Source organism: Sinohyriopsis cumingii, chromosome 9 (assembly GCF_028554795.1).
Source record: "Sinohyriopsis cumingii isolate HCF-2022 chromosome 9, ASM2855479v2, whole genome shotgun sequence".
Classification (NCBI taxonomy): domain Eukaryota; kingdom Metazoa; phylum Mollusca; class Bivalvia; order Unionida; family Unionidae; genus Sinohyriopsis; species Sinohyriopsis cumingii.
The window spans coordinates 85,141,645-85,213,733 of record NC_142969.1 but is presented as its reverse complement, the minus strand read 5'-3'; the positions used below and the strand labels follow the sequence as shown (position 1 = coordinate 85,213,733).

Below are 72,089 nucleotides of genomic sequence, written 5' to 3'. Positions count from 1 at the left end.
CTTTCATCTATATCAAAATTGTTTGTTATTGAGATATGGACCCAACAGAAAACAAATGTAGATAATGAGGTGAATAGTTAAAGCAACTGTGATCAATTCACTGCAGTAACGGCCGACACTATCTCCTTATTCAATGGAGATTATGAACGTCTGCAGAACAAGAGACTTAATTTCCAAATATTACAATACTCAAGAAGAAACAACCGTCATATTGCTGTATGATACTTGTTTTCCTCTGTGTTTATATATGCTTTGTTTACAAACGGGCACACTTCAATTTTAATAAAAATTATTACCTTTTAATTTCGAATACCGACAAACATGCATCGGCCTGAGTTGCTTTATCCTCGCCATTGAAATATTATTTTTATTTTATGTTGCATGTGTGCTAACACGTGAAGCAACACCAACCTCGTCGTTAGAATGGTTATGATGACGAAAGGCGTGCTTTGATAGGAATATCGGTAAGTGTCAAATTCACTCAGGATCTTGACAGTGGGTACGGATTCATGAAAGGTTACGGAATATGGCACTTTCCCAACACATAACAATATTGATGATATCACGAACCGCATCTAGGAAAGTTTGTTTCCGCAACATCAACGACTTTCTTAAATTGAAACAAGAAGCCAGTTGTTACTTCTCCTCGTGTTACACTCCAGAAGAAAAGGATTACTTCAAAGAATGGTAATGATCTGAAGAAAGCGTTGCCTTTTAACACGTATATTTCCACTAACGATGGGTATAATGTATGTGTGCTCATCTACGGATTTCGTGCATAGAGTCACAAATTAGTCTGGTTCTCAGAGAAGAATACACATTTAATTTTGCATTTCTTTCTTAATGTGAGTATAGAGATATACCATTATTTCAGCATGTCATTTGGTATTTCATTTGTCAATTATTTTTCTCCGTCTAGCCAGATTAGTATTCATATTAATATTGTAGAACAAGGTAGTATTCATAACGTTTATTGTTAGATACGAAAGTAAAATGCAATTCTAGATTTTTAAAGGTTTCCTACTTTCATACTATACAAAGGCTTAATTTTGGAACATCAATATGACTGAAACAAGTGTCAACGTGGGTATAGCGCATTTGATGCCACACTGTATCTGTCTCTCTTTACAACAATCTCCTGATGATCTATTTTCATTAAATCATCAGTTGCTAAAACGCTGAAAGACTGTATATTTATCGACGTTTACATTCAATGCTAAAAAGAATTCCATGGGAGTAGGTTATTGAAGTCGTTCAATACATGGTGAATTAAACTGTGTTCGAACTTCTTGAAGATGCATTAAGAGAAAACGAAAAAGAATTTAAGCTTTAGTCTTCATTAGATAAACATAAAACTAACTATTTATTTTCCTCACTAACAATGTATGAAAGCATATAAAAATTCACCAGTTTTTGATGTTTGTTATGCTGTGTTGTTTACAATTGTCGGACACAAATATATGTCCATGTGTTAAATCATCAAAAACGGCCACCTAGGCTAAATTATGCGTATGACAATGTCACTAACTGTCCACAAACATCGATGCAAAACCTATAAGACTAAATTATATGCATGTTCATTCGAATTCGTTACAGGAATGGTGTCAACAAGGAGGTAAATAATGTATTCGTCACCTTCTTCTGTATACAAAACTGTTAACACCAAGATTCACCCCTGCCTTTACTCCTAGCGATTAACTTGGTTTCCTTTTCAACCCATATAATCATCCAAACTGCAATCATATAAAATGAATGCACAAGTGTGGTTGAATTTGTTGGAGCTGTATATTAAATCCTGAGATGATATACATGGACAAAACCCTATTTTACTACGAACAATTATTCCGATACTTCAACAAATACATCTTAGAGCAGCTCTGATATATAGCCGAGTTACGAATCGATACTCAAAGGAAGAAACATATTATTTTGAAACCAGGTGGAAGGCGCGTTTTATGGGAGGTTTGTTTTTCTGTTCGAAGCATTTTAAAAACCTACAAATGTTATAAAATTGAAAGGAAAACCCGAAACACAAGTCCAATAAAAGACAACGAAGTGAACTCAAATAATTGTCCATGTAACAAATACACCTCTATCAAGAATACTTCTTGATACATACCCCTTTCTATGAAGTAATAGATATGCTGCAGTTAGAACACGCACCTATTCACAGAAACCTCAACATGCTGACTACAAAGATGTATGCTGCTAATTTCCCGTTGGCTTCTCCTTGAATAGTGACTAATGAGACGTTATTAGTCAGACCACCTTATGATTTTTAATCGTCATCATCATTTTCTGTTTTCTCTGAATATGTCGCATTCAAAACGGCGCCACGAAGAAGAAAAGCAACAAAAGAACAGGAAGAATGGGTTTGTCTATACAATAATGGTTTGACGAAAAGATATCGTCGTTTAGCTGTGCCCAAGGTTAAGGTAGTATAGACGTACCGACAACGAGTGTAGACTACAACTACAAAAGAAACGCTAAACGGTAGTCACTACAGTTCCTCTAATCAAACTATAGTCATATAATAGTTCACACATAACAGTCTAAGTCTAACGATGAATCCTAATTAAAGAAAAATGGCTCGCTCATAATTTAGGTAAACATTGAAATATCTTGTCGATACTTACCAAATGTATTACATTGACGACAATAGAGATCGTCCGAAACACGAAGATGATCGATATGGTCTGCCTACATGAAACTCATTAAAGAAAACTAATTCATTGACCAAAACAGAGAAAGATCCATTACAATGACATGGACACCTCTGTTGCAAATGGCTTCAAAGAATATTGCAAAGGAAAGAGAGCTAACCCAACGAAAAGGAAGTTTCCCTTTACTGATTTACTCGCTGATAAACGTCACCGCTGAATTGGTGGGATCAGTCTCTGTATTTTCTATATGACGACGTTTTGAAAATTACTATTAAATGAACGGTATTTTCTATAATGACATGACATGTCTTTACATGGGTCTTATATAAGGTCACAAATACAGTTGAGTTACTTACAAACGATGGATGGAACTCCACCGTTGGAAACAGTGCCAGATACCCCACTTACATCCCGATCCAAAGATCACATAAACCTCACGCTTTCAACAAGAGTTACAATCGGTCATGGTTCATCCAGATTCGTAATAAAGTAAGCAATTGCAACAAACTGACAACTATTACAGCGTATTCAAATCTTTTACCAAAAACCTTTTCCACTAGGCTGTTAAACTTTACACTGACATCTTTCAAGAACGTGATTAAAAGAAAAACAATATTTAACAGGTCCATAAGGACCAACGGGTATGCTACTGGAAATGTAACACGAAATTCAAACTACGTCTGCTCAACAAAGAACTGTATTTAACAGGTGTGGCAATCCTAATAACAATACCGATTTGAAACTAAATGAAACCAACTTCAAATCGATGAGATCGAGGCTGCCTCCAGGAGAAATTAAACGAAATAATGGATGGAATTCAGACGTGAGAAAAGTAAAGATAAACAGAAAAAAAATTAACAAAATCAGTTGAACTCTATCTCGTTACAAGTCCGGCTCCTCAAACACGTCAGTCATCACACTCGAAATGATTGTACCAATCTAAGTTCAAAAAACATTGAGTGAATCTTTTAAAATACAAAATTACGATACACACTTGGACAGAATTTAGTGCAATCCAGAGTATCAGCGCTGGCTATGGAGCAACTCAGATACTCAAGTGTCATGAAACTAAATGCAAATATTCAGTCTACAACTTCAAGATGTACTACTGCGGCGACGAGTGGTGTCATGCACAATAGATGTATACATTACACAAACTCATTTAGTCATAATTTCCAAGATGTCAAAACGAACTTAGGAATCGACAATTTATTGCAAGCTGATCCAGTAGATGTGTCGATTTTATCTTCGTAAACCGATGTGACATGCACTTTGGTGCATAATCAAAGTGATCTTTGTGGTGTCTTTGAAATCTAACATACGTTCAGAACTAGAACAAGGTTTACAATCGTCTTTGAATGATAGTTAGATGTCTGCATTCTAACTCCTGAAACAAAAGCCAATATCTTAGAATGTTTCCTAAATATATTAAACTGACGTATGCGAAAGTACTGTGCACATCAACGTGGCTTGTAATATATAGGCGCACAACCACGTTCATTGACAAAGTTACAATTAATCGTGCCTTCGCAGGATCATATGTGCTCTACGGAAGTAAATACTCCGAACGAAATGATCTCGTTTGATTGATTATTTGGAAACTGAAAATGCATCTAACAAGAATTAAAACGAAGTGTTAAACATATTAATTATACTACTACTACTACTACTACTACTACTACTGCTACTACTACTAATAATACTACTACTACTACAACTACTGCTACTTCTACTACTACTACTGCTACTACTACTACTACTACTAATAATAATAACAATGATGAAAATAATAATAATGAAATAATAATAAGAATAATAACACTACTACTACTAATAATAATACAAACTTTCTTTAGAGAAGGTAACTCATTTAATTACTGAACTAATCTGCCTTGAGGCCCTCTAGCTGTTATGTACAATATATAAAGTCTATACGAGAAGATGTGTAAACGTTTGCTTGATGTTAAATAATTAAATGATTATAAAACTCAAATTATCAAGCCTGGAACATATGCATAGGAATCTCTGAACAAATGCACATGTATAAAATATTAAATACAAGCATGTATTGAAAACTAAATTGTGCAAAAGTACAGAACAGCAGGCGATATTTGCAGCGCAAGAAGTGTTCGATTGTCATAACATTCCATGTATTGGAACATTGATCAAGAAAATAAGAAACACTGGGAGCCTGCCTTATCTCACTGGATATGTTGTTCCATACCAGTGGACCAGTATATTGAAAACGGTTTTTAAACTATTACTTTTTTGACATTGGTATAATGTAATGTTTACTTCGAACGGTCTTTAAATTTGACGTACAACCAGCATCACTTTGGTGTAAGATATCGCCTAGAAAGAGAAGGATGGCTTTTATGCATACCAATCCAATAATCTAGAATTAAACTGGAAGCCTTGGTTAGAGTCTTAAAAGTTATGTTATGTTTGAAATAGAGGTATTACATTACAATAGTCAACACGTTGCTAAATATAACGTTTTATAAACCCTATATTGAAGATGAATATATGTTCAGATTTGCTTCACTAGCCAAATATATAATTCAAAGGCTCTTTACCAAAATTGATGATATTTATGTTTCGTACGAGAGTAGTGGTGCATACCCGAGCTCAGTTTATATATAAATGGGAAGGCTTGAAAGGAGAGGAGTCGAACAGACTGCATTACTTGAAAAACAAAGCATTCTCCATCAGCGAACTCTTATTCAATATATGACAGTCCTTTCGAAGTGATATCAACCTAGCCCTGATTCTTACACTGCAGATTACGTGATCCTAAAAATGTAATTTGTATGTCATATATATGTCCTGGACTGTGGAACTGGAGCAGCTATTAAACATTCGAGCCTGCAAAAAATGGCATGTATGAGCATATAATATTTAACTTAGACGTGGTATTGGATATGTTCTTCACGGTTTTTGGTTGAAACTAAAGCAGCAACAACAGTAATTTGGTAAAGTACTCGATAAGAGATACCGAAATATGATGAACCAGTACCACCAATCTTCTCGTATCAAATTTCATTTCCCAACAGCAAAACTCTCTGTCCAGCTATTGTTTACAGGTCCTTTTCATCTTTGCGAAAAGAGCGCCTTCTCTTCAGGCAGAAACAGCAGCAACAACAGAAAACATGAATTTACTATGTCTTAGAGTATTAAACAACCTCATAGTTTAATCTGTGTGCACCCCGATGATGCCGAGAATGATGTGGTAAAGTCTACCTCTAATGAGATTATACTATCTGTCTTTCAGTAAATCGAATATCGACAGCCTGCATAACTTCATAACAACAGATCTTCAGCAAAAGTGGATAGTCTCCAAAGGGACAGTTAACTTGAATCTACATTTTATAGAACGTTTCTTAAGTGAGTTGTTAAGAATGTATTATCTGTTCTCAGGAGACGAGGACACGGTATAGATGAGCTATTTACACGTGTCTGTAATACGGTGGCACCCGTGTAAAACCTGTAATATCTCGAGTATTGCATGCTTTCAAAGACAAGAAAATAATTTCTCCAAAAGATACTCAATCATATACAATGTCTCAAGCCATGGTTACCAATTAAATGAAAATATTGTTGATACATACAGAAAAAGGCTCTTTATTAGCCGAGGCACTCTTATCATTACATTCCATACTCATATTTACACAATGCATTTATCCTCAAAGTCACAGCACAAATGCAGCTGAAAGATACGCCGGAAACTGAATACGGGGAGACGAACTAAACTTTGCATGCTTTCAGACTTGGCAACCTCCAAAACAAATATCAAATTAGATGTTTAATATTGTTCCTCATAACAAACTATTGTCAAGCCAATAACTCGTATACAAGGTACTCTGAAACAAATGCAGTTTTATAATATATTATGAATGGATAAATAATGCACATACTTTTTCTTTAGTGTAACCTTGAACGACTTTACAGAGCACTTGGAGAATAACCAGCGGTTCTTTGAGTATGGCGTGTCTGGATCATAGGCACCAGATATGGAACTCATAATAAACATATCCTCTGCTTTACAATCAATGTCTTGCCCTTCACCGTCGTGACTTGCTCCAAGACTGGAAATAAGAGACATATAAAGGCGTATGAATATAAACCATCATGAAAATGTATATTCGTTTTTGACTGATGTAATATTAAAACTTAAACTTAAGCCTTTTCCTCAGTGAATACACACTTTCAATAGATAAGTCAGTATTATGACACCAAAAAGCTAAACAGTGGTATGCAAACACCCGTGGGTAATATTTAGAACTGAAAAAGATGCGAAATAGCTGGTCGCAGTTTTCTTTACATTCAAATATGCCAGATCATTGTCATACTTAATGTCTTTTAAGTTGATAGAAAAAGGACATAAGTTCGACTACCAGGATGAAACAGTGATTAGGTAATTTAACATATGAAAACAAATCTCAGAAGAAATCACAGGCCTTGGATTAATGACCGATGATTATTGCTATTTTAAAAATGAGCAATCCTGCGCAGAACACAAGAAGCACTAAGCGAGTGGGAAGAATGCGGGAGAAAAAAAAACGGGCTTCATGAATTGACTTACCTGTGTCCGAGTTCATGTGCTGCTGTTTCAACCGTCGAGACATAACCACGTCTTTGGACTATCGACATTCTTTTACCAACATTACATACCTCCCCTGAATAGGTCAAACCTATAATGAAGCAAGCACAATACTAGATTGTATAATTACAATCCAAAGTGCATGGACTCCCAAATACTCTGATATGTACCGATATTATATATTGGTTACACAAACAATAATCAGTGATTAATTAATAAAAGTTTGTTTGTTTGGTATCAATGGAACGGCAGGCAACTTAAATTGAATTACGTGTTTTGCAAACGCGTAGCATATTTACAGCATTCCCAGCTGAAAAATTTATGGATATGGTTATCTTTTCTGAATCGTGAATGGTGTATACTGAGAAAGATAATTAGAAATATTCCCACGCATTGATCCTATGAGATACAACGTCGATACATACTATTGTTTCTGAACGATGCACTTCTAATAAACTAAATTAGCCAGCTAGAAGCCAGAAATATTAGTGCATGAACTAGTGTGGTAGATTCCAAGCCTTGGAGTGCTGGACTAATAAAGTTTGTTAAGCAAGTGATATTATCTAAATAAATGCAAAATATAGCAAGGTACAACTGTTCAGTCTGGATACCACGTATACTTTATCTCTTCAAATCATAAAGAACAAAGAGTCAGTTGAATGCATACAAAAACCATCAATGCAAGTATTATGTAATTTTAAACAACACTGTGTTTATCTTCAGCTCATGGTTGTACATTGTAAAATTGTATTTTCATTGCTGATGTGGTCAGAGATTTTATGTTTAAATACAACGTGTTACGCAACAAGATTTCAAGTTCAGTTTTCTAGTTAGACAAGGTTTTTCCTTTTTAAGTTTTCATATTCTATTACTATATTGGTCAAGCAAAAATGTGTATTATTAGGAATTGGATGAGCAAATAATCTGTTCCATTTCTTTATCTGATTCCATGATCAGAGGTTGTGGTTGTGTTTGGTATATTAGGAGGATAGCTATTTATTAACATTATTCAGTGAAACTACTAACGTGTTCATTGACTTTGGAAATCAAAGACATTCTGGATCGTATCGTTGTGCTACCTAAGCACATGAAAGACTATTGGAAGCGATCCGTAGTATTTCATGGCTTTGGAGTTGCAATAGAACTTTTAAGCTTATTTGTTATTAAATTATTAATACTACATGTCTTTCATATTTTCGTTTAATAGTGTAAGGAAATAAATAACGTATTGATTTTACTTATAATTAGTGGTTTCATTTGTTAAAAACTGTTATATTGCCATATATATATATATATATATATATATATATATATATATATATATATATATATATATATATTGGAGATATAGTAGGTGCATTCATTTTGTTACTGTATATGGGAGTGAGTTCCAAACATGGTACAAAAGTAAAGGAATGAATTTCAGCTTATTTTTAGTCTGACATTAATGCCATTAAATAATTATTATTTCTAAGATTATGTATGCTTGTCTCACCAAACAGTTGTGGTATAATGTTAGCAAAGATGACAAGGAGTTGTATGAAGAAACTAAAATATATCTTTACGACACTAGTGTCTGTCTGACAAGGTAGATTAACCAGTTTCTTTATACATATCATGATATAAGACTCGACAAGTGAATCCATTTATAATTCTCCCGCTTCTAATTGTTATGTTTCTAATTTGATATTTGTCGTCGGAACAACCATCTCATAGAAGATCAGCGAAATCAAGTCAGGGGCGAATGTATGTAATATATATATATATATATATATATATATATATATATATATATATATATATATATATATATATATATATATATATATATATATGTATTAGAATTAAAGATTCGGAAAATACAAATAGAGTGAAGACTGTCCCGTTGTAAACTCTAAATTCCGATCCATGCAATCAAATGATCTTCTAATAAAACATATGAAGCCTCATCTGCGCAACCGAATTTACTGACGCATGTACCGCCTAGCCTATAAATATTAAGACATAAACGATCACGGTGGTAGTAGACAATTGAATTTCAACACTTAGACTCATTGTACTTTTAATGACTTTTTAAAGGTTCACTATCAAACAGAGTGGGAAATCGATTTATTAGGCTAACTTTTATTACCCATTTCGTGCTATCAGAGAACAGGAGAGTGCGAGAGAGTGAGAGAGAGCTCTTACCGGCAGATATAGGTTTACTAAGTTCATCATTATACAATTTGTACCTAAAATAAACAAATGACATGTACATTTACAACATGTTCTTTGACGGCAAAATATGCATACTTCATTTACATTCTTGGAATGATATTGCTAACGAGATATTTAAGCAAAATGTATTAAATACATTTTGGCACTTTAAAAATAAGGAATTTACATGAAGTATATTTAATAAAAATTGTCATGATTGGAAAATATTTTATACGAAAAACGTTATGTTAGAACTACACATGTAAGACATAGAAAACAAAAGTATATAATTCAAAGGATACACCACTTGTGGTTTCCATTTTATGTTAGTTATTGTTCGTTTGCTTCCCGGTGTGCCAAACATGTTACCTTGGACATAAATATTATTTAAGGAGTATCAAACATTTATTAATAAATAATTATCCATTTTAGATTTTTATCACAGTTATTTTGCAGTAGAAATTATTTGGATAGAAAAAAAGAATAAACGATCCTGTAAATTCTGACAGACGATTTACCTTTCATTTTGTTGTGGGTAAAATTATTCCCAAACAAAGCTGAAATTGTAGGTTATACAATTTTGCTAATTCTAATTCTAAATCAATAAATAAACGTCCATCCAAATTTTAATTTTGGAGCATTAAACTGTAAGAGAAACGTAAGCAAGTCTTTTTATTCAGTCGGACTTGCATTTAACGAGTATATATATGCTGTGGTTGGCTAAAGTTATGTCAGTTGGGGGACCGGTTAACTTCAACATTTTTCCGTGAACAAAGGGTAGATTCCGTGCTACAGATATATTGCCCTTCCACCCCATCCCGCTATCAACTGAACAATACCAGTATGTTTACTTATTATTATTGTTCTTGTCTTGAGGGTTTTAGCCAAGTTTCATGTTATGATATGTTTTACTCGAGATATCAAACGCCTGTAAAGGTAAACTGGTCATATTGAAACAGACGAGAACATTTTCCCCAAATTCCCTTTCGCGAGTAGAATACAACAAATGGAAGCCTTAAGTGTTCTTTAAAAACAATAAATAATTCCAGAAGGCCGGGTCAAAAATGTGTTCCCTTGGTAGCAGCAAACCAGTAGAGACGTAAGGCCTTATTTAGACCAATCAGAATCACATAAAGTTATATTTGAACATGTGGTAATAACACATAGGAAACTATACATACTTTATGAAAACTGTACCGAATATGTGATCTCTCTCTCTCTCTCTCTCATGCATGCACGCCTACATACATACAGATATATATATATATATATATATATATATATATATATATATATATATATATATATATATATATATATATATATATATGCAATGTGCAATATAATTCATAGATTCGATTGGACCCTATACCTTCCGAACCCATTAATGTCCATTTAAAATGTTACATCCAACACAATAAGTACAATGGAAGCAACATTTAAGTATTGCATGAAATTAACTAATGTTTGTTTCATTGTTTTGTCTTTCAATACGTCTTTTTCTTCTTCTGGTGAAGGACATACACTTTTCGTTCCTATATTTTGTTTTAACTACGATTTGTTTTTCTTATTGTGATTCTTCAATTCAATATAGGAATGTATAGCATTGATATAAAGAACGTATATTCTTCTTTATAACATGACTAGTATAGTGTTATGGGTGTCATAGTGCACAACGAGTAACGAGATGTTGATGTGTTCGAGAAAGTGAAATCAGATACCCCCGAGGCACGTTGCAAGAATATTACAGTAAACTTATTTAGAAAGGTATATATTTTAATCGGTGTATTTGTTTATATTTTGCGACCTACCCCGGTGTTCTAGTGTTTGGAGCTTCCGCCTCAGAAGAGGTTGGTCGCGGGTTCGAACCGCGGGTGAATAATACAAAATACTTATAAAAGTATTACGAGCACCAAAGTCAATCTATTATATTATGTTATTTAATTGAAAGTTCGCCCGTGCTCTATGTTTACAACAAAGCAGACATACATTATATATATATATATATATATATATATATATATATATATATATATATATATATATATATATATATATATATATATATATATATATATATATATATATATATATATATATATATGTGTGTGTGTGTGTGTGTGTATGTGTTTGTGTGTGTGTGTGTGTGTTTGTGTGTGGTTTGGATATATATTGACATGCAGTTTAAGAGCTAATATTAAACTTTATTAACTTGTTCCAGTTTTGATTTTCGATAAAAGAACAATATGCATAGATAGCTGGTGGATGAGTCATTTACAAATTCGGTCGGGTTGTGGTTATCTTTAGGTTTGGACTGGGTAACATATTGGTAATGCATTTGTTTGTCTTCTTGTATTACTGAATGCAATAGACGTATCATAAATTCAACATTTCTCCCACAAGCTCTGACTTAGATCCTGTTTATTCCATTGACAAAAAAGACAAATTATGAAAACGTCTAAATCTTAGCGTACTGACAGTTTTTTTTATAAAATGACTTGACTAAAAGCACATTTACAGCCTAATTGGAATTGAATCGTGATATTTTGCTTTACGTAATCGGTATAAATATTTTTTAAAATAAATACGTAATTTTCTTTTTTTAATTAAATTTAACCTATACAAATATAATAATTGAATAAAATTAATAATAATAATAATAATAATAATCCATCATTTGAATATTGCTATCATTCTTACTAAATTTGTATCTTGACACACTTCGCCATCATGGACAGCAATATTTTAAAATCGCATGTTGGTCCATATTTAATGATATAATTTATGGGAATGGCTATCGTTGATATTCTGCTGAGATAAATGAGAGAAAAATCCCAGAAGGCTTCAACATGATTCATCAGTATTAGTGAAAACATAATAAAAGAGAGCGACTTTATGATTTGGAAATGTTAAAGAGTCTCTTATATACGATGAAACCTACATACCCATTCGTGACCGTATTCATGCTTTAACCTATATAATTCACGATGCAGATAAATATAGAAAGAATTATTACAATATTCTTTGTAAAGAACAATTTCACTTCCTGTACATTATAAACGATGTGCATCGCATGTCTGTTATACCTTAAAAAAGTTTCTTACTCAATCTCTTCAGAAACAATACGATACGAAGTCATTGTGATTTTCTTGCATACCTTTTTCAACTTATACATTCATATCTAGAGACAAAATTTACAGTTGTATTTGGGAGCTATGACGATTCTCTAAGATATTAATATTTACTGAGCAAATAAGTAAAATGTATATTTGCTGACCAATAATCCAATCGCTTGAATCCCATACACCACGTATTTTGGTTGGAAGTTGTTAATATATCCACTATGTCAGTTATATACACGATGGACATCTACTTACCTCGTAAAGAGCATCCCGTGGCTGAAAAATATCCGATGTCTCGCAGCTGTGTTTTTGTCCCACTCTGCTAAATCATTAAGATAGGGCTCGTCATTTACGTAATCTATCCCATTAATTGACGCCACTCTAGATTCATGGAGTGGAAATTCACCTTTCGTCTACACGCAACATGCAAGCACAAATAGGGAAAATAATGTTAAATTGATATAGTGGTGTGAATTGGCTTGTAATCGCGCTGATAATCAATGCATATAAAGCATATGATAGTGTCTGTGATTCAGTGAAACCAAGACAATCGTATTATTTGCCATGCTTTAAGCATTCGTTCATCCAGTCCAACTTTGTATCTGAATATGACCGTAATGTGATTTGTTTTATGATATTTTGCTCACCTCCATCTATCCATTAATGTGTGTAAACATGCCAGTTTCATAATGTTCTGCATACAACATTAAGTAAAGGCAGCTACACGTCTGATATAAAGCTAGTTTTATATTTTAACAAAGTTACCATGTTGGTGCTATCATAAATCGAAACGTTTTCGTGACTAAAAATCCGAAAATGTATCTAGTCTAGTAATCTTATGCCAATTAACCAAGGCTTTTGTTGCCGTTTCTCTTTAGAATAATATAAAATATTTAATTTCAATGTGACAAAACATAAGAATATAATATAACTGTTTTATATTTAAAGATTTATCATAATCGGTATGGGTAAAAACGAATACTGTGTTGCATTTTGAACCTAATTTCTCGTGATTTTCTATTTAAGTATCAACGCCATATCGAAATCCGTTGATGAGCTGAAGATATTCTCTTTATTAATCTGGCACTGACGCAGACATGGGAGGATATCAATAGCAGCGAACCTTTGCAGGCATTTATAGCAACAAAATATATTGCAATATATGATTTAGATCAACTGACGTGTTTGCGGATAAAACATGCATTCTATCAAATCACTCAAGGACGAGCAGGAATCCCGAGTTGACAAAATATTTTACCTTAAAAATTATAAATTCACTAAGGATAACGGTTATCTGAATACTTGTATCTTCTATTCCTTTGTAGAGCATATTTACCTGTGACAAAACAAAAATAAAGTCTTAGATATAATTTACAATTTGAACATAAAACTAATTTAAAATTGTTTCCTTAAAATTCACCTTAGAGACTATAAAAGTGTAACTTGCTTTTGGCATTAAAAAAATGTGTTTTGTATCAACAAAGATGAAATCTGGATACACCAGACAAAATTAATATCAAAATAGTGTTCGTGTCATAGAGGCCACCAATTAAATGAACATGTGCTTACAATTTACAAACATGTTCCTGTTCGTTATGCCTTGCGACGTATTTACAGAGATGGCTTGAGAAAAAATGGACTGCACCCATGTATAGATGGCCCTGCTTGGGGAAGCTGCGTAGTAATTATCTATCTGTAAACATCACATATTTACAACAATTTTTTAAAGGTTTATTATGCCCTGCTTGGTCACACATAGGTCCATTCAAAATCATCATTTGGGTTTATCAAAAAATATATGCATGAAAACTAAATGAATATTAATGTGTTATAAAGTCATTACTTACGCCGTTCATAATGTGTGAATACAATTGTTTTATCTTTTTTTTTGCATTCCGACTTCTTGTCAAGTGAGTAAACGAGTGTACCGTGGAATAATAACTGTAATTAAAGTTGAAATATATATTTTATCTATATGAAGCTGTGTTTGTTTCATGTCAATTTTTTGAATATGACAAAAAGACGTATACAGTGCAAGAAAGTTTGGGAAATAATCACAGTTTTCAGAAGAAAGTAACACTTGTAATTTTACTTAGCTATCAAATAATGACGATATATATATATATATATATATATATATATATATATATATATATATATATATATATATATATATATATATATGTGTGTGTGTGTGTGTGTATATGTGTGTGTGTGTGTGTGAAGTTCAATTTAGGCTGGAAGTGTTAAATAGGATCGCAGGTAGGTTCATAGACAAACGTGGGTGTGTAGATATTTAGAATTATATATATATATATATATATATATATATATATATATATATATATATATATATATATCAAGACGTAAATATTTTATCTCCCTCTCTCTCTCTCTCTCTCTCTCTCTATCTATCTCTCTCTCTCTCTCTCTCTCTCTCTCTCTCTCTCTATATATATATATATATATATATATATATATATATATATATATATATATATATATATATATATATGCATGCGTGTGATTGTTTGTGTGTGTATACACACAGAGTGATAGAAAGAGATATGGATATATTTTAGGGGTAGTTTCATGCAAAAAGATCACTTACAAGTCCCATAATCCTGAATCTATTAGTACAGCGACCTTGACGTAATAGACTTCTGGTAACTCCCGTGTTTTCTCTGCGTGTATATAATTTGCAGTGAGAAAACATAAACGTAATAAAGTGCAGCCTTTAATGATAAACATAAATATGCATAATTTTTATATTTAAGTTGTCCTAGCTTGACATAACTGTCTTCAGAATAAGTTTCATGAAAAATATAATACTCATCCATGCTAAGTTATATTCGTAGACGATATGTAATACTGATTAAATACATATACCATATTATTATATGCTCATTTTTTTCCCCGTTAACTTTACATTGTCAGAATTGTTCAATATTCCCCGATACTGAACGCGCGCGACAATACACATATAGCATTCACATGGATAAAGGAACTGCTTTCTTTTGTAAATAAACAATGGACTCAGACGCCAGTACTTTTGATTTGTAAACAAATCATGTACACTCGCGTAAGATTCTCTTTACGTTGTGGTTGTTTAAATTTGTTTCTAAATGAACTAAAATATGTTTCGTGGACTGCAAAAAAAAAAACCAGCTGTCTGGACATTTTGCGTTGATACAATGTTACGGATTTATGCTAGAGACCTTATATAAATGACGGATTTGGTCCTTACAAATAACAAGGACTGCTTTCTTTAGCTGGTGATAAGAATGGCAAAATAAAATATACTTACAGTTTTACATCATGAATTTCCTCAAACTGTTTTTTCTTAATTCTGCAAATCCAAATTACATGAGCCATGTCATAGGTTTTCAATCTGGATTACACATTTCGAAGGAGTGCTGTAATTTCGATGATAAGTGCAATTGCACCCTCCTTACTGCACTCAAGCTGTGGTTGTGATTTGGATTTTTAACGTAGCTTTAACAATTTTTCAGTCATATCGCTACGATGTCTGCAATGTGGCAGTGTATAGTGATTTCTAGCACTGGGGCATCATGCCGCAGACATATAGAATGATGTCCCACCCAGTCACATTATCCTGACACCGGGCCGACCAGTCCTAACACTAACCTCTTAATGCTGAGCGCCAAGCGAGGCAGCTGTTAGTACCGTTTTTGTAAGTCTTTGGTATGACTTGGCCGGGGATCGAACCCACGACCTCCCGCATCCGAGGCGGACGCTCTAACCACTAGGCCACCGGAGCGGTCTTACTGCACTCAAAATAAAATACACATTAAATTTCATAGCGTCTTTTTGGAAAGTGCAATTGAAAGACTTCATATTTTTTCCACGTTATGATTTTAAACATTCAATGACAGAAACAGAAACACATTTGCAGACGTAAACAAGCTTCTCCCGAGCCACTTCAATCCGATGTATTTCATGTATAATTTGCACAGATGAATCCAGTCCAAAACCACAAACTTTCGTCGAATCGAAACAAAATACCAAACTATATTCACTCCAGATCAAATGGAAAAGTCGTTGCAATGCGCATTCATTCACAATATGACTGCAAATTTCAATTTTAACTAGACACCCATTTTCTTTCGAAAGTTATGTCGACCGCGCGACTAAGTTCAAATTTATCTGGGCGGAGCTATGTTCGCATTAATAATGATGTAATTTTGTAATGTAAAATCTGTGCTTGTATATTTAGTTTGGAATACGGCATTCATTCATTTAAGTTGTTTCTTGTAGTGTATTTTGTTTATATAATTAAACCTTAGGTAGAATAAACAAAATGAGCGTATAATAAAAAGGTTACTGCATTTGTATGGGAAAATATGAACTCGTTTTGTCGGAAGGATATACTGCACTCACAAGTTCGTGCAGTATTCATTCCGAAAACTCGTTCATATTTTCCCATACAAATGAAGTAACCTAAAATACAAGTCAATTTATCATTCTCATCGTGATTTATCTAACAATCACCATATATTCAAATTATTTGATATGGCGTTTCTCACCTGTTCCCTCTCTGTTATGTAAAGTTGATACATTTTGGGAAGATAACGTCGTGACTGAGGCAGATATTTTGTTTTGTTTATGCTGTTCTTGGAAACGTCGGAGAAGGGTCATACGTGTACGTGCCATGATATTCTCATTCTCTTGAGCTGCATCTGTAGGATATATATTTCTTTATCAACTACAAAAAATCATGACATCGTTTTAATTCAATGTTTCTTGCACGTTGTCATTGTAGTCAACTGGCAAACACACTCCCGAAATAAAATAATGCCTTAAACTATGGTCCGTCAAGAAGGAAGTGGTTAAATATAGAGAGCTATCGGTAACTTCGTCCGCCCTAATAATTCTATCACAACAACAGAAAACGATGACAATTATTAGACAACTACATTAGATGAGTTCAGGAAATAAATGAAACATTTCTGACTTCTTGAACTGAAATTGAGATGCAAAGACTGTTTTGCGCATGTTATATGATACAGTAACATATACTATTTCATACCTTTCCTTTTGACTGAGCATTCTCTTTGGGTATGTGTCTGGTCCTGTAGAACATATTGTTGACCAAGAATACCTGGATCTTCTAACAAGGTTCTTGATTCGACTTCAGTTTTCGCTGGTTTAATTTCGTAATCTCTGTCTCCTATTCGCACGTTTCCGTTCTAGAACATATGTGTATTTGAATATTGTCAAAATGGGCAGTCATGTCAGATTTGTCCTGTTACTACTAAATTCATGAATCAATTCTCCGTTTATTGTAAACATTATCGGATGTTATGTGACCCGTTCAGGAAATAAGAACCCCAATTACATAATTTCGATATGTCAACATTCATGAAATTGAATAACAAGAACAACCATATGAAATGGTTGACAAACTATTTTTTAAAATAAAATACACTAGTGATAACGTGTTGATCAATTTGATTATTTTTGTCTATACTACTTTGATATCTAATCCATCTACAAGTTAAGCAGGCAATGTATGTTATGAGCATATATATATCTGCCTTGACTGTGAAGGTTGTGGCCTAACATCAACGAATGTGACTGAGTAGAAGCATATATATATATATATATATATATATATATATATATATATATATATATATATATATATATATATATATATATGGCATAATAAGAATAATACAATTCACTGATAATAGTTCATTTGCAAATCTAAACAGCTTTGACGGCATATGCATGATATCGTTCTCTTCAAATGAAAATGTCGAACATAACAAGTGTAATAAATCGGTAATAACAACGATAAATTATGATTGATTTTGGTCATTTGAATATGTGATATACTTTTCGCAACCATCTCACTTACCTTTATGATACCTTATTGTTGTCTTTGCCTACCAAGAGTCAGAAAACTATCTATCCAGTGAGTATTTTGTATAACAGATGATACCTAGGAGTCTATTAGATTAAAATAATAACCAAATAAAGCGAATAATGTTTGCTCACAACATAATGCATCAGTTAATCGTGTTATTTCAAACATACTTAGAAAACATAGCTTATGCTATTCACAAGAAGTAGTCACTTCGTCAGACATATAAACCCCAGAATAAATAATGGTTGAAATAGCGTTACATCTATTGATTACATGGTCTTTTCAACAGCTGGTTTTTGTATTTGTGTAATGCGTTCCTTTCTTGCTAGCACTGACGGCTCTGTAGTATGCTTCGTATTGCTAGCATTGGTGGTTTCATGTGTTTTCATGGAGTCGTGATATGTCTTGTGTAATATTTCCACTTGATGTTCGTATCCATGGCTTTGAGATGTTTACATTTGTTTCTGCCTTTGACAGTTGCATAATGTACTTTCCTGGATCCGGTGCAGGTGACTGTGTTATATCTTTCCTTGGTGATTCTTGAACTATTGTAACATGATCAATATTCATCTATCTATCTATCCATCTATCTATATATCTTCAGTGTTTATAGATAGCTACCATTTCCTGACCTATCGAAGTTGACTGATGACCACCTCATAAATGGATCTGCTCATTTTGGCTGACGTCAATGAGGCCTTTGCTGTTACTTCAATGAAAATATATGGAATAGACCGTCCTCACTACATAGTAGTGAAGCATGTGTTAACACTATAGGTTCATAGTTGTGGCTATTAACAGACATAGACATGCGAAGGCACACAATCCGAAGTGTCCGGACTATTTCCCACACAAGCCTCCTACCGAGAATGTATTAATTTTGCAACTAACCTTTACGACCATAAATGATACCGAGACTACCCATGGCCGGATTTTGATGGTAAATTAGTTTAAAGAAAATACCCCAACATAGAACAATGGGCTACGCAATAGACTTAGTCATTCTAACACGTGTATCTTTGAGGGTAGCCCTATGAGATGTAATTTTGTGTAGCATAATTGATATCAGGTTATCTATAATTGTACACAATTTTATCTCATGGGTGATATGAAGTGAATGTCATCTGTCACGATCTACGGTTCTTTTCTCATGACCTTGCAAAATTGTATGCCATGTACTATTTCCTTGGTGTACTAGTGTCTGAACAATGATTCTGCAGTTGAATAGCTGTACATGTTAAAGACAAATTTTGTCACGTTTCATCTGAAAGCGGTCTTCAGCCAGAAAACTCAGGGTCAACATTAGCAAAAAAGGGCCTTAATCACGTTAATGTTCTAAATACACCTACACGTTATGATGCATATAGCATGGAATACTCTAAGGATACACATCAAACCATATCTCTTCTGCTTCCAAAAATGTTTATAAAAGTCAGGAAGCATTGACCCTGGTCCAACTCTCGCCACAGTCGAGTGAAAATGTTTACATCCTGTGGCGTAGAATCAGCTAAAACCTGTGTATTCCTTCACGATCTGGCAGGTCTGTTTAACTAGTTATAGTGCCGTTGGTGTTGGTATTCTACCTGCGCTTTTTCATGTCGTCTTCAATACATTACCCTAGCGGATGCACTTTCCCTACCGACATTATTTATCTGGGCAGATGGATTCAGAAGACTTGGTCGTTGATGAGTATATTCAAAAACTATCATCGTACCTACTGCATCTTCCAAGTACAAGTGTTAGAGATCAGGATGTTTCACTATTAATAAAACTTAGCCATCATCAAGTGGCAATATATATTAGGAAGACAAACTCTAATAATGCTATGATTCATTCATTCGAGTCTGGCACGTCGACCAGAAATATAGATTACATCCATAACGTTTTCGGTCCGGCCTAAATTATGGTAGGTTGAGCATCAGGTATCGATTTCAGGCCTGGGGCAGATACAAACTACCTTTCATTCCATGACTATATCAATGAAGAGATACATCTGCTTTAGGAATCTCTCGCGAAATTCTATATTCCGTTGCAATCCATCACTCTACCTCGGTGTTTGTCCTTAGTCACTTGTACAGTCTTCTTCAGATCTATAATAGTGCTTGAAATGATACTGTAGTCGGTAATAAATACGGTACCTTATCCGTACATAGATTGCTTCCGAAGTAAAGTATGTCGATGGTATTTGACCAGGGCGAGAATAGTGTTACAGCACCTTTCTTGTAATAAACGTGAATGGCGGGATGTGACAAGGAGGCTCTAAACAGTGATTCTTCTTTCAGATCTGTAACAAACTTAGTGATGCTGTTGTCGATGGGCAAGAAGCGTCTTACGGTATCGGAGTCTAGGTTCTCTTGCGTGACGCCCAGAGAGACGTTCATCTTTGTATTAAGCTTCAAGTGACAGATCGCGTTGGTCATTGCCATCTCGCTGTCATACATCTCCTCAACGCAATTAGGTGTTAGATCTCAGTCAATATGTTCCCTTTGCGTTCCAGCTGCAACATTTTCAATCAGGCAATCCTTATATATATCAATGCCATCGTGCTCTGTCTGGGAATCCAGGGGTTTAGGGATCAGACAAACTCTCTACATCGAGACCAATGCCACATATGAGATAGGCCTATTTAATGACGTACGATCCTTCTGGTGACACATGTAATGCAACCATGAGAGTATCAGCACAAGACGTCATGTATAAAGCAGATACAATCAACACATGACCTATCTCGCGGATATTTGCTATAATGTTATGGTTGGAACGGTTCCCATTAAGATATTGGGCGTTTTGACGGTTCTCATTTTCAATAATGCTATTTTCTTGTAATCCATCTTTAACTGAGTCTCAACTCTCAATTCCACTCACGAAGTTTTCTCATAAACGTTTACTGCTACGGCGTTATAATATTAAGTGATGGCCCATACGCGGACACTTGGGTGTCAGCTTGTTAGTCGGGGCAGTTTTGTTATGGGTCACATTAAGAATGAATCATGTATCCGTTTCTTCGACTGTTGAATCAGGTGGTGGGGCCGAAGCAGATCATGATTTCGAACCTTTCCCTGAACGCTGTATCCACCAGTTTGCATATAATAGTGCTTTATTCATCTCCACGACAACCATACATTTTAACATTGTTTGGTTATTTTATAGATGTCAACGATAAACAAATATAGTTGTACATTTCATCTGCAGGTTCGTGAGAAAATACAGTTTGAAACAGCAACCGTCTGCGGTGTTTTTTTTCAGAATCGTTATCTAGTCACTGATATTTCCTATGCGTTGCAAGTCGTGTAAAGGGACGGATCGTTAGCAACCAGAATATATAGGTCCATAATAAACCTGGTATGGCAGAAAGACCCAGCGTCTGTCGAAGAAAGTTATATGTTCTTGTGACTCTATCTAGAAATGGCATGAAGACCTCTCACAAATGTTGGTAACATACTTTTCCTTTTAGCAAAGATGTAGTTTGGCAGATAACCTTGCTCATCAGAATGTTGTAAACGTTTCCCACAATGCAAGTGAAAAGCATGCTGGTACATATATGAACTAATATTATGTCTTGGTGTGAAACTGATCCCAACGTCTAAATTGTGATATCCATATAAAGAGAGAGAGAGAGAGAGAGAGAGAGTCAGGGAAAGAGGCAGAGAAGGAGGTATACCGAAACAAAAACACAACCACACCCACAAAGAGTGAAATCATATTGCATATGTTCTGTATCAGAGATTTCAGATGGTAGTCCCTAATGGACAAAAATGATGGTATGAATTCGAAATCCCGTCCAATTTGAACGAACCGGAACAGCATGAGCTAGTTAGTTTGTTCCTGGCTGACATAACATTGTTTATGATTGTGCGAGATACATCTTGGCGGTATTGATACTAAAGTCAGGACTTTATTAATTAGAAAAATATCAGCATAACCCAAGCCAAGTTATGTTTCTCCTATGTTTTCAAAATTCTCTAAAGGTGTAATTTTCATTCCACTACTGATCTCTTTATATACGTTGGTTTATTGTTCTTGCTAAGAATCTTCTACCTGCCGTCATGTTTTGTGGATGTTCTTCTAGTCGTTATGGAAATGTTGGTCACCAACCCAGTGTTTCTGGTTGTAGAGATAACCAACGTAACAAGATTAGAGCGATTACACGTATGTATTTTATTACTGACCCATAACCTTCATAAAGAAGATAAAAATGTATGCATGTTTGTTTGTATGTAACGTCTTATGATTAACAATCATACTATCGAGCAATTACACTTAAAGGAAAGAAAGCTTTATTCGCAATGTTATTTAATTAAGTCACAAGTTTCATCTTTGGACCTTATTCTGTGTAAATGAGAACCTGATCACCGTAGAACAATATAGTTCCCCAGTTGGCAGGTCAACAATCTCAACTGTGCAAATTTCTGAGTATCTTACTAATCTGGTTTATTAAATTGTTCAACTGTAAGACTATTAAAATGATACACCCTTTATTTGGGTAAACATAATCTAAATCACCAAGTAAAACAAAAGCATGATTTCTAATGGATTCCGCAGGCTTCTGTACATTTTTATCTCAGTTTCTACTTACGATGATTCTGTCACACTGTTCATTTGATTTTTTTACACATCGGATGGTCACAAATGCACCATTCTGTATATCCTGGTAATACGCCACATCCTGTTAAACAAATATGCATACATTTATAATCGAAATTGTAGGTAGGTATTGAAAGATGTATATATTACCATAGGCACGCATGTATATTGTGGATTACTTAGATATACAGACATATATTTGAAGATGAACTTCTGTTTTAGGTGAGTAGGTAGGCAGTTCGTTAGCGAGTGATTTATTAATCTGTGTTTCAAGACATATTAGGACATGAGAACGTTTGACTAAACTTTTATCAGATGTCGTATATGGTGTCTGTATTATAAGGACATTTAGGAAGAGGCATGGTAACTGTCATATCAGACCATGTATTAGTGCAAAGATCCAAAGATGTATGTATATGTCAAAAAGGCATATAACAAAACCTTGAATTTATGTTGGCCAAAATTTAAAAGTGATATTTCCAAAAAGGTTGATCAAATTTGTGAATTTGAAAAGAAGCCAGCTCAAATAATATATGATTCATCAGCAACGAATTACTGCATTTAACGAAGAATTTAACATAATAACCTACGACCAAGCTAGTCACCAAATACTTGTTAACAATAATGTGTGCGTCTACAAGATTTCCAGAGACAATTCATTTCAGAACTAATAAAATCAAAAATATAAGAAAAGCATGGATAGCTTCTTTTACATTTCATGGAATACGTAAAACGATCCGGATAATTAAAGGAAACGTTTTGTAAGGAACCATCAATGCACGAATTAGGCTTCAAACAGCTTGAATCTTCTGCCTATGACGCTGATGAAAGGGTCATTTTATCAAGCTTTACAGAATATGTCTGGTCTTTGTACAATTGAGTAGAAAGTAAATTATGTAAATCATATAAGTAGCAGTCATAGGACAAATATGCTAAAACGTATTTTGATAAAGATCGTCCATTTCCCATTTGCTTATTAAATCAATTTAGTTTACCTCTCCCACACAGTGAGTATCTAAACATTAAAAGGCAATCTCACTCTGAGTTTAATACTCGTCGGTATACAAAAATATTGAAAATCTGAACTAGAAACCTTTAATCAAATTCAATTAACAAAAATGATCGAAAATCAGCTTTTAGGTGAATATGGGACCATGTTTCCTATGCTTTGAGCACGGATAAATAAAATAGTATCAAGACCATGATATTGTAAATTATACACCTCCAAAAGAGTATCTTTAAAGGATGAATCCCCTGAAGAAGGAATGTGTAAGACTGGAACTTAAAATGTTACTAGAAAAGTAAAATGAACTGGAGTTCAGATGTATTATTGTGACTAACATGAGGATGCATTTCGCATGTGTACTGAATATGGAAATGTCATCAATAACTTCAACAAGGGTTAATTTCCAAATGCGAAATATGATATAAAATTTAGCCATATAAATGGAATCTGGTATATTCTTAGCAAATCTCTGCAATTGCAAATCCAGATGTACGTAATTACTATATATTTTTTATAAACATGATCACATCTGGTCTACGTGATTGTCAGGTATATGATGTCTTCATTTACAGCTCTAAAAGAAAATATCACCTGAAATACTTAGTAAAATTCTACAATGAATCTGTTGATAAAAGTCTGACATTTTTGTCCGGTCCAAATGAGCTTTGCTGTGCTTTCGTCACAGGTTAAGGAAATATTAGCTATGGTAAGTTTGCGCATTATAACATTCAAGACAAATGGTACATCTTGACATCCAAGGCTTTTGGTTGTTGTTGTTGTTGTTCTAGGGTTTAACGCCATTTTTCAGCACAAGATAGGCTATACATGGCGGCCAGTATAACTGATGAAGGAAGAACCCTGGAAAACCCAGGGAAGAACCACCGACCCACGAGAAGCTACTAGGCTTTCCCACATGCCCACGCTAGCCGAGCCTTGGACTCGAACCCACGCAGACAGAGGTGAGATGGCAGTGATCCGGAACGGTGAGCGCTTTAGACCACTCGTCCACTCGTCAAGGCTTTTGGATTTCATTCGGAACGTCCTATTCTGTTGGTGGTATGACAGGACATTTAAGTTTTTTCTAGATTTCGCTCACAATACTGTAAGTGTTTTGAACTTTCACATTGTGATGTAGGGACATAAATAATTCCTTGAATGCTGCTCTTCTATCGTCCTTTCTAATACATGTTGAAGTCTTCAGTCGTAACATAATTAAATATGAATCTTAGAGGAAAAAGGTATTTAGCAATTAGACACCTTCGAACTTTAGTCCCTTGTCTATCTACGTATGGACCTGATGACAGAATTGATATTAAAGAGATCTCAAACGTTCGAAAATACGGGTAAAATAATGCTCTTAATATTTATCAATCTTCTTTCGCCAAGTCAGATTTGGTTTCGTTGTACTGGTGATGGGATTCACTGTGAAATAGACAATTCATAATGGACAACAAAATACTTTAAATAACTAAATCCAATGCACCTCTTACATAAGCATCTCTCTGGAATAAATCAGAAATGAATGAAGTTACCATTAGCAATATCAGAGCCCAGTCTAATATATATGATAGCTTGTGTTGTGCTATTTTAATACTGTCCAATGAGATTGTCATTCGAAGTTTCATGGCTATACCCTGTTTAAAAAACACGACGATTTGTATATGCCAATTGGAGTTAAATAAATAAGCGTGGAGAAGGTAAACGAAATACAAAGCTGAGAAAACTAGAGTAAGGACCTGTTACCTGGCAAAAGGTTCGGTTGTTGGTTTTGTTCCGTTCTCAAGTATCATAGATTGACATCCAGTATCTCACCAATTGTACCCTGGTGTCACACAAATATACAAATGTAGCTGCCCAACTGAAGTTGCTCATACCATTAAATGTCAAGGTATGTACATTTCCGATATAAAGACATAAATCACATGTAGCAAGCTGCAGATGCATGATGATAAAACTTAAGCCATCCAGATCACCACATAAATATTGTCTCATTCACATCCTTTACCGCAAGTAATAAGTATCGTCAATGTCAATATTAAATTTAGATATTGAGTAGAAAATCCAGGTATCAATCTCGACATTGCGCTCTGGTTATACCGACATGTAATGAGGCTGTAGATCCGAAACTTCATTGGCAAGTTTAATTGCTTTGATGCACTAAAACACTTGTGTGTCCCTTAGTACTTTCAACATTGGACTATTGTAGTTCACTTCTATCTGGTACATCCCGTTATCTACTACAAAAATCGTGAAAAAGTTTCAACATACGGCTGCGGGGATCATCCCTAAAGAACGATGAACGATGAATGAAACAAACCACCGCACCCAGAATTTCACTAGTAATTCATTCGATTCAGAATCAAACACAAACTATTTTCACAAGGTTACCTGGATTCAGTACAATATACCTGCTTAATGTCTGAACCATATAGAATACAACGCTCCTCTTCAGACACTCGTATTCATATTGTTATAATTACAATGTGGTCAAAGTGGAAACTTTTCTTTGCTCACTATGGCCGGGCTACGTGAAATAAATTGCCCATAAGTCTTACATACACAAAGTCATTGATTTCATTCAAGAGTGCTAAAACTCGCCTATTTCAACTACAATAACAGACTTAAAGATTTAATTAAGTCTACTTTTTTCCAATTTTGTCACCATATATTTGCTTTGTAATTTCATTTTGTTTTGTTTTTAATCTTGTCATTGTGTATGATTTATGTGTAATATAATTTAGAGAAACATCAAATATGATTTGCATGTCTATATGATCCTTTGTAAAACACACAATATAGTAAAAAATTGTATATTTATTTTATGTTCATGGAACTATTTTCTATATTGATGTTATATATATATGGCAATCGCAATGCTGTGTCAATTATTTAACCACGGCTAACATCCACATTTTTCACTTTTCTTTCATTATTGACATATTTATTTCGTCAAGTCTCCAGAAATGGCCAGTGACTTCATACATGTCGCCACTTTTCACTGCCTTGATAGGATTTATTCTACAATACATTGAACACTACTCGATTTCTCTATTTTTTCAATTAGTCGTTTAATAAGTCAGATCGTTAGGTATATGAATACATGAACATAATCAAATTAACTAATGTTCCGATATCTTGCTTTGCTTCAAGAATAGCTCAATTTATTATTGCCACAGCACAATCTGGGTCCATTTGCACTTGATAATAAATTGCTAAGTAGTGTCATTACTATTTGTAATTACTCTATTACTTCTAAATTTAGAGACTTAAGTTTCTTCGCAAATGATATAATATCAGTAAATCATGGAACAATCTCACCAGCCTTCGTTTTAAAAAAGCATTGATTTATATGTATGTTTCGCTATATTTTATTATTCTCCTCTTTAGCACTGTTTTTGTGTCAGTTATCATGAGCAACGTATGTTTTGTTTAATATGTGTGTTTGTTTCATAGATAATAAAAGGTATGCAGGCTTATCTTAAATTGTTAGAAATAATGTAGAGACAGATAAATGTCTGTTTTTAATTTATTTACTTCGTAATTTGCTTACGAATTATGTGTTGTTGTTTTTTCAACTCGCATACAATAACGCATGTCGTATATGTTTAGACTGTAGCGACTAATGCAACCAAGACTCGTTTGCAGTAATACGTTGAAAGCTTACCTCCTTTTCTATATTGAGCGATTTCACCAAACCGAATTGACCATTCTGCAATTTTTGTGCAAAATAGAAGTCAGGATTTGGATTGATGTCATGGTTCCTTCTCAAATTTAATTTCAGAGTTTCTGTACCGCGAGTGAGATGAAATTCTAACTCATTAGGGAGATCAATATTACTCAATGTACTTTTTTCAGTCAGGACTTCTGTAGTCGCATCCTTAAGCCAGACCTTTTCCAAAGATGTTGCCGCTGCTAAATTCGAAATAAGAAAAAATCTTTATGAAAACAATGTCAGACAAGTGAACAAGCAAATGAACGAGATATAATTACTAGACAGCTATTTACGTTATTTTATTTTAGCCGATATAAAACACAAACTTAAACATTTTTAAATATTTGCATGATTACCATCGATAAAGAATCAACAATATTCTTTAAGAAATAATAATAATAATAATAATAATAATAATAATAATAATAATAAATATAATAAAAATGATAATAATAATGATCATTATAATAATAGTAATCTTCAATTTTAATAATGAAAAAAGTTATGAATGTGCGAAACATAGAGTGTTTACAATGACTGTAAGCAATTGTGTAAGCTATTTGTCTTCATAAGGGCAATAATGATTATGAATTTACTTGTAAGGATTTTCGTTTTTCGTTTTGTTAATTTCTACATTCAAACGTACATTATGTTGTGTCCCTTATAATCTTGCCGCCTAGCTCTGTAGAAGACGTATTGTCTGATGCTCGATTGTCATCTAATTTTGGTTTCCAATCAACGCTAATCAACACCTGATTCATCATCCTTGTTCAAACACAATAGTGAGTTAAATATGGTACTAAAATAACTGTATTACTATATTTAATGAAAAGTGTGTGTCTGACAAATGTGCACCGATGTCGTACAGTATTACTGAATGCAATACCGTGTGCATGAAACATAACCGGAATCCATGAGTCCTGTGGAAAACACTTCAATATTCGTCGTTTTGCTGTTTGGAGTTCGTTTTAAGGTACCTCTTGAGGGCATCTTCGATGTCTCATATACACACTAGATGTCTACATATAACTGACACGTTTACATGCCGATTTGTTTGATTAGGAGGGATTTATGCGAGAGGGCGAAACGAAATGGAAGAAGAACAAAAATGATAAAGGCGTGATATGTAAATAGGGGTCAGACTAACACAAAGTGCTGTTTACTTCTTCAAAGGAAACATTTGCTTTCCCAAAAGTGACATTGCGACTGTGGCGATAAAAGATATGGAGCTTATTGTTTAGTAGTAATTTATCTGAAACTTAGATCTTTTGAGCAATAATCAAGAGCCATCCACATGAAAGTATCATTATTAACAAGAATAAATTGTTTAGTCTTTCATTCGCAGCAAACGTGGCCATTATCATCTTGACTCAACAAAACCTATGGTTCTATATTACACAAAGTGAAAAGCATAAAGTTAGTTTAACCATTATTGAAGGGCACCTCAAGCTGTTATACGGGAGCATTTATGTATATTGCATTCTGGGTGACTTTATCCCTTGACCTTTTGAGTGACAAGTAGAAGATATCGGAAAAATGTGGAAGCTGGAAATGCCGAAAATCTGGAGACCTGGAGTTATTGTGAAGAAAGTTATTTTTTAAAGTACCGATTACTGTTTTTAAATCTTCTACTCTCGAAATTATGTATGGTTTTCTTACTATAAGCTGCTGTAGTTCACAAATTTCAGTAAATGGGCATGGAAGTGATCTCAAGTGATTGTGCAGAAACGGTTTTTCTTTCTTTAGCCACTTTCATCTTTGGTCTTTGAGCATTTAAGATAGAGAGGGTTCATCCCGAACCCAAGCTTGATTACAAACCATCAACACAATTTGCACACTGTAAATGCAAACAAGATAGATATTGCCTGAAAACCAACTCTGTGACATAAATATGCATGGACCAGCAAGAAAATGATGTAATACGATGAGCCTTATAGCTAGTGCAAGAACGAAATGATTGCGGCAAAACGTTTTGTACCAAAATCTGATTACAATTGTAGGGAACGACAAAATGAAGCTTCCAAGATGCAGATTGGAATTATTTCTTAATTTCTGTAAGAATTTTTCTCCTGCTTATTGATGTCATTTTTAAAATGAAAATGATTAGTAAACAAATATACATATTGTCTCGGTCTGGATAAGTAATAGCCTCATCCGAGTTATGTAATTGTTTCTGTCTTTGTTATGTAATTGTCTCGGTCTGGTTATGTAATTTTCTTTGTCTGACCATGTAATTGTCTCGGTCTGGTTATGTAATTGGCTCAGCCTGGTTATGTAATTGTCTCGGTCTGGTTATGTAATTGTCACAGTCTGGTTATGTAATTGTCTCGGTCTGGTTATGTAATTGTCTCTGCCTGGTTATGTAATTGTCTCAGCCTGGTTATGTAATTGTCTCGGTCTGGTTATGTAATTGTTTCGGCCTGGTTTGTAATTCTCTTGGCTTGGTTATGTTGTTGTTCCAGCCTGGTTAGGTAATTGTCTCGGTCTGGTTACGTAATCGTCTCAGCCTTTTTATGTAATTGTCTCATCCTGGTTATATAATTAACTCAGCATGGTTATGTAATTGTCTCGTTCTAGTTATGTAATTGTCTTGGTCTGGTTATGTAATTGTCTCGGTCTGGTTATGTAATTGTCTCAGCCTGGTTATGCAATAGTATTCGTTTGGTTATGTAAATGTCTCAGTCTGGTTATGTAATTGTCTCGGTCTGGTTATGTAATTGTCTCAGTCTCATTATGTAATTGTCTCAGCCTGGTTATGTAATTGTCACGGTCTGGTTTTGTAATTGTCTCGGTCTGGTTTGTAATTTACTCGGTCTGGTTATGTAATTGTTTCAGTATGGTTATGTAATTGTCTCAGTCTAGTTATGTAATTGTCTCGGTCTGGTTATGCAAATTTCTCAGCCTGGTTATGTAATTGTCTCAGCCTGGTTATGTAATTGTCTCGTTCTAGTTATGTAATTGTCTTGGTCTGGTTATGTAATTGTCTCAGTCTGGTTATGTAAATGTCTCAGCCTGGTTATGTAATTGTCTCGATCTGGTTATGTAATTGTCTCGGTCTGGTTATGTAATTTACTCGGTCTGGTTATGTAATTGTTTCAGTATGGTTATGTAGTTGTCTCAGTCTAGTTATGTAATTGTCTCCGTCTGGTTATGTAATTGTCTCAGCCTGGTTATGTAATTGTCTCGGTCTGGTTATGTAATTGTTTCGGCCTGGTTTGTAATTCTCATGGCTTGGTTATGTTGTTGTTCCAGCCTGGTTATGTAATTGTCTCGGACTGGTTACGTAATCGTCTCAGCCTTTTTATGTAATTGTCTCATCCTGGCTATGTAATTGTCTCGGTCTGGTTATGTAATTTTCTCGGTCTGGTTATGTAATTATTTCAGCATGGTTATGTAGTTGTCTCAGTCTAGTTATGTAATTGTCTCGGTCTGGTTATGTAAATTTCTCAGCCTGGTTATGTAATTGTATCGGTCTGGTTATGTAATTGTCTCAGCCTGGTTATGTAATTGTCTCGTTCTAGTTATGTAATTGTCTTGGTCTGGTTATGTAATTGTCTAGGTCTGGTTATGTAATTGTCTCAGCCTGGTTATGGAATTGTGTTGGTCTGGTTATGTAATTGTCTCAGTCTGGTTATGTAATTGTCTCGGTCTGGTTATGTAATTTTCTCGGTCTGGTTATGTAATTGTCTCGGTCTATTTATGTAATTGTCTCTGGTTATGTAATTGTCTCAACCTGGTTATGTAATTGTCTCGGTCTGGTTATGTAATTGTTTCGGCCTGGTTTGTAATTCTCTTGGCTTGGTTATGTTGTTGTTCCAGCCTGGTTATGTAATTGTCTCGGTCTGGTTACGTAATCGTTTCAAACTTTTTATGTAATTGTCTCATCCTGGTTATGTAATTGTCTTGGTCTGGTTATGTAATTTTCTCGGTCTGGTTATGTAATTGTTTCAGTATGTTTATGTAGTTGTCTCAGTCTAGTTATGTAATTGTCTCGGTCTGGTTATGCAAATTTCTCAGCCTGGTTATGTAATTGTCTCGGTCTGGTTATGTAACTGTCTCAGCCTGGTTATGTAATTGTCTCGTTCTAGTTATGTAATTGTCTTGGTCTGGTCATGTAATTGTCTCGGTCTGGTTATGTAATTGTCTCAGCCTGGTTATGTAATTGTATTGGTCTGGTCATGTAATTGTCTCAGTCTGGTTCTGTAATTGTCTCGGTCTGGTTATGTAATTGTCTTAGCATGGTTATGTAATTGTCTAGGTCTGGTTATGCAATTGTCTCTGTCTGGTTATGTAATTGTCTCATCCTGGATATGTAATTGTCTCGGTCTCGTTATGTAATTTTCTCGCTCTGGTTATGTAATTGTCTCAGCTTGGTTATGTTATTGTCCCAGTCTGGTTATGCAGTTGTCTAGACTACTTATGTTACATTTCTCTCGAAAAGACATGATAGTCTAAAACTTCAATAAACTGTGCTAACTATAAAGGACATAATACGACATGCCTTCATTTAGGCGTTACAGCATTGCAACGAGCATTCATGACATGTTCCCTCAAAAAGTGGACATTTTCTTATATCTAACAATACTTAATTTAGAATTTGAAAGTTCGAGAATAAAATTGTTTCTTTGGAAAAGATAAATGTACACGAGTGTTATAAATGTTCGCGCTTTTTTTGCGAACAATTTATCAAAGTACAGTCAAGACATATATAGGTATAAGTTACCAGAAGACGCAGATTATGTACTACAAATGTATAACAATTTCGGCACGATGTTTGTAGGTGGGTGATGCTCACAGCTGATGATACTACTACTAATATAGATGCCAATACAATTTAAGGTGTATGATCAATGCACCTATTCATACACATAACAATTATATTCAGAGCCAAAGATGTATAAATAAATTAGTGATGTTCCTACAGAAAATATGTTTGTCACTTCCATATATTGCAACACTCGGAATGATAAAACCGGCAAACAAGTACAACGTGCACATAAACTTGTAAACAGAACTGGAACTAAAAGAAGATGAATAATAGGTGCCGGCATCGTCTTCCACATTGTTGCAAATCTTGAGCAAGTACTTGTCCGTCAAACTTTTGTCTAGTTTGCATACTATGCAAGTAAATAATACCACAATTCCTTGGGAGAAATCAAAATGTGACAGCGAACAAGGGACATGTAGTTAAAAACAAGGGATAGTTGATGAGAACTCTTTCTTCTTTACATTTATATTCGCACAGCCAAATGTAATACTCTTTCGGCAACTACAATACGAATTTGGCATTTCTACGGACATAATTGAATCTATATGGACACCGTCGAGTATCCATGTTCCAGATTTCCTTGAGAAGAAAAAACTTTATTCATATTGATGACGCGTCATTATCAACTCGAAGTGTATAAACCTTTTTGTATATTTTAGCTTCATTAAGATATTAAAACCAAGTCTCATTATGTAAGCATGGGTGACGCATTTTCTGATTAAACGCAGTGTCACAACATGTGTTAAGCTTAAAACGGCTGCCAAAGAATTACCAGAAATGATAAACGTAGACGGACACAACTGTGAAAGTCTAAGGAAAGAATTAGTAATACCTTTAGTTGTCTGGTTAAATATTTCCAGGGTAGATACGTACCTGATCGAATGTGTAACACGAAACCAACGGCAAAAATGTAGACACCTTGTTTCGTTGTCATGACTGACTGATGACTAGCGGAATACTGATGGGCTTATACGCTAACAGTTACTTGGTATATAATGATATTGCGAGAAAAAATTCTAACGATCCTATTCGTCGAACGTTATGTCAGACAGACAAGAGCTAAATTGTAAATATATAAGTGTTGTTTAACATGTGCTTAATAACAACGCATTCTTTATAAAGGAGAGCCTAAAACAGGCGTCGTCAATTTTGCTCCAGGGTGTGGGTCCGATTTTTAAAGCCACACCCTATGATGTACATTACAGGATATAACTAGATCATGGGCCGTAATGTACCGCTCCCGGGCATAAAAAAAACTCTGCTCAGCAAGAACCTACGTCTAGACTGGCATACATTTCTATAATAATATATAAAAAACGGCCGTAAACAAAACTGCGTTTGAATTAGCTTTTTATTTAACGTTAACTGATTTAGTTTATATCAAACTACAAGATATACTTTTCCTTGCATTTCAAAAAATATAAATATGACAAGTGATCAGTACATTTGTATGATATATATATATATATATATATATATATATATATATATATATATATATATATATATATATATTTATATAATGACTAGCTAATTAAGACCGCTGAAACCGTTTACCATGATGATTAACCGTATAGCTATAAGTCGAAAAGATTACCAGCATTTACGAAATATTTTGAAAACTTGATTATGATACTGGAACGTTTTGACCGTACAACAAGTAAAGCATCCAATAAGCTGCGTGAAGGCACTTACTACGCTCCGTTCTTCCTGGATTGAGCTGCTAGTTATTCAGTTGGATGCAGTCAAAGTAAGTATCCACAGTTTATATAATTTTAACTATATTATTTAAACAATATAAATTTTATATATGATCATCTTCAAACCAGACGAGGTTTGTAATAAAAGGTATATGTAATTAATTCGCATTCTAAGATGGTTTTGCAATTTTCTGCCTAATTTTAGCTGTTTAAAAAAAATATCTACAAATTGTACTTTATGCAAAGGAATATGGTCGATATATACAATGATGGAAATAATAATGATAGATATGTACAGCTGGAGTTATTTAACTGAGATGAACAGATATCACAATGCAATGACCAAATACAAGGACTGATAAATAAATATGTCCGTATATCTAATGTTTTGGGGATGACTCGGAATGCGAGGATTGGATGGAGAGGTGGGAATGTTTCTTAAAATAAGGTTAGACTTGTGTCATTAAACTTTTGACAACCATCTAGCAATCTAGGTTATAACTGTATCTGATTAGTTCATGATTCAGTTGTGCTATAAATTCTCTTTATAGTAAACATATGGAGAACTGTGTGAACTGTTGGCTTGTTGGGCACAACATGTGCACACTACTCTCTGGATGATGACAGCCATGTTCAAGCCAAGCTAGCCGAAAGAGCTGTTGTGCAAATTAAGATTAATGAGTTCCCCTATCTTTTCAAACACTTCTTTAAAACATCTTAAATTATGCCCTCCATTTACAAAAGGAAAACACAGAACTCAATTTGAATAATTACATCTTTACCTATAATGTCGACGACTGCTCCAAAATAATAAATACAGCTCATTTAAAACTATAAATGGTAGATTAAAAATGTATAAGTGTGCATGTTTATTTGCTTCATTGCTGTAAATGCCTTTGTCGGCCTAGTCAATCAAAGAGTAAGCAATGACAAAACTATTAGGAGAATTTTGATGCGTCAAAACGCGTAAACATTGTAAAGCTTTAAACGTATATGCACTGTAAAACATAAAGCATATTAGAATTATCAGCACCGTGCAAGAATATTTAAAGCATAAAACGTATCTGCATTATAACGCATCAACTTTGGAAAAATTGGAAAGCATTAAACATGTACGTATTGTAATGAATCAAATGTGTATGCTTATTAAGGCATCAAACGGATAAGCATTGTAAAACATCACACGTGTAAGCATTGTAAAGCATAAGACGTGTAAGCATTGGAAAGAACAAACTGTGTAAGCATTGTAAAACATCACACGTGTAAGCATTGTAAAACATCACACGTGTAAGCATTGGAAAGAACAAACTGTGTAAGCATCAAACGGGTAAATATTGTAAAGTATCAATATGACAAACATTGTAAGGCATCAAACAAGTAAGCAATTTAAAGCATCCAACGTGATAATATCTTATGCATCATACGTTTGTAGCGCACCGCAACAAATAATTGTACCGAAACTCCTCTAGAAATGCTATTTATGTCAGCGTTTCTATGACAAAATTGTAACATAATAGCATTATGAGAATACAATGCAGCAACCCTATTGGAGAAGGAAAACGACTGACTGAGGTAATGTTAACGTAATAGAATACAAATATTTGAATAAATGTGACATAAATACTTTTCTTAGTCACTGTATAGAATATATGATTCTATATGAAACCACTATAAGACATCACTATAGCATAAATATAACAGTTACATTATTTGACGTTAGTTCATGGCTTGGTGCATCTTAAATTGAAGTAATTTGCTTGAGACATCGATAACATTCTGATTGAATAATTGAATGTTTAATGTTGTCAATCACATAGCGGGAATGAAGATCACGCAGCGGAAACAGATCGTGTTTAAATCCTACAGGGAACTGAATTTCGCATATTTATATTTGGTCCTAAAGTTAAGTGCCTTCTATCACCTAGACTTAGGAACATATCTATCTTATCAATCATAAGCAGAACATAAATGGCAAACAACTGACAGTCTCTTAAGACATCCATTACTGCTATATGTTATACGGCTTAGCTAGACAACAAATTTTGTCTTGACAAGTAAAAAATATGAGTTTGACATAGATAAATAACTCAGGTGCGCAAGTTGTGTTGGATTTACGTATACGTTCTATAAAAGTTTATCCAGCGTAAGCTGCAAGTGCGTTGCGACTTTCATTCAGTGTTAGTGAAACGATCCCTTGATCATATCAAATAAAAGTCAAATGAAATTTTGCATCAAGATGAAACGATTTCATTGCAAAAGTAAGAGCAATGATTTGCTTTATCGCCTCAAACACGAGCTGAAGTGTTAGCTTAAATCCGTGCCAGCAATCTCGAAGACGATATAAGTAACCTTGAATCAAAGCTCTCCACTGGTGCCACGAAACCATGAGTCTTGATTCACGCCAAAAGAAATTCGTTCCGTCCATGAAAATATTACCACATTTGAGAGACGCAAACACAAACTTCCAGAACATTGAGATGACGGCTTACACATAAAACGTAAAATGTTAAGAGTTCAAGTATTGTGTAAAACTTAGTCAAATTATTTTTTTATAATAAAGACGAAACGATTTATTTTCCACGGAGAAATCAGACACCAAGCGACAATGGTGATCCGTGTCACACGGCACTTTTCACAATGTGTTGGTAGAGGTTTGTGTTAGCGATCTTGAAGATGATATAATTATCTCATATTCAAAACCATTTCCATCCACAACAAAATGAGATCGAGAGGTTGAGAGAACAGTGGTGGTAAATCCAGTAGGATGACAGAACCAACAAGAACTGTGAAGAAATAAATTTGTTTGGGGTTGAAGCAGTATTAATGCAAGAAGACAAACAAAGAGATTATTCAACGATTGAGAAGACATATTTGGCTTTGATATTGGCATTAGAACATTTTGAAGTTTACCTTAATTCAGCTCCTTCAAAGATTATTGTGGTTAGTGATCAAAATCCCCTTACATTATGTTCCAAGATGAACAATAAAAATCAAAGACTACTAAGGTGGAGTTTGTTGTTATAGGAATATGAGATTGATATTAGCCACAGCAAGGGAAAGTATAGTTTAATAGCAAATATACTTTCCCGTCTACATATATATATATTATTTTATGTATTCATGTTTCTGCGCAGCGAGTAATATGAAAAGATCCGCAAATATTGACCAATTCAATAAACGTGTCCGGTTCTATCGTAACATCCGCCATGTTTTACACAAAAACAAAATTGGTGAGAATAGAGTTGCATCACAGACTTCCTTGATGGTAACAATATATTGACATGATGGTGCGTCGATGTGCATCGGGAACATGCAGTGCAGATGAGTGATATCCGTGTGGTCGACCGCACGAATAGCTTAATATCGCCAGAATAAACCAACACAATGCCGTTTCCTGAAAGGTAATTCAATTTAGATGTCACTGTGGTAAAAACGTATAAGTAATATTCTATAGAGTAATGTTAAAAAGAAGACTATATAATACACATTTCGTCAGCCTGGTTTATGCAATTGTTGTTTTTGTTGTTAGCATGAACTACAAAGTCACGGAAAGCTATTAAAAGCCTGTTCACATACCCACATTGGCCTACCCCGAGATCGGAATCTTTGTGGAAGTAGGTTAGGCGGCAGTGACCAGTAAATGTGACAGCATTTCATTACTCGGGCACACAGCAATATTAGTGTTTTAGTTATAAGTATACATGTATCGCATACCAACCAACTTAATATTTTCATCTTGTATTGAAAGAATTAACAACAGGTTAACACATCGGTTTATTGTCAGTGCATGTATAACGGAACATATAGTAACGTTAGGACTACTTTTTCAATACATCTAAATAAAAATATAGAAATGCAATGATTCTTTGCTGATATTAATATAAAAACACAGATTTTCTTCGCTTTTTACTTTGCTTTTTTGATTGTCATATTGGTTTGCAAATATACATATTTTTCAGCACTTTTTGGGAGGAAACAAAACAGGTGAGATTTTCCTGGACACTATTCAAGCTGACAGATTACGTACTATACCATCAAGAAAACGTCCAGTGAACAGAGCTTCTTCACGACAAAATCAAATTAGTCAGCATAAACGAAAATAATGACTACAATCGGAAGAAAACAGAAGTGCGTAATGGTCAAAGAACTCACAGAACGTTTCTAGTTGCATTCATCTTTTACATGTGAAATTTAACAAGTTTTGTTTCAGAATAAATGAAGAAATTAATCTTAAGTAAATTTGCAAACTTGCACGTTAATGAACTAACATCATTGTGCATAAGTATTTTATTCATACAGATTGAACAGTCCAGATATGAATTATAAAGTGTTTCTACCCAGACTGAAAAGTATTTTAATCATTTATTCGGAAGATTGCATATATGAAAATGCATAATCACTGTAAAATTCAGCTAACATTTGTAACATTGAAGTCATATATTCAAAGTCTGGTTTAATTTGTTTCAACATCCATATCCTCTTATGTGTAAACAACGAATTTACAAAATTCATAAACTATAACCACATGTTGGCGTTGAATATGAGCATAGTAGCTATGCGTTTTCTTAATGACACATGCACATGATTCTGTAAACATAAATCTGGTACATCGTTGTATGGCTTGTAATGGTCATTTTTCAAGCACAGAAGGGGTATTTAATTTCTACAGTTCCACATACTCCATGGCCACATAGTTTCCCATCAGGCGAGGCACCCAAAACTTTAAATTCATTATTAAACACAAAGCCTCACTCATGGAAATACCTAGAAGGAAACCATTTCAAGACACTTTTGTTTAGCAGTTTTTTGTGTCTTTTTACCATGTTCAAGAGCTTTGACTTTCACGTCAATTTTTAAAATCAAACTGTTAATAAACGTTTTACTGGATTTAGAATTTCTTGATTTTCTTTCCCAAAATTAATGTTGTAAGTCTTTATTATTTTCTCTCCTGAAACAAGTTGTCTGATAAGGCCTCATTTCTTGTCTATACCTCAGTGTAACATGGATTTATGCACTTTGTGTTCTCACTGAGTGGTTTGAACTCATTTGGTAAACACAACGGAGAAGCTCTTGTCGCAGAGGTATTAACACAGTCTTGTGTTCGTTAAGTATGAACACTGAATATACTATTATTGGATAGTACTTATTACGATAATAATCACCCGATATGCCCGTCTCCTAGAAGTGTTGATACTTTAGAAATGTTTACTGACAATCTACATTTTCGGGGTGCTCCATTCAGGCTAGACAGATGAGACATGTCCTTTTCATTCAGGCTAGACAGATGAGACATGTCCTTTTCATTCAGGCTAGACAGATGAGATATGTCCTTTTCATTCAGGCTAGACAGATGAGACATATCCTTTTCATTCAGGCTAGACAGATGAGACATGACCTTTTCACACACTTTCCTACTCTAAATGTAATTGAAATGTAATAAAATGATCGTGTTAAACAATGTTGTTTCAGTGTTTACTTCGTATCAATGAATATTTAAGACATCTATAAGGTTTGCACATATTCTCAACGCACACCGTATTACTTTTACTATTTGATGGCATTGTATTATACATTTACATGAATATTTTTCCATCACGTATCAATTCAAGCATGTTACATAATCATGATAAATAAATACAAAGTATTAAACCTACATTGTTTGTTGTGTTTATTTTAATGTGGAAGTAATACATATTAACCTCTATGTTCCATCTTAAATAAGACTTTAAACAAGTATTTATGTTGGTAAACCATTTGTATTTTAAATTCATACTTTTTGTTTCTATCGGTCTGGCAAACCAATGCCTTCCTTTTCCAATTCTTTATCGGTCTGGCAAGCACGATATAGTTCAGTGAAACTGGTTTTATTTTTTTATTTTCGATCCCCTTGACACATGCCACTGCTGAGGTATGCTTGTGCAGATCAACTGGTCAGGAAAAGTGGTGAAGTTATGTAGTTTGAAACCCTGTAGTGACTTAATGAGCCCTACTACATGGGTGCAATGCTCACTGACCCTGCAGGAATATATTTTAATATATCATACACATTAATTAAATACATGTTATCGATGAAACACTACTCTGAGAAATGCCATAGAACGTTTTTATAGACTATTTAGAAGGCTTCCAAACAATATATGTCGAAGTTACAATTTTGATCACTTCCATTAGTGAATCCTCCCAGTGACATCAATAACAAAAACATGTCAGATACTGTGTTTTTGTTTGTCATTAATGTTGCTGCCTGAGATTCCTGACATATGTGAGCTTAGTGTTCTAGTATACTGTCAGCATGATCATGAAAGTGAATTTATTCTTCTGACAAAAATTTTTTTTTTTTTCTTCTAAAAATGAACAGTAATATAGTTGATGCAAAGTTTATTCAATCCCAACTAGTGAAAGCTCTGCACCTTAACTGTCTTCAAAAAGATTGCAGAGGCCATCCATTTATGACCTCGTATACCGAGGGGGATCAAACAAGACTGGTTGGGGATATTAAAAATTGTGACGTTACAAAACAAGCACCAGAGCCATCTACCATAAAAATAATTTATAATGCAGTGTCGTATTGTTTTTGTTTTTTCTATGCAAAAGGATTTAAACCAATTTTAATGTTGACAATATGGTGAAGTTGCGACCTTTCCAAAGATCTCAGGTGCTGGTTTATTATTTGTTTGCCACGACTCATATTCATCCGCGGATATATTACGCTTGCCCTCATGTTACTAATTAAAGTAGTTATTTTCATCTGTACGCCTATTAATTTAGAGACCAGAACAGAGAGATAGGAAAATCAAAAGTCTATAAGAGCAGAAGGGATTGCATATGTCTGATAGTATCACTTCAGATTTGTGTCAGATCTAGAAGTGCATTTAAAGGAAATGATGTATTTTAGAGCATCGTCGATGGAAATTACAACACAAAATACGACCATCTATGCTAAATACATAAATAAAACGTGTGCTTAGTTGCCTGTACACAAGCATGTACCTATTTTATAGCAATTACTAAGGTTAACTGCTGGTCTTAGAAAAAGAATACAAAAGTACACAAAACTAAAAACACATCGGTTTTAAGAAGCTTGACCATATAAACACAAAGAGTAAAATAGGAAATATTAAAAGTTCGAATTTAACAACTCGCAATCTACTGTTAGGTAGCCAGGGCACACCGAAAGAAAGGAACATGTGTGTGTGTGTGTGTGTGTGTGTGTGTGTGTGTGTGTGTGTGTGTGTGTGAAAGATAGTAATCAAACTTTGTCTTCATCTCGTATTTGACAACTGCAAACTATTTGTTTTTGTAAGCCACCCACCGCCGCACATCCCATTCTGAACAACTGATCCCAATAATTATCATCTTTCTTAATAATAATAATAATAATAATAATAATAATAATAATAATAAATATAATATAATACTAATAAATATATTCAAAATGATAATATTAATAATACTTATAACTTTAATTAAAGAGGAAGCTCCTCTGGTCTGCTGTTCAATATTCCATGAGGCGTTCTACAACGACCTTTGTACAATTATCTATATACCTTTTTTCCAGTAAAGGGGTGTATTTAGAAAACTAATGCGATGTGAAACTAGAAATTGTTATACTGCTATAATACAATATGCACACAAGGCTCTAATGATGAGTACATTTATAACATATATATATATATATAAGTGTGTGTGTGTGTGGACAAATGAAAGCACGTATTGATGTATATGTGTCTGGATTAAAGCAAGGGTTATATTGTCTCAATAAAGAGGCAGGTGCGGTACATGAATTACACAACAGAACTGGTCAGATAAGAATATATTGACGTATATGTGTATGGGTGTAAGAGACGGTTCATTTGCCTAAATGAATAGGCATTCTCATAGGAATTTTCTAAATGCTCCTAGGCTAGGTCTAATCCATAAGATCTATCTACGGTTTAAAATAAATGAAACATATATGTTAATCCACTTCTCCATCTGTACTTGCCAATACTCACGTGCAATTCAGATAAATACGAAATTCTCCCCCTAGGTATCTAAGTAAACTAATATTTGTTCAGGTGTAAAATCAATAATACCATAGAGATAAAAGATTTTTGCAAGTCCCAAATTATATATGTAAGGTAGGGATTTTATATTTTGAATAATGTCACATTAGTCTCGCATACTATAACGACATGAACTTCATTCTAATAGGTAATGGCTTATTCACGTTTTTCTTATTAAAACTTCACACCATTCTGTATATCTAAACATGGTATAGTCAGTGTAAAAACTGGAACTGGAACATGTCTATTATTGCAGTAGAACAGGTACGGTGTAATCATTATATGGAACGTTCATGTTACTGTTGAATTTTGCATAAAGTAAACAATACATTTGTTTGTGTCATAATTTTAGAAAACATTATCATGATTAAGGATATTTTAATGATAATGTGCGCTCTATTTGTTGTTTTATTCAGGCATAACATGATATTTTCTTGATATAGATGCAAACTAAAATTGTGTGTTTTGCATGTTTATATGTCTGGACATAGACTACAGTTGATGTAAGTCATTCTGTAACGAAGTACTGCATGAAATTTGAATGATTATATTTAATAGAAAACAACATTCATTGACTCTTCTCTCTAAATAACTTTACCTTAATTTTTGAAATTATAAAAATCCAAACTAAACGTAGATTATACTATTGTCTAATACATGCAGTAATACAATAGATAATATACTGCATACCATAATTTGCATGTGATTCTTGCTAAGAATAGAGGTACAATGAAATATGTTTTATTAAACAATGCATTTGAATTTAACGCTTTTCAAACGTGTTGTTTTGGGTCTTTTTTTTGGTTTGTTTTATCATCTTCATAAAAGTTAATGTTAAATGGTATTTTATGTATATGCAAGTTTCAAACAATTACATTTTTAAAGCAAACAACCATACCAGCTTAGCATTGTTACAGTGATTGCCATTGTTATCACTGTAAGATATCCTAAAACGTACGGCTCGGAAACAAGGATTTGTACTACAATGTACAATGCAAGTCAGTTACTTTAGAAATTATATTGATCTATCCCAGTATATACGGAAAATACTGTACACACACGTACGGGATCTCAAAAACAACATTATCTGATGTTTTGCTTCTATGTGTACTGGTGGAATTTCATTTTTGGAAAAATAGAGGGCTCCATACAAAGTCCACAAAGTGTAATAGCCATAAATAAATCAATACGATAAATGAATTCTCAATATCATGTTGCTTTCATAAAACTAAGCATTCATAGTCTGTTGTCAGTCATCAGCTGTCTATTGTGTAACTTGATCAGAACTTTCTATTATATTACCTTGCATTTAAACAAGATGACCGCTGTCGCTTAACCGGCTTGAAGCAGCTGTTCCGTTTTTTAGTGCCATTTTCATCATATTTGTGCTTCTTGCCTGTTTTCATCTTCGTTATTGTGTTCATTATGTATTGGCTGTTAAAGTCGTATGTGTTTCTTCATCTCTTTGTTTTGGAAATGAGAACAATTAGACTTTTTCTCAGCTGTCTTGCTCCACTGTCTTTTAACAAACCGCCGTCACGTGATACTCGCTAGTCAACCCTTTTATGCTACGATGGACCCTCATTAATTGCTTTAAATGATCACTCCTTGGCTCTCCACACTACATTGTGCTCTAGACTAAAAGAACTGGGACTACATTCATCATTACCTAAATGCAAACAGAGGCAATGAAAGAAACCTTGTTTCAAAGCTGGTCGCCTTAGAACCAGAAGAAGAATTCCAGTTATCTCACTTATTTCGGATCAACAATTTAAAAAAAAAGACCATTAATTTAGATAACCTAATTCAAATCCCTATTAATTCGTCAACCTTTGTGTCAACTATCCAAGAAATACATCTGCGCATTGCATAATCCAATGCCCACTCAGAAGAACCACCGGAAAAGCGCATAGAAATAGTTAATTTTATCAACGACCAGAATATTGACGTATTTTTCCTGACAGAAACATGGCTAAAAACATCAGGCGATGAGCCTAAGTGTGCGGATCTAACACCCACTAGTTACTCCATCAAGTCGTTCCCCCGTAATTATCACGGAGGTGGAATTGCTGTCATCACAAAGAACTCCATCATCAAACGTCTTAACCACACCACAACATTCAATTTAAACCACACATCGTTTGAATTAGACCAAACCACACTCACTCTGGAGCAAAGTTCCGTCCATTTTTTCTGCCTATACCGCCCTCATCCTAGTAGAAAAAAAGCAAGCTGGCTGACTCTCTCTTTTTGGTGACAGTTTCAGAATCTCCTGGACTATGGAAATGCGATAGGTGGCAACCTGATTATTCTTGGAGATTTTAACTTTAATTTTGTCTGTCCCAGAAACTCAAATACATCAAAACTCATAGATTCCATTAATGTTTTCAACCTCAAAAGTCAGTTAACCAACCCACCCATAAACATGGTCACATTTTAGACTGGATTCTTCATAGACCTGATCATAACATTATACGGTCCTCCCTGGTATCCCATGACTTTGCATCAGATCACCTCTGCATTATATGCCATCTTGACGTATCAGTCCCTAACCCTCCACCTTTATCTGCTACTAAGCGAAACATACATATGATAAATATAACCAAAATAATGCACGATATCCAAGCTAACCTAAGAACTTGCTTACCTCCTACCGCAGAACCACTCGATAATTGCCTGAGTTCATTGCTTGACAAACATGTCCCAGCTACGAAGTGCAGAGTATCAATTCAAAAGTGTTCTACATGGTATAGCAGTGTTAGGGACCAGCTTCGTACCGCTAAAAGAGACCGCCGCAAAGCTGAAGGGCTCTGGCTTTCCACCAGACTCACTATTCATAAGCAAATCTATGAAGCCGCTACAAAGAATGTCACAAATGTAATCCATGCAGCGAATCAGCCCACTGCACTACTAAGATCATGCAAAGTTCCAGATACAAAGAGCTCTTCGAGATTACTAACAAGCTAATGTCAAGGAACAAGTCTACACCACTTCCAACTACCTTCTCTCCAGTCGACCTTCCGGACATGTTTGCAAAATTTCTTCCTTGACAAAGTACAAACCATTAGAGATAAACTTGACACAACAATTTCAATTGACTCGTCACTATACAGTTGGGATACAGAATTTGAGCCGCACCCATTAGCAGCATTTAAACCTGACTCTATGGATTTGTTACGTACAATCCTGATGATGAGTGTACCAAAGTCATGTGAACTTGATCCAGTTAAAACAAAACTGCTGCTTGAGTACTTAGATTAAGTATTGCCTTCACTAACTGATGTTATTAATACCTCTTTCTCATCCGGGGAATTCCCATCATTTTTCAAAACTGCCATAGTAAAGCCTTTGCTGAAGAAACCAACACTAGACCATAACGTTTTAAAGAACTACCGCCCAGTTTCTAATCTCCTATTCATATCAAATATCTTAGAAAAGGTTGTTCTATCCCAGCTTGTATATCATCTAAATTCAAACCGTCTTTTTAGCAATGTACAATATACATATCGCCCTGGCCACAGTACTGAAACTAATCTTCTAAAAGTAGTTAATGACATTCTCTCTGCGTTGGATAGCGGAAACATTACAGTCCTCACCCTCCTTGATTTGTCTGCAGCATCTGACACAATAGACCATGATATATTACCTCACCATGTATTTGCCATTCATGATACAGCCTTACTGACACTCAAGCCCTATTGATCTATGTTGTGGTGTTCCACAGGGGTCTGTTCTTGGACCTTTTCGCTTCATTCTGTACACTCAGTCGCTCTCAAGTGTCATAGATCAGCATCCAGTGTCTCAACAATTGTACGCTGATGACACCCCAATACACAAATCTAGCCACCCAACTGAAGTTGATGCTATCATCCAAGGTGTAAAGAGGTGCATTTCTGATGTGAAATCATGGATGACATGTAACAAGCTGCAGATGAATGATGATAACACTGAGGCCATTCTGATCACAACACAAAGACTTTCTCATTCACATCCTTTACATCAAACAATAAATATCAGCAACACCAACGTTAAATTCACACAATCAGTACGAAACCTAGGTGTTACTCTGGACAGTACTCTCACATTGCACCAACATGTCATGAACATATGCAAGGCTGCATATCTTGAGCTGAGACGCATCGGCTCAAATTGCAAAAATCTTTCATTTGATGCCACTAAAACACGTGTGTGTTCATTAGTTCTTTCAAATCTGGACTATTGTAACTCAATTTTGTCTTGTTCATCTCAATATCTACTTCAGAAACCTCCAAAAATTCAAAACACAGCTGCTCGGATCATACTTAGAGTACCACGATCAGAGCACACCTCCCCGCTGCTCTGTACCCTACACTGGCTATCCATTCGATCCAGCATCAAACACAAAATTTGTTCTCTGTGTTACGTTTCACTGTCAGACTCTAGTCCAACATACCTATCCGACCTCACCCACGTATACACACCAGCAAGATACTTACGCTCCTCTTCTGACAATCGTATGCTCATTATTTCCACTATGAAAACAAAATCATATGGACAGCGTTCTTTTGCATACCAGGGCCCATCAACGTGGAATGCATTGCCCACTGAACTTAGACACTAAGGCACAGTGATCACATTCAAGAGGGCTCTCAAAACTCACTTATTTCGACTGCAAGAACGAACTTAAAGTCCTAATAATGTTTCTTACCTTAAATATTCTCAGTATGTTTTTTAATGTTTTCTAACTTCATGGTGTTTTTTCTTTAATCATATCATTATATGTTTTTATCTTATAGGTGTTGTCTAATGTTGTAAAGCGCTTATAGCTTCTAAAGATTATGCGCTATACAATGTCTTCATTATTATTATTATTATTATTATTATTATTATTTAAATGTGTCTCTTCCCTGGTAAAAGGTCATATTACTGCTATGTAATTCACAATTCTGGTCAATTGTCATCCAAGCGTGAACTATGGGTTAATAACAAACACGTATGTACAAACAAGATAATAAACACGATGTTTGCATGTTAATGAGTTACGTTGGCTTCTTTTTTAATAACATTGATGTATTGTTGGAGGCCATATTTCCGAAGCAAAGTATGTTGTTACTTAGTATATATGCCGATATTATTAAACTCATGGACGAGTTGAAAAAAAATGAACAAGATCTATACATTGTAGGGAAGTGTTCTGGCATTTGATTGGCTGATTTTAGTACCACTCTGTGTGCCATATTTCTGATCCAATTTGAACTAAATATTAAATATATGCATGTATCTCTTTGATCGAATTTGAGTCCCATACTGAATGAGATCTATGCATATCACTGAGATAATCTTGTATGTGATTGGCTGAACTTGTTTTTACTCTGAAGACCATATATAATTGGGATGCATGCTTATCTTAAGCAAGGTATATGCTAATTTATAAAATGGGCACTATGCATGCATATTATTGGGGCGATCTTGTATCTTATTAGCAGAACTTAATCAGAATATACGAGCAGCATTTTGTTATATAATTTTGACAAAACATGACAAAATGGTACTACTTTTATTCTTTTATTGTATACTATATTTCGGTGAATATACATTATGTAGTTTATTATTTGTTTCAATTTATTTGGTAAACTTGATGGAATATTTGGCTGTAATATGTTTTAATTATGATACATGCTGATATTGATTGCCGAGTACACGAAACTTGGTAAAGTCAGTGTAGAAACTATACTTGGAACCTGTCTGTTGCTGTTACACTCTAAACACGGAGTAATCATTATATGAACTGTACGTTGCCGTTGAACTGTGTACAAAGTTAATAGTACATCTTTCTTGTGTTTTGGAAGAAATATTATGCTGATTAAGGAAATGTTATTTGATAGCTCTGTTGAAGCGATACATGTAATTTCATTTACATACTAATCACGTTAAATCGCCAACATTTTCCGTCCTTTTATTTTCTCGTTTTGTCAACAACTGACACAATATCCTGCACATTTCAATTAGATTTTATCGTGTCTTCCCTCCTGTATATATTCCCATCTTTACCATCACTTTTGTTGGTCATGTTTGTGCTTAATGTACCGAATCTAAATATTATGTTTTAACACCTGATTAAGACAAATCAAGACTTGTAAAGTGGTGTCGTTTAAAATCTTTCAACAACATATATACACGAACACGTTATTTGTGTATTAAAGGAAACAATAGGCAGATGGCTTTTATTGCAATCCTACATTTGTCTTATCGTGCACTCTGAATTCTACACAACGAGATTTATTAAACAAAAGCATGTCAAAACTAAAAGCCTTGGTTAACAAAACGTGTGTGTGTGCGCGTGTGATTATGATCTTTAACATAATTTTACCCTTTTTTCAGTTACATTGTTACGATGTCTACAGTGTGGAAAATTATAATGATGTCTAGTACTGATGCATCAGGGTGCACACATGTACCGTCATGTCCCATCCAATCACATCACCATGCCATCGGGCCAACCTGTCCGAGCATTAACCTCAAAATGCTGAACGCCAAGCGAGACAGCTGCTAGTACCACTTTTATGTATTTGGTATGACTTGTCCGGGTTCGAACACGCCTCCCGCATCCGAGGCGGACGCTCTTACCACTAATGCCACTGGAGCAGTTTTTCGGGAATGAAACGGCTAACATTATATTCAATTATTATTAACATTTTACATACCTTTTATTGAAGCATTTTCATAAGTGGCCTAAGAGCAAATAGTTCTTGTATAAATGAATTATCACTCTATACATAACCCATTAGTACTATTAAGATAAGTGTCATGCAGACAGTTGAAACAATGTCAGATGTGACACTCATTGCCAATCTTGCATCATTTCATTTAATTATAAAACAGATCTGAGGAGTTAAATCCAAAATGCGATGTACGTCCAAATATAAAAGTAATAAACTCAGTTAAGCGGCTTATCCAAATATGTTATAATATATCCAGTCGGTTAAAATGATTTGAATAATGGCATCAGTATATCATCAAATTCATTAGCCACATCAGTCTTTCAATAACAAGCATGCATCCTTTGACATCCTGTCGTTGACTGTATATTTGTATAATCAATCTATATATTATTATGCAATGAATTTCCAAAGTTAGGTTAATACAAGTTTTGCTGGATTATCACATGATGCATGTTTAAATATTCTGGGTTTAGAACATGAACCTTTAACAAATTATGTCCGTGATGATTAGTAGTAGTGGAAGATCCTGATCAGCTATAAAATTATATCATATACACATACAAGGCACAGCAGGAGGAACTCTGTTTGAAATAATAGATAAATATGATACCTACGACATGTTTAAATGAACTTAAAATTTAAATTATTTAAACACATTTGGAGATTAAATCACTTTTCAGGAGTATTTCAAAGACTACTCATTCAACTCGGAGAAAAAAATTCCGAATGAAAATTATTTATTCCAGGATAAAGGAGCATTGTACTTTAGCTGAAATGTATAATATATTTCGTTTGGTTTTGCGGTGTTTTGCACCATTTTTCAGGACATACTACGCTAAATATAGCTACCCATATATTTAGGTGGAGAAACAACCTCCAAAACCAGGGGAAGCTATTGACAAAGTTGCTTGCATGTCGACACTGTCCTAGCAAAAACTTGCAGCCAGATGAACAGGTAAGATATCAGTGATCCGTACAGGCAAACTCTTTAGTCCACTCGGACACCCGGGCCCCTAGGACAGGACGAACTGTACAAAGCTGTTATGTGCATTTACATTCAGGCGCAAACATATGTGTCTTATTCAAGATAGAAACCGAAAGTTTTATTTAATTAAGATTCAATTAAATAAAATGGCACAGTTTTCTTGCTTAGAATAAAACTCACATGAGAAACCCTACACTGAGCTAAATAAATATGAAGATTAAAGGAAGCAAATGACACAGACTTTCAAAATGAGGTACAACGTTATATTTTCGTAAACGGATGGAACATTTCATTCAGTAAAAAAAAAGAATTAAACTGGAAAGATTAAAATATAATCGTTTCAATATATGATGGAAATGGTGCATATATATGTTGAGGTTTCCATTGAAATAAACTTTTGCTACATACAGCTTACAATAATGTTCAGTAAGTCGGTAATGAGTTTGGAGAAACGGACTTCTCAATTGTGGAACACGGTTTAGGATATGGGGAGAGAGTTTTGTTGTTGTTTTTATGGGGTTTAACGCCAATTTCAGTACAAGATAGGCTATACATGGCGGCCAGTATAAATGGTGGAGGAAGAACCCCGGAAACCCCTGGAAAGAACCACTGACCCACGAGACGCTAATGGCAACCTTTCTCACATTCCCACACTGGCCGAGCCCGAGACTCGAACCGACGCAGACATAGGTGAGATGGCTGGGATCCGTAACGGTGAGCGCTTTAAACCACTCGGCCTATTGGGCCAAAAGTCATCAGATAATCGGTTTTATAGCAGGAAATACTTCTACATGTAACTAGATGAAAATGTGAGCATGTATCAATGCTAGATGTAGTTATTCATTTTATTGGTCATGTTTCAGCTTAACTTTTTAATCACATATAATTGCTGAAAATGAGATCTTTTGTTTTCTTTCGTTCATATATTCTCCAGATTAGCATCCTCTGATGATGGAATGATATAAATGAGCATTTAAGTCCCGTTGTGTGAGGTCACTTTGTTATTGTCATTTTCAATAAAGCGAGTACATACCTCAAGTTCCTAGTACTTTTGTTACATCAATTACCATCTCAAAATATGGCGATATCGGCAGTGAGAGGACCCAATGATTAAATCTCTTTTCCAAGAGATTTCAAATAAAATAAACCCAACTAAACGGAAATATTTTTTGAGTAATATATTTCACTAAGAAAATGGTCGAGCGTTTTATATTTTTTTAAAAATAAATGAGTAACGCAGAGTTGACTTTTGCATCACATATATATGTTGATTTCTTTGAATCAGTGGTTAGGTGCGACCAATACATGTTTTCAAATTTGTACCCAGCGAAACATAACCGCAGTATATACTATGCACTACTATGTCAAATATGAACATATATAAAACGAGACTTTCAGCAATTATCTACGTGTCAGTTGGAATATAATATTCATCAATATAGATTGCATTTATAACAATGTCATTGAAATACTGGAAACTAAACAACAAGATATATATAATCCAATTGGAAAGTACTGCAACATTTCCCGTCTGATACATGTATTAGACATCTTGGTCCTGTAAAATGAAAGGCGTGCTTTAATATATAATCTTGATTTCTCGAAAAATCTACGAGAACTTTCATGCACTTATCTTTCAACCTTACAGGGGTGTAGAATACTTACAGGGAATATAATCATCATCCCGATGATTGTAATCTAATAAACAGCAAATTCAAACGTTTCGCTTATTAATAGCCGATTTAATTTTTTAAAAGTTATAAATTTAACAACGTCTTTATGAATGTTGTTTTTGGTACTTGTGTGCTGTTTAACTGAATATAAACACGTGAAAGGCTATATTGCGTACAACACAATTCATTGTCAATGTAACTTCTATTGGTTGCATGTCATGCCTGGTCTGAGAAGAATTTAAACCTACATCATATGATGTTTCCGAGTTTGGCATGGTAAGTTCTATTCGTTCCAACTCACCTAATTCTAGTCTTTAGAAACACACTTTCCGTCTCTGCACCACTAGCAAAAAGAAGATATATATATATATATATATATATATATATATATATATATATATATATATATATATATATATATATATATATATATTATAATAATAATAATTTCTGCATTTGTAATAGAAAGCGTAATTTCGGAAATCCTTTCCGTTTCTGTTAACAAGATCTTAATATATTAACTGTCAAGAGGCTCACATGGCTGCTAACAAACCAGATTACAGTGTAATGTCTTCTAGAACATCATGCAATCTTTTGCAATCTTCATGTTTCACAATTAGACATTATTTGCCCAAAAATATAATTTAGTTATCTAACGGAATATCCTTTTGCTATAAACGGCCATCGGAACATCGGGTAAATTAGAATTGTATAACTTTAGAATTGCATTTGCATTTTTGTAGAGAAATTGTGAAAAGGAGGAATTACCTTAAGTGATCCACATGCGGTTCCTCTTGATGCAATATAATATCCCTCTTCGCAAACGCTTGTTTTTGGATCCGTACATCTCATGAAACTGCAGATGTTTTCAATAGGAGTCTTTAAAAAAGAAGATTTAAAATTAGGTATAGCTTGAAGTGTCTGAATTCTCATAGCCAGCCACTAATCGAGTTATTTTAGTCTAGAGCTATGTTATTATAAATGCAAAACTGACCTGGCTCTGATCCCGATGACTAAATGTATAGAATGGGACTATTTCCTCTAACATTTTGCAAACAGCCTATAACTTATGTTTGTCTTTGGAATACAATAGCTAGCTTCGGGGTAGTCCATTTACGTGATGAGGGCGGAAGGAATATGTGTCTCGGTTGCTTTGCTGTTAACTGGATTTTACTTTAATTTTTATGAAACTCTAATCAACACATATTAGAAACATCTGATTTGTTAACGATTCACCAAGACTTTATTTTGTGTTGTGCAACTAGACACTGCATACGCCAGATTTCCTTTTGGAATTACTCTACCTGTTGAAGATTGAATTTGGAAATTGTTGAAATCTGGAAAAAAAACTTTGAGGTTTGTTCTAAACCGTTGTATTTTAGTAGGTTTTAGATTTCGTGGTTTAGATAAAACAAAAAGTCATATTCAAAGGTACCTGATTTCTTATATCTCCTTTGTAATAAAATAAACCAACAGTGCAAGAGTATCTCTTTAAGGTTACTGTTATAGCAATATTCATTTTCATGCGCAAGCAATCAGCTGTAATCGGTATTGCGTGTATTAATTTGGGTAATTACGTTATGCATTGATAACATCTGGCGTAAAAGCGGTGATGTGAAATGAAATCTGACATTTCCACTCATGGGTAACACTTTATTACCACTATTGTAACATTAGGTAAATATGTTCTCACGTGCTTTAAATCCGCTATTAAAGCAGTAGGTTCTAATAATTACGGATTATGTGCTTGAAGAAAGCCAATGACTCTAAACCTGACAAGATTGCCAACATGGATGCAGGGACCCATTTTTGGGGCGTCCGTGTGTGTGTGTGTGTGTGTGTGTGTGTGTGTGTGTGTTCTTGATGTAGATTTTTAACATTGTTGTAACACCTTTAGTCATGTCGCTACTATTGCTTGTAACATGTCACTTGTTTTATGGTGGAAATTGTCGATGGTACCCTCTCAAACTGCTAACGTCATCCGATCAAAAATAAATATAAAGTTATTAATATGGAAATCATACCAATGAATTAGTTTATCTATTTATATTTCTAACTGCAACGACCACGAAGGGAATTTCTAATAGGTTAGGAGGTATATCGGTCTAGTATTGATTTATATATGTGATCATAAAAGTAAAAAATGAACTCATATTGGTAGATGATACAATTTATGTCCCAGCGACATTCTTGTTAATAAGGTGTAGTAACGTGTTTTTTGATAACTTGATAATAAACTTCCCCCAATAACCAAGTTGTATGATTCTAGGTAAAATACGTATGAACGCATACCGAAAAACTCTTACGGCCAATGTTAAAAGCAAAAACAAAACAGAACCAGAAAAATATACAATTATAGTCACAAGAGGCTAGATTTTTTTGTAAGACTGTGGCAATACAAAAGATGCATGTCATCGTCTAATTCGCTATGCTAGCACTAGCAATGTCTACCAAATCAACATTACACATCCAAGATAAGACGCAAGTTAGCGAGGCATTCAACATGGGCCATAACGTATGGCTACTGACCTGAGGTAGTAGGGATCATCAAGAACAACCCTCTCGCTATAACTAGAGACGCTATACAATGGTCTTAGTATACCAACGTCATACGTGTCATGAGTTGAATGCAAAACTAAAGTCTCCATTATTGAAATGTAGGTCACAGTAGTCTATTTTATAAGGATGCTGCCATTTCAGTTAATTGTTCAAAATGGAAAGTAAAAATAGGAAAAACTTTAAATACAGATAAAGTCATGGATATGTAAAATGTTTGTTTCAACGCGGCATGTAATAAGATGAATTATATTCTATAAGGTGAACATAGTCATGTATATCTTTGTAATCAATTTATGTTCTGTTATGGCTTTAACGTTGCTTTCCTTTAAATACAGGTAATAGTTTTGAGTGGTTAGTATTTCGTCACGTTCTATCAGAGATATAACAAAAATTATTGATTTACTGATAACAATATCTACAATAACAGCTCAATGACACATTTAAAGTGGCAATGCCAGTAACTGTTTGTTTAGGCAGTTATTAAACTTCCGGTCACATATTTTATGTCAATGCAAAGCTAAGCAAACAAGCTTTCTTCTGCAACTACACTTTACCCCACATCGGCCAGTTCCGTTGCATTGTGGTTCGTGTTTTACCGTCATATCCAGTCCCGTTATTAGATAACAACTCCTGCGTTTTGGAGACAAACGCACTAAGATGGTTACATTCGCTCTAGTTTCCAAATAAAACACTGCCTCTGAGACATCGAGGTGTATCAAGAACATCAGCTTAGAGGAACGTTTAGTTCTGGTACAAAATGTGTTGTTGGACAACCATGGGTGCCAGAAGATATCCATTATATGTTATTACATGTGTGCTACAAAAACCACACCAGTGTGTTGTCACGACAAAAGCATGGTAGTTGGAACTAGTTTGACATTTCTGCACGAATGATGGATTATTCATATTACTATTACATCATCCGATTTAGTGTCAGAGTGTCAGGATAAATGCAGAACCGGTAAAACATTCATACACATATAAAGGGATGCTTAACATAGTGTCCAGCCTACATCTCATATTGGCAACATATACAGAAGTTTACAAATAAATAACATTTAATTTTGAGCAGGCAGTCATCTTCCCAGTAGTTCGCTAAAAGCACATACATCAACGCTTATACACGCACACAACAGAATACCTCACAAACGACAGATCTCTTCCCATACGTGAGCTCACATTGCTCATTAGCAGAGAACACCTCTCCTGCCTGTTTCATCACATGCTGGGTATATTCCTGGTGGTTGTAGTAGTCACCCTTAATAGTCACACAAGCTCTGAAATGCGAATGTATAATATACAATATGACCAATGAGAACATATACTGACAAGAACTTTAAATATTAATATGTATTTTTGAATCAGTTTTTGCAAATCCCAGAGAACAAGAGTCAATTTTAGGGCTCTTTCACACACACATACACATATATATGGGGAAAAAGAATCTTAGTCCAATTCATCTTGACTCGTCTGCCGGCATAGTATTTTCGAGATCTTCGGCCTATACGAAAAGAACATCAAAGTAAACCAACAAGTATATACCTCACTCAGTATGCAAACAAAGCTGCACCAATTTTGACGCTCTTTATGGTGTAATGTGTAAAGATCTTAGAGACTAATCTACAGTTCATGTTTTGGACGAATAATTAGGGACACCTTGGCTGAATTATGTTTATGTTAATGACACTGATTTGACTCAGTCGATGCATTATGTGTTATTTCGTATTTTGTATCGGATCGCTATTGGTGTAAAGAAGGAAGTGCAAAAATGTTCGAAACATAATCATCATTATTGTCTGTCTTTAAAACGATAATAATAATAATAATATTATTATTATTATTATTATTATTATTATTATTATTATTATTATTATTATTAAAATTAATGAGGAATTTGTATAACGCCTAATCATTAGAAGATTTAAGCGCTTTACAACATTAGACAACACCTATAACATAGAAATATATATAATGATATTATTACAGAAAAACAAACACCATGAAATTAAAAAACATAAAAACATGCTGTAAATATTTCAGGTCGGGAACATTATTAGGTCTTTAAGTTTATTCTTGTAGTCGACATAAGGGAGTTTTAAAAGCACTCTTGAATGAAATCACTGTGTCTATGTGTCTTATTTCAGTGGCAATTCATTCCACGTTGCTGAGCTCTGGTATACCAAATAACGTTGTCCATATGAATTCGTTTTCGTAGTGGGATTAATGAGTATACGATTGTCAGAAGAGGAACGTAATACATGTGTGAGGTCGGATAGGTATGTTGGATTGGAGTCAGTCATTGAAAAGTAGCACAGAGAACAAATTTTCTGTTTGATTCTGGATCGAATGGATAGCCAGTGTAGGGTACAGAGCAGCGGGGACGTGTGCTCTGATCATCATACTCTAAGAATGATCCGATCAGCTGTGATTTGTACTTTTTGACGTTTCTGAAGTAGATATTGAGATGAGTCAGACATAAATGAGTCAAATTAGTCCGGTCTTGAAAATATTAATGAACATACACTCTTTCTGCTTTGACAGCGGAATGATTACAGTCCTCAACGGAAAGATATTTGCGAATGGAGATGATGCGTCTCAGCTAAAGATATGCAGACTTGCATATGTTCATGGCATGTTGTTGCAGCGGGATAGTACTGTCCAGAGTGACACCTAAGTTTTGTACTGACTGTGTGAATTGTATGTTGGTGTTACTGATATTTATTGCTTAAAGTAAAGGATGTGAATGAGAAAGTCTTTGTCAGGTAATCAGAATGGCCTCAGTTCTATCATCATTCATCTGCAGCTTGTTACATGTCATCCATGATTTCATATCAGAAATGCACCTCTCTACACCTTGGATGGTAGCATCAACTTCAGTTGGGTGGCTAGATTTGTAGCGTACAATTGTTGAGACACTGGATGATGATTTATGACACTTCAGAGCGACTGAATGTATAGAATGAAGAGAACAGGTCCAAGAACAGACCCCTGCGGACCACACAACATAGATCAACTGGGTTGGAGTTATTACATTTACAGATACAATTTGTGTCCTGTTGACCAAGTAGGACTTGAACCACAGTAAGGCTGTATCATGAATGAAACATTTATGCTGGAGACGGTGAAGTATTATAGCATGGTCTATTGTGTCAAATGCTGCAAACAAATCAAGGTCGGTGAGGACCAATCGTTCCGCTGTCCAAAGCAGAAAGAGTGTCATTAACTAATTTTAGGAGAGCAGTTTCAGTGCAGTGGCAAGGGCGATATGCAGATTGTACATTGCTATGAAGACTGTTTGAATTCAGATGAGATATAAGTTGGGATATAACAACCTTCTCTAATATTGTTTTAAATGAATGGGAGATTAGAAACTGGGCGGTAATTCTTTAAATCGTTATGATCGAGTGTTGGTTTCTTCAGCAGAGGCTTTGCAATGGCAGTTTTCAAAAATGATCGTAAGTACTAAATCCATAGAGACAGATTCTAATGCTGATAATGGTTGCCGCTGAAATTCTGCATCCCAACTGTATGGTGAGGAAGTGGCAAGTGAAAATGTGTTGTCAAGCCTATCTCTAATGGTTTGTACTTTGTCACGGAAGACATTTGCAAACGGTTCAGGAGGGTCGACTAGAGAGAAGATAGTTCGAAGAGGTGTACTCTTGTTCCTTGACATTAGCTTGTTAGTAATCTCGAGGAGCTCTTTGCAGCTGGAACTTTCCATGATCTTAGTACTGTAGTAGGCTGATTTTGTTGCATGGACTATGTTTGTGACGTTCTTCTTAGTGACTTTTGACTTGCTTATGAACAGTGAGTCTGGTGGAAACCCAAAGCGTCTCAGCTTTACGTCGGTCTCTTTCAGCAATGGGAAGCTGGTCCGTAACACTGATATACCATGGATAACACTTTTGAATTGATACTCTGCACTTGGTGGCTGGGACATGTTTGTCGAGCAATGAACGCAGGCAGTTATCTAGTTATTCTGCTGTAGATGGTTGGCAAGTTGTTAGGTTTTCTTGAATGTCATGCATTAGTTTGGTTCTATTTATCATATGACTGTTTCTTTTAGTAGCAACAAAAGGTGGAGGGTTAGGGACTGATACGTCAAGATGACATATAATGCAGATGTGATCTTATGCAAGTTTGTGGGATACCAGGGAGGAACGTAGAATATCATGATCAGGTCTATGAAGAATCCAGTCTAAAATGTGACCATGTTTATGGGTGTTAAAATCATTAATGGAATATATTAGTCTCGATGTGTTTGGGTTTCCGGGACATTCAAAGTGAGAGTTGAAACTCCAAGAATAATTAGGTTGCCACCTATCGAATTTCGAAAAAATCGACATTCACCTCCATCTTTCTTGCTAGTGATTAAAATGACTTCGATAACATCTCGTATTCTTAGGAGATTGCACATACGCACGAAAGTAATGTATAAAATTGGACAAATAATGTATAATCTAATGTCATACATGCATTGAGATTTTGTATTTGAAGAGCACTTCATTTACTTCAAAGATGGACCAATCTCTATATTTAGCTAAACCTCGAAATGTCTTTCTTTTCATTACTTCCAAAGTGAACTTATGGACGGGAAATCAGGATCATTCAAAATACATTAACAGCTGATTGGACTTGTTTGTGAATTGTACTTGAACCAATTTAACGGAACCAATCGATAAAACAAGACAGAGAGACAGGCGTCAGTTAGCAGTGTCAAGACCTTTGACAAATGATCGGAAAGAATATTACAGTGGGAAAAGTTTACAACTTCCGGAAGAAAGAGACAATGAGAGCCAGAAACAAAAAGAGATGTAAAAATGAAAAGAGAAGCAAATAAATGACTTATGTTGAATCTTCCCAACAGGAGCTACGCATCGAACACATCCTGTCAAAATTACTGCAATATTCTAAGAATATAGAACATTGGATGACTTAATGAACTTAAGAACATATACACACTTTTAGGCATCATTTACTACAGTCCTATATAGACGGCTGGACACAGATACACTCAGAGATCTGTACCATCAAGGTAAATCCAAGTCAAAAGCCTATGCAAAAGTAGGATGTACGATAGTAGTGGCGAGAACAATAGGCGGTCCACATTACACAAACCCAGCTTTAATGTTAATCAATCGTACGAATCGACCACCGATGGCAAGCCGATCCGACAAATGTATCTTTATAAATCGAGGAAGCAAGTATGTTTTCTGAGTCATTGGTTTATATTTAAAATGACCTTATTTATTCCTTTGACAAATATTTAGATAATATTTTAAAACAAATCCTATTTTCTACACTCAAAATCCTGCAACCAAAATTAGTGTCTTGGAACGTTGCGGATGATTCTTCAAAGAAGGTGTGTGTAAATAATATGCACATCAACATGGTCTAGAATGAATAGACCTGTAACCACGCCCTTTTAAAGCTTACAATGACTCGCATCCTCGCAATATCGGATGTACTCCATAAGAAGTGACTACTCCAAGCGAAATGATTAGTTTCATTTATTCATTAAAAACGGTAACGAAAGACAAATTAAACAACGGAAAATACGTTCCCATTTGAAAAACAAGACCCATTTAAGACAAATGAAATTTACTACGCTTATCATTATTTTAAAGTTCGATAGGTCTTTCTTGTGATTTGAGGTATTTTCAACAATCATTTTGGCAAAACACTTGATAAACCGGACAAAAATATAATGAACGAGTACGATGCATCTTCTCACCGTATCAAATTTCATTTTCTGACCACATAACTCTGTCCGCAATATTTTCTCTCAATTTGTTTTGTATTTGTGGAAACAATTTCTTCACTTACTTCAACCAGAACAATCAGCAATAACATACTGTTTATCACCAACGCCACAACACAGTTGAGACTGAAAGAGGTGCTGTAAAATATGCAGACTTCAAACCACTACCAGAAAAAGAATAAGAGACAAACATTTTGATTACCTAGGCCATGCACTTAGGTTCTTGCAAATGTTCCAACAAAGAATTGCACACAGATTCGACTCTTTCCTCCTCAGTTCCTGTCGAGTTTGTTGTCAAAGGACATACCAAAGTTAACATTGATCTGACTACATGTTAATGGCATCTGCATGACAAAGTTTCAATACAGCTACTTTAATCTAGCACCGATGTGAAAGTTACGCTCGTTAGAAACTTCAGGCATTTCATGTTCAGTCAAATGAATTTGGCCTTTCAAAGCTAACGTATTACATCATGGACACTTACCAATACCGAACTACTTTACATAATCTCCTTATTTATATAAAAGAGGCTAAGACCCCAAACTTCGATGCATCTTTGTTGTGCACCCCAGACAAAATAAATACGTTCAAAGAGTGCAGAGTAGACGGAAAATGATATGCCTCAAACAACGATGGTTATGACCCAAAAAAAAATAAAGTAATGGCGTAGGAATGAATGACCTTGTACGGTTAGATATGTGGCTAAAAGAAACAGTTGTTGAATGGCGTGAATGTACACCTGCGACTACATTGAAGTATTACCCTGTTACATTTGAAAGTAAACATAAACCAGCGCACAATTATTATTGAGAAAGGATATGATATGTGCAATATCTGTGAACAACATTAGTCAACCTCTCAAATTTATCATAGCCAAGAAAACTCTACGACGAGTGACAGTCGAATCCCTCATTGTCTCTTGACTAACATACAAATGGAATATAACCGTTGTAAATCGATGGGGATGTTATTTTCCAACAAACAAGAGACTTTGGCAGGTACGTCCCGATGCCAAAGTGAGAAAGTAAAGAAAGACAGAGCGGTGATGTCATGAGTGTTAGAACAAGAGAAACACTTCTTGAATTATGTTTTGCTCGCCTCTAGTATAACAATAACCCAAACAAAAGAATATTCTTGTGGTTATAAAGATGATTATACTGGTCACAAATAATGCGACCAATGTATGATGACGAGTTAAGAAGAATAGTTGGAAGAGTATCTGGAAACTCTCATCCCAGAAGAGACTACCTTGAGTGACCATTGGATACCCAGAAGAGACTACCTTGAGTGACCATTTGATATTTCCATTGACCCCTTTTCAGATACAACTCATCAAAGCTCTCTTCCAACTGAATACTGAAACTTCCAGTTAATCGACAGATTTAACAGATATTTGAAAAAGTAAATTTATTTGCCAAATTATCACTTGTCATTACTTGTAAAAATTAATAATCGGACCGTCGTTAACTTGGGACCTGGATTTCGTATTCCGTTCCATGGAATCCAATGATTTGTGTTAAACTGATCTTCCTTGTCGAGAACCTAAAGACAATCGAGCTTATTTCATATAGTATGTAACCACGAGTGACCATCTGCTTTCCAAAACCACAATGTTGAAACTTTTATACATATGGATTACTTCCTCTCCTAGATGATTTCAAACATTTCTGAAACGAAATTTTATCTAAACTCGTTTCAGTAATCAAATGCTTCCATGATCAGACAAAGTTGTGTATGGACAAAACGTAGTGTAGTTTCTTCATTAATGCTGTCTTAGATTCGCATTTTAATAAATGATTCTCGTGTAAATGGTTGAAAGTCGCAACGTACTTATCAATAACGTACCTCTTGTAAGCAAGCAGTACTTGTTTTGCATTTGCCCTCGGCAGTTGAAAAGACCCGATTACCTTAATCCATATTCCTCATTTCTTTTATTGCGACTGAGTTAACGGGCATTATTAAAAATGTTTTCTTCTTGCGTGAAAATCAACATTGTTTCCAATCAAGAAAACTAGCAACGATCTTTGGAATGGGTTCACAAAATACACCAACTCTGGAAAACAAAGCATACTATTGTAGGTCGTTTGAGCAGATTTTATTCGTATAGTCCATCTAGTGTGTCAGGCATACCCTGGCATAATTTACTAAACAGAAAGTTGTAAAAGAATTTACCTGAAAACGGCGGATCGTAGAAGAAAGTCAGGCAACATCGGAAAGTGGCAAAAAGAGAAACAACAGAGCAGACCATCAAGTGCATCGGGGAGTGAGGAAGAAGTAGATGATGCAGTATCCCGTGCATCAGAAGAAGGAATATCCACCAACAGACTTCCATTTTTCTGACGCAATATCGGTCAATCGGTGTTGAGGTCGCTGAATCCGACACCAACAAAATGAAATCGATTGACAAATATAGACTATATAGATTGCGGAATGTATAATATGGTTTGCAAATAGTATACAGACAATATGTTGTAGTTTTTAACAACACAGAATGTATCCTTATCCACCTAATTCAAGCGTTGTCAAAAATGTGTGAACATATCAGTAAACAATACAAGAAGTGAATGAGGAGTAGGGAAATTAAAAGAAGAGTTAACGGCTTGTCAGTGCGAGAATGACAGCTTTAAATAGAGCATTAAAGACTTTGGAATCCATCGATATAATCACATGATTATTATGGATTACAAGCCTAAGATAATGCTTAAAGAACTATGTCTTCAGAGCACGACCAATATAATAGGATGTGCATAGGATCAGGAAATGAGGGAATCGGATGACACATACACATATACACTGGTGCGGTTGTAATTTTTAAAACATATTAGGAACGATGAGTTATATCGAGGGAAAAATCATGTCAGCACGGGCTATTCCTCTGAATCCGCGGACAGGCCGATGGAAGAAATGCCTCTGTGGGCAAGTTGAAACAGCGTGAAATTGTATAACCTATTTATACATTTTTGATGTAAGAATATTAACAAAAATCAATCAATCAATCAATCCTCTCTGCGCCGTCTGGTGCTTCAGGCGACAACAAAGGAGCACCATTGTGGTCTGTCGGCGATTGTTATGGGGGCGGTCTGCAGGGTGAGGCCTCTGGTATTGAGTTCTCGCCCGGCGATCCAGTATCTTCGCTATCTCGAATACAAGAGTGTTGTCATCTGTGCTCAATAGTGGGTCTGTGCCTGCTGTTATTGGTCCATAAACATCACGAGGAACACTATATACATTATGTATGTCGTGTATGTCAACAAAGTACTTAATATCAACAGCCTTTTGTCTCAGCCATGTGTCCAGCATCTCGCTCAATTACTTCTGTACAGCTTGGCAGACGCTGCTGAAGGAAGCTGTGTTCAGCAGACTTGGGGTTGATATTGTACTCACGATGGAGATCACGCTTCTCCTCAAGCAGTAACTGTATTTCTTCACAGTTCTCGTCAAGTCAGTCTTGCTGCTTTCTCGTAGTGATGCCAAGGGTTTCAGATATAGTAGAGTGCCTTAGATGTTTCAAGGTTGCCCAGTATTTCTCTGCGTCGTTGGTATCGAAGTCTGTGGTTTCCAGCGACCTTGTCAGAGCTTCGTACAGAGCTTACTCACTGTTGCAGACTTTCATACTGGAGACCTTCAGTCGCCTTGGGACTTTAACTCTCTGTGGACGTCTGGGGGGTTGAAATCTAAGATTCATCTTGGAAATCAGTAGCCTGTGGTATGTCCAGCAGCCAGCGTCACAAATGGCCTTAGTCACCCGGACAACGTGCTTGTCATTCCCATGGACTATTATGTACTAAACCAGATGCCAATGCTTAGATCGCGGGTGCATCCAAATTGTTCTTTTACGGTTACACAGACGGACTATGGTGTTTGTGATCAAGAAATCGTGTGTTGCGCACATCCTCAGAAGCAAATTTGCGTTGCTGCTGCAGTTGGCAATGCCATGTCTACCCATAAATTCCTCCCACGAAATGTAATCCGCGCCAACTATGGCTTTAAAATCATGATCATGATTTGACGTTGGTACCGAAGCAATCAGAGCTACAAGTTCCTAGTAAAACCTGACATTGGCTTACTCCAAGTTGGTCATGGTTGATGCATAAGCACTATTGAGTGGTGCTTGATTCTTTTCATGTAACGGTAGTTTCAGCATTGTTAGCCAGTCATTAATTTATGTTGATAAGATGGAGAGCTTATTCAGCAAACTCAGCTTGACGGCGAAACCAACTCCAAACTCACGATGTTCATTGGTGCAACGTCCACTCCAGAAAAAAGGTGTATCCAACACCAACTTAGTCACCTGGGCCCCGTCGGCCAAGCGAGTTTCGCTCACTGATGCTATAAGAAAGAGTTGAGCTTCAAGTGGGTGCAAAGTTGGACTAGCTACCCCCACGGGGGTACGAATGCTAGCCCCACCATACGTACTACCTCTCCGTGAACACTCCTTCCACCACAAATTCATATTATTATAATAAGATATAATTATAATAATAGTATATGCCTCGATATACATTGTACATACTTGTCCTTTAACGTGTGCTTGAATGATCTCACAGAGCAGTAAGAAAATACCCATGGGTTTCTGGAGTATGGCTCATCTGGATCAGGTTCATTCTTTCGAGAACTCATGATAAAAAGATCTTCAGCTCTACAATCACTGGCTTCCCCCTGGCCGTCGTGATGTGCTCCAAGACTGGAAAGGAAATAAAACACGGCCACAGCACATGATCATAAACGAAGTAAAGTTTCATATATATATATATATATATATATATATATATATATATATATATATATATATATATATATATATATATATATATATATATATATATATATATAATTTCTAAAGTTTATCAATGGAACCGCTAACGTTGTACTCAAAATACATACACGTTCAATATGTAATTAATTATTGTAACACCCAAGCGGCTATGAGAGCACTTGTGGCTAATATTTAGAAGTTATTTCCATCTTCTAATATTGTATAGGCTATACCATTAAAAATGTGGAATGCATACATCATCTTGCTAGAGATATTCAGGTTTAAGAATTATTTTGATCACTTGAATTTTTTTAGCATCGCAAAAGCATTAAAAACCTCCTTACTGCCACGTCATACACCCTTTTATCGAAACAACAATAACGATAAGCTTACAACTCGAATTATGACGCAAATTATTACACGTATCCCCCTATATGTATCTAGTAACTCGATCGTTTTCTCTGGAGCCTTACAACGATTCTTTGGGGGATTATACTTAAAATCATATACAGTTTAGTTTGTGTTATTTAACATTTTTACGTCAACGTTTCTAAATGGTTATGCATAGTGCTCAAAAATATACAACTAAAGTGTTATGTTTTGGGAATTATCCATCTGCTAATTTTACCTTATCACCCCCAACGTTAATGAACCATTATTTATCATCAGTTCAGCTGATTTGATCAGCAAATTACACACTTTGCCCTATCTTCGTCGACGCAAATATCGTATTGTATGGTTTAGTGTCGGAGCGGGTCATAGGAGAGGCTCAATGAGGACCAGTAAATTTCCAGTATTTAAAATTATAAGAAACTTTTCATTCAATGAGGACATTCGTAGAACTTTATAAATTTAGATTTACTTCATAATACTGTACCTTCCAATATTAGTTTTCATTTACAACTTTTATAATTAAATTGTTTGTTTAGTTTTACGAAACTTGTTGGTTTTGCTTCTTTCCTGTTATTTGAGGTTGTGGCCATAGTGTAGTATTACTATATTTTACATTAATTGGATATAATTGCAACCGCCCAGATGATACAATGATCAGGTGATTGAGACATAGGAAAACGAAACTATAGAATAAACAACAGGCTTGGATTGGTTGACACTGATAGCTGCTCACGTAGAAGTCAGGAATCCAACTAGGAGAATAGAAGCGCTGAGTGGACGTAAATGCGGCAGACAAAAGAGGTGCCAAGGGTTGACTTACCTGTGTCCAAGTTCATGTGCCACTGCCGTCACCATCCAACCCAAGTCATCTACCATGACAACTGAATTTCTTTCACCAATATCACATACATGCCCTTTATAGGTAAGACCTGAAAACAAGAAAAAATAACATATCATAATAACATTCCTACAAGTTCATACCAGATAATATGATTTGGACTGGCATCACTTAGTGATCACAAACACACACGACTCAATGCTTTTTTCACAAAAATATATTTGATTCAGCTCAATGGAATGATACTCAGCAGATCTTTCACACACTCAGTACTTTGCAAAAGTGAAGCACTGTGATGATTTCACAGCAGAAAAGGTAATGAATACGGTTACATTCTCTTCTAACTGCGTCCATACAAATAAATTAGAAGTAATATAATGAAAAATTTCAGCAAATACGAATTTTTCGATACATGCTTTCTGTAATAAACCAGAAAATCAGTAACCAGATCGATTAGCATCTAAACCTATTCGGCAATAACCTTTCAAATAGGTCCAACAATGGCTATGCTGGGCTAAATTAATTTGTACACGTGTTTCAACATCAAAACTCTAAGTGCATTCTATAATTCCTCAAAAGTGTAAAACAGAATAAGCTTTCACTTGAGTGAGGCTTTTCTTTAAATTGATGCCGACTCCTAAATAAGAAACTTGTCTCCTCCATGCATTTAGACATAATGACAATTCATATATCACATCATGTGCTATCATGAGGGGAGTGAAAGAGAGAGAGAGAGAGAGAGAGAGAGAGAACGTACCGCCAATGAAAGCTTCTTTCTGTAAATGGCTAGCAAGACTATCTTTAAAAAGCCAGTACCTACAATAAACATATAGTTATTATAAGTATATATAAAATATCGATATATTAGAACAACTAACACGCTAAACATTCATTGTTAAAGGATGGAATTGTAATGACGAGTTGAAACGAGTCATCGTATTTGGGATAATAATAATAATAATAATAATAATAATAATTTTTTTATTATTATTATTATTATTATTATTATTATTATTATTATTTTTATCATTATTATTATTAATAAAAATGATAATAATAATAATAATAATAATAATAATAATAATAATAATAATAATAATAATAAATTAATAATAACAACAATGATAATAATGATGATGATGACACTAATAAATACTACATCTACTACTACTAATAATAATAATAATAATACTAATAATAATAATAATTGTAGTGTTATTCCGAATATATTCGAATTTCAGAATATAAGCCATTCTTAGAAAATAAATAGTGCTATTGACATTATGCATTGGGGCTACAGCGAACAGTGGATACTCACCCAATTAATGATGTATTGGAAATGAAAAGGGTGACCTCTGGAACGTTTGAAGAATGGGACAATAAGTTTATCTACGAAGACACTTTTGATTGAATTTCGATAAAACAGATTTAAGTACTGAAAGGGTATATTGTATAATATATATATATATATATATATATATATATATATATATATATATATATATATATATATATATATATATATATATATATATATATATATATACACAACCATATATATATATATATATATATATATATATATATATATATATATATATATATATGTTGTGTGTGTGTGTGTGTTCAATAAACTGACAACGAAAAGTAATAAACTAATATCTAACTGAGAGCTTTCTACTCTTAATGAGTCTTTTGCAAGACCATAGTCAAGAGAAACAGATAAAAAGAACCACTGTTGCGTTTGCAAAACTTTCCATGGTTGTTTCTACAGGAATTAAACCTTAAAATGCATTATGTTTCAAAGTTGAAATAAATTAGTTAAAACATAATACACATAAAGGCTCAGTTCCTGTAGAAAGAGCAATGACAATTTGTGCAAACTCAGCGGGTTTTTAGTTTATTTTTTTATCTTGTCGATGTTTTGTATTTGCCTTTGAAAAAGACTCATACATAGTTGAAAACAATCAGGCTAATTAGTTATTAGTTTTCCACTGTTCGTTGTCAGTTAATTGCTTTTATCTTATACAATCCCTAACACGTTTTCTGTGCTGGTTCCGATGCACTTGACTGTGATTCGCCATATAAACGTAGATTCTATACACATACATACATACATCCATACATACATGCATACATACATCCATACATTCATACATACATAAACACATATACACATATATGCATACATACATACATACATACATACATACATACATACATACATACATACATACATACATACACACATACATAAATACAGACAGACAGACAGGCATTAATAAATACAGACAGACATAAATACATGTCTGAAAACTTAAATCTAATATATTTTTGATGGAAGGAAAATGTTGTTTTATGGATGGTCGCTACATGAAGGGTAAGAGGATGTGGTAGAAGCAGGTGATTCATAAAATATTTTATTTCCAGTTAATCCAGTAACGGATATTGAGAAATTAATGAATAATATAAATCTATTAAATTCAAACCGGGCTGTAGTCAGGTACCTACGTACAAGTTTTACGTATATATTTAACACCTATGATTGTGTTTTTATATGTTCAATGTAAGGTAATCAAGAATATAACATCACCTGTTATCATTAAGTGCATGTCTATAAGTTAAGTGGCATTTAAGTAATATTACTCAACATATATGATGCGTCCTTTTGGGATATAATTTGGGACTTATGTAACTCTTTTATTTTCCCTATGATGGATGGATGGTACATGAAAAATAAGAGGATGTGGCAGTAGTGGTAGTAGTGGGTAATTCATAAAACCTAATATTTTCTGTTAATCCAGTAAGATATATGAAGAAAATAATGGGGTAATATAAATTATATTAAAATGAAACCGTGCTGTGGTCAGGTAACTACAGCTTTATGTGTACATTTAACACCTATGACTGTGTATTTGTATGTTCAATGTAAGTTAACCTAGAATATAACATCACCAGCTCTCATTAAGTGCATGTCTCTATGTTGTATGGCATTTAGATGATAGTACTCACCATATATGATCCGTTCCTTTGGTATAGAATTTGGGACTTAAAAAGATCCCTTAATCTCCCAATGTTAATATTTGTACAACTGGAAAGGAAAACCTTTCTTAGACACCTTTGTGGCAATTGTATAATCGACCTGGATTTAGTTTGGCTCGTACCAAAGACAGTAGACTGAAAGGTGTAAATCCGGTTATGCTAGACTGAAGAAAGATCAAAGCTTGTCAAACTATGTATTGTTTAAGGATCAGCTCTCAGGGACTATACCTTGTCAGGGAGCATTTGGAACATACCCATCAACACGCCTTTACAGTGAAATAAATTAACCATCGTTTTCTTTCAGACGTGCATACAAATAAGATATTGAAAATATGTCCCATTCTTCTCATATAAATATGGTGAAATAATTAGTTTCATTTGTACAATATCCATACCGCATTACATACATACATACATACATACGTGGTGTGCTGTACATACATACATACATACATACATACATACATACATACATACGTGGTGTGCTGAATTCGAAATGATTACAATCATATGCAATATAAATTCAGGGTGATTACAATCATATGGAGTATGGAATCCGGGTGATTACAATCATATGGAGTATGGATTTTAAATGATTACAATCTCATGAAATATGGAATCCGAGTGAGTGCAATCATAGGTAATATTGATTCTAAGCGATTAAAACCATATATAATATGAATGTCTAGTGATTACAATCACATCCAGTATGGAATCCAAGTGATTACAATCATATGCATTATGGATTTTGAGTGATTGCAATCATATGCGATATGGAATGTGATTCCAATCATATACAATATGGCATCCGAATGATTAAAATCTTTTACAATATGTAATTCAAGTCATTGCATCCATATGCAGTATTGAATCAAATTGATTACATTCGTATGCAATATGGATTCCGATTGATTACAATCATATACAGTATGGAATCCGAATGATTACAATCATATGCAGTATGGAATCCGAGTGATTGCTATCATAAACAGTATGGAATCCGAATTAAATTCTTGCACACACAATGCCAATTAGTATAAGCAGCTAGATAGACCAAACTGTATTTATTGCATGGAATTTAAAATTTTGAGAAAAATAAAACTACATTTTAATGAGCTGCCACTTTTATACAACGCCTTCCTGAGAAAATGAGCAAAATTTTAGTTGATGATCATTGATTCGCATGTTGAAAACGCATACGTCACATACTTTGAGTGGATTTCGTGCATTGTCACTATATAGAATTTTGAGCCTTGAGAATATGCTTACTTGGAAAAGAGCATTCCAATGTCGTAGGCTGGCTGAATCTTCGCGCCTACACTCAGGTCCCAGTCTTCCATATCATAAAGATATTCGTCTCCATCAATGTATTTTGTCTTATTAAAGGTCACCACTCTAGAAACGTTGTACGGAAAATCAGTGTACTTCTATAACCAAAAATGCAAAACAATGTTAGTTTGAAACAGAGGTGTATATTTCTTTTCAATGGCACTGGTAATCAATGCATTTAAAATATATTATAAAGTAAATTTGTTCAGTGAAATCACGAAAATCTTAGAATTTGCTTTGGTCCAATCATTAGCTTGCTGAATCTAACATTGCATTTTAAAATAATTTTGTATGCATGTGAATATAGTATGGTTTTGGAACACATCTTTGTGTCCATCCATGTTTCAAACCTAACTTAGGATATTTTAATTTTAAATAAGCCAGGCTTGTTCAATATAAATCAGCCGGATATGAAGCCAGTTTGATCTTGAAACAATGTTGCATGGTTGGTTCTATCACACATCGAAACTATGTAGGAACAAAAATATGACTTATTTAGGAATATTGTTCCTTTAAACGGGCATTTTTTTTTTTTGGTCGCCTGTCTCTATAAAAATGGACAATATTTATATTGTAGATTGCTAACATTGTGGACAGATACACAAAGTTTTATTCATTTCAAACATCATCACAAATCTACATGGAAAATAAATACAATAAGTTATCGCAGTTTGAAAGATGGCTTCCCTATAAACATCAGTCCATACTTAATTCTGCTCTGGAGCTGAAAATATTTTTTTGTTGTTTGTTGATAATCTGATATTGATGAATAAATTGGTTGGAATTATTTGAGAAATACTAATATCAATGCATTCTGTGCAGGTATTTGTAATTCGAGCTAATTATTGTATTTTCTTCTGCAAGCTGAATGATCGTTTATATCAAAGGTCGAACTTGACGATGTATTGGCCTACTTAGCATCGCTAGAATTATTATCAGCTCTGCTCATTTTGAGCATAAATCAAAAATGCTACAGCCATTGCAATAGATAATTTACATGTAGTCTATATTCACGGACAAAACATGACTCAACTACAAGTACTTAACATATTCAGACATATCTAATTAACAAATAGTTTAGTCTTACCTTAAAAAATACGAATCTAGCAAGGATGATATTGATTGATATGTCAGGATCTTCAATTCCGTTGTAGAGCAGGTTTACCTGTGATAAATACAAATAAAGGCTTCATCATTGTTTATAATTTACAATATGAATATGAAAATGTACTAAATAAAATATTCTTATTGAAGAATCTATAAATAGAACTTACGTAAGTATTTCCTTTTGGCATCAAAATGAATGTTACATTTTGTAACTAAAAAGGAAATGTCTCTAAAACAGACATAATTAACATCAAGAGACTGTTTCATGGAGGTGAACAACATGATCATCTTTTTAGTAATACAATACAACTTTTTCGTGTTTTTCCCTTATGGAATGCATCGGTACGCATCACGTCTTATTTTACTGACATGGATGGAGGAAACATGGACCTATTCACAGATGGGCCAGATTTTGGAAGTAGCGTTATAATTACATCTATGTTAAAAAATACACAATGCCTATTTTGTTAAGAAATTAAATTAAGCGATACGCTTAGAAGTAAATTTACCATCTTCAATGTTTAGGTAATAAAATATGGTTTCTATATTCTACTGTATTACATACATATCGGCCCATTACACATCATGATCGTGTTCGTTTTCTGTAAGAACATGTGGTATGTATAGCAAACGAATAGCTTAAGAATTCATTATCA

General features: G+C 34.6%; 1 protein-coding gene across 1 annotated transcript; it reads right to left on the bottom strand.

Annotated features, from left to right (window-relative positions):
- Positions 1-51,873: 51,873 nt before the first annotated feature.
- Positions 51,874-64,639, bottom strand: LOC149792161 (metalloprotease mig-17-like). Its single transcript, XM_089969358.1, has 4 exons — positions 64,482-64,639; positions 55,349-55,484; positions 52,417-52,527; positions 51,874-51,991 (listed from the first exon to the last, which is right to left on the bottom strand). The coding sequence occupies exons 1-4, from the start codon at positions 64,586-64,588 to the stop codon at positions 51,956-51,958; spliced, it is 390 nt and encodes a 129-aa protein (XP_089825484.1). The 5' UTR covers positions 64,589-64,639; the 3' UTR covers positions 51,874-51,955.
- Between the last annotated feature and the right edge of the window lie 7,450 nt (positions 64,640-72,089).

Bases quoted from the DNA above. Each gene is read 5' to 3' on its own strand.
- LOC149792161 (XM_089969358.1), bottom strand. From the start codon at position 64,588: ATGAGTTCTCGAAAGAATGAACCTGATCCAGATGAGCCATACTCCAGA. The intron at 55,485-64,481 runs GTATGTACAATG...TTCGCATTTCAG, and splicing joins AAGCACACGTTAAAGGACAA to AGCTTGTGTGACTATTAAGG. The intron at 51,992-52,416 runs GTAATTCCTCCT...TCTTTTTGCTAG, and splicing joins CCGCATGTGGATCACTTAAG to TGGTGCAGAGACGGAAAGTG.